We start from the raw sequence: 72,089 nt of genomic DNA on the forward strand, positions 1-72,089 counted from the left end.
AGATAGACTAAGGGGCGAGAAAGAGGATAAGTCTCCTTTTATGTTGTGGTATTAGACCTCACTGAGGCGGGGGAGGCATTCCCATACTTGCCGAGATAACTTAGTAGAAAAATAATGGTTCGCCCATAAATATAAAATTGAGCAATGAAGTACATGTTGAATGGTACATGACATGTTGGCATAATAAGGTGAAAAAATAATACAATGCGTCCCATATACATAATGCACCTGGTAAAAACATGAGCCAAGACTGGATACAATAATATTTGAGTACATAAAATACAAATCCCCTTCTCTAAAAAAAAAATGGGTGGGAGGGAGGGTAAAACAACTGGAGAAGCACTGCTGAACAAAGAAGGGCTCTGCAAAACTGAATGGATCATCTGAAGGAGACGTACATGCTATGAACGTCGTGATCGGCAGGAACCGAACCCATCAACTCTATGGAACTGCATCTGAAGTTGTAGCATAGTAGATATACATTCAGGCATGTGGGGGGCTACCTGAAGGGCCACCCCCTCATGAGGTCTGAAACATCTCACACACACCTAGGAATCACTGGTACAATCTGCTGCATCGCTAGACCATCAAGTGTATGGATCACGAACATGAAACGACCAAGTCAAAGGGAAATAATGAGACACTTTGCTCGATCCAATGTGTCGAACAAGAATGGAAGCTGGAACAGAGATACACCGCCCTCTAGGCTGTTCTTCTGGAATAAATGAGTTGATGTCGATAGAATAGGGCTTGCGATAGATGAGGAAATGAGGGTCCTCAACTAAAGCACGAGGGGAAATAGTAATGTGACTGATGGAATGACACCTGGGATAATGGGGAAAAGGGACTAAGGGACAAACAAATGACTACCCTTGTCAGAGCATAAAGTGCATGGTTGACCTGGCAGCAACTGACTCAACTCCGGAGGGGATGGGGACAGTATGACTAGAGGCCAAAATGGGCAACACAGGATGAATGGTATGCAAATATGGATGGAATACTGTGACATGATATGATGGGGCATGAAATAGACTCCAAGACTACAAGGGTGACTCATCGTGGATGCTTTGAACAAGGGTGACTCGATGACGCTGCCACACAAATGAGGCCTGGTGGGGACCATGAAAACATAAGTAAATAATGGTTACTCATGACAAAAATCGACGTATGGTATGACAAGTATTAAGAGGAGGTGGACCTCAAAGTACGAGTGTCTCTTTATGATGAAATTCGTTTTTGAGAGGCGACGAAGTGACCCTTCTTGGAAAAATGGTTTCCGGGTGAAGTGTCAAATCATCAAAAACTGAGGAAGACCCATTTTAGAGCTCGGTGAGAGCTTTCCAACGGTGCTGATGATTCATCAAACTAAGCTACGGTCTAGTCCCAATGGGCAATATAAAAATTGGGGATTTTTCTATAAAAGGGCGTTTTCCCTCCAATTTGGATTCATTTTCTAAGTGAGCTATGATGAATTTGGAGATGAGGAAAAGGCCCTAAATATTGTGGAGACCGTAGTGATAAATAGACCATCAGAATCAGGATCTTCTACTTTCAGGTAGGTGGCCTTACTCATCTCTTCAATCTCAGTAGTTTATTTCCTATTTTTGGCACCTGGCATCTCCCTGAGAGACCCTTTCCCTTGCTCACGACCGTATCACACTTTCTGGGTCTAGAAGTGTGATCTGGCTCGGAGGAAACAATTGGAAACTTGCGAGCTCACAATTTCTATTGGGTTGTGTTATATTCTTTCCACTACTAGCCCATGTAGTTAACCCGGGGGGTAGGAGGGGGGCAAAGCCCCCCCTTCATTGCGCCGATTGCGTAGCGGGGGGAGTCACGGGGGGTTTGAGGGGTGCAGGTAACCCCACTCTATGAAGTCCGGGGCAGTGCCCTAGAAAATTTTGGTTTTGGACCCTATATTAGGTTGGGCAGACCTATCTATGGTTTTGTGCATGTTTTTCGCACATGGTTTTGGATGCGATGGTTTTCGGTCCATGGGTTTGGACGTGATGGTTTTTCAGTCCATGGTATTAGATGCTTCGGCATGTATAAATATGTATTGTAACATTGAAAGGAACATAATGAAAAATCAATCTGGTAGTCCCGGTTTTGGGATCCAGGGGAAAATCTCTGTGTATATGTGTTTTATGTGTTATGCTCTCGCATTGTTTATTTTATGTGTTTGAGAATTCGTATGTAGGTAATTTCTGTATAGGGTTAAAACCTACATTTGGTATCAGAGCTGTTTTGGCTTCAAGGGGACGCCTTTGTTGTTGAGGGGTTTCGCTCGGGCCTGTGGTAGACCCTGTTCAGTGGGAGATCTGCAAGATTGATTCTGGTGGTGAAAGAAGATGACGAGCAATGGAAAGATAGAGATTGAGAAATTTAATGGTCAGAGTTTTGAGTTGTGGAAAATCAAGATGGAGGATCTGTTGGTGGATAAAGATCAGTGGATCGTGGTAGATCCAGGTACTAAACCAACGAGAGTTTCCGATGAAGAATGGAAGAAGTTGGATCGGAAGGCAAAGAGCACAATACGATTGTGTGTCTCAGATTCAGTATTGCCGAATGTATCAGGGAAAGCTATGATGAAGGCTTTGTGGGACAAGTTAGGGACTTTGTACCAATCTAAGTCTCTGGTGAATAAACTATTCTTGTGGAAAAAGCTGTATAACCTGAGGATGAAAGATGGAGACTCGGTGACAGAGAATCTGAACGCATTTAATACTGTGGTAAGTTAGTTAGCATCTATTGATATTAAAATTTCAAATGAAGATAAGTGCATCAGTTTGTTGTGTTCTCTACCAGATTCGTGGGATAGTCTGGTTATTGCAAAAGGTAGCAATGTAACTGCCTTGCAGTTTGATGAAATAGTCTCATCCTTGCTGACGGAGGAGATGAGACGGAAAAATATGGAGAGCCAGAATGGTGATGCCTTGTCTGTACGAGGACGGTCCCAGAACAGAAACAAAAATAAGTCATCGAGTGGGAGATCTAAATCTCTAGGAAAACCTATAAAGGTGGTGTGCTGGAAATGCGGAAAGGAAGGGCACTACAAAAGGGACTGTAAATCTAAAGCTCCTGATAAAGGAAAGGGATCTGATGATGCTCTTTCTACAGAGGCGAAAACCACCTCAGATGAAGGTGGGGATGTGTACTTGGCTTCTTCAAGTACACATGTAGATCATGAGGCATGGTCGATTGACTCAGGTGCATCCTTTCACTTCACTCCCCATAGAGAGTGGTTTTGCGAGTATGAGAAATACGATGGTGGTGATGTCTTCTTAAGGGATGAGAGGAAGGCTAGAATCGTTAGTCGTGGTAAAGTAAAGTTGAAGTTGCAAGGTGGAAGGGTTAGAACAGTTCCGAGTGGTCTGCATATTCCTGAATTGGCCAGAAACATGATTTCTGTAAGCAAGTTGGATGATGCAGGTGTAAAAACAGTGTTCGAGAAGGATACCTGCAAGATGGTTCAGGGAGCACTGGTATTGATGTGAGGAGTTCAAATTGGAACTCTGTACAAGTTGCAAGGTAGCACTGTTGTTGATAGGTGCAACAATTTTGTGGTTCTTGAAAGTGGAGCAGAAAATCTAGTGGTCTCTGGAGAGAAGACCATGCTGTGGCATCAAAGGCTTGGACATATTGGAGAGAAGGGCCTTCGAATACTTCATGGTAGAAGTATGGTAGAAGGTATGAGTAATAGCTCTATGGATTTTGATTTCTGTGAAAATTGTGTATATGGGAAGCAGAATCGTGTGAGTTTCCTCTCTGGTGGTAAGAGGGCGAAACATATATTAGAGCTTGTGCACAGTGATGTGTTTGGACCTGTGAAGGTTCCATCACTGGGTAAGTTTGTGTACTATGTATCATTTATAGATGACTTCTCAAGGAATACATGGATATATTCCTTAAGAAGAAATTTGAAGTCTTTGACAAGTTTAAAGAATTTAAGGCTCTGGTGGAAAACTAGACAGAGAAGAAGATAAAGGTGCTGAGGACAAATAATGGTGGAGAGTTCTGCAGTAAGGAATTTGAAGAATTCTGTAAGAAGTGTGGTATAGCATGGAAAAAGACTACTCCATATACACCTCAGCAAAATGGAGTTGCATAAAGAATGAACAAGACGTTGATGGAAAGGGCAAGAAGCATGCTCAGTGGTGCCAGGCTAGGATAGGAATTCTGGGCAGAGGTGGTGGAGACAGCATGTTACCTAGACAACAGATCACCTTCATCAGCGTTGGAGGATAAGACTCCACAAGAGGTATGGACTGGTAAGAAACCCCCTCTTTCACATCTGAGGGTATTTGGATGTGATGCATATGTACATGTTCCAAAGAAGAAACGAACCAAGTTGGATAGTAAATCGTAAAAGTGCATCTTTATTGGGTATAAGGATGGTTTAAAGGGTTATAAGCTTTGGAACCCAGTAACAAGGAAGGTTGTGTACAGCCGAGATGTGATATTCAGAGAGGTAAAAGATGTTATTAAACATGAAGTCCAACCAAAGGAACCTAAGAAGATAGAGTTTGAACTAAAGGAGAAAGAATCAAACTCTACAGCAGAGGAGGAATCAGAAGATGAAGAGCCACAAACTCCAGGAGTGAGAAGATCAGTTCGAGAAAGAAGGTAGCCAGAAAGGTATAGTCCATCTGCTTTCTGTTCAAATTTTTCTTTATTTATTACTGATGATGATCCTAGAACTGTGAAGGAAGAAATAGATTCAGAGGATGGAAAACTCTGGAAAGAGGCCATGGTTGATGAAATGGCATCTTTGCACAAAAATGAGGCTTGGGATCTGGTGGAGTTGCCAGCTGGAAGGAAACCCATTGGTAGCAAATGGGTGTTCAAGAAGAAGACAAATGTAGAAGGAAAGGTGGAGAAATACAAATCTCGGTTGGTAGCAAAAGGTTATTCCCAGGTGTCGAGAATTGATTTTGGTGATATTTTTTCTCCTGTTGCCAAGGTAACTTCTATTAGATTACTTTTATCTATTGTTGCTGCTTTTGATTTTGAGGTAGAACAGATGGATGTGAAGACAACATTAATGGTAAATTTAATGTGCTACAAATTTATATAGTGGTATCAATACAAGAAAAAAGAGAACGACATTAAGCCTTTTCTACCAATATTGTCTTGTTTTATTTGTACTCCAATTCTTAACAATGATTTATAAGTTGGTTGTGGTTTGGGAAATAAAATCACAATAGGCTACTACCCAATCTCCTAGTCATATGATTGAGTAAGATGACATAAATAATTTAACTTCAATAGTGAACCACTTAAATATGTTCAAGAGGTGGCTCAGTATTTTCAAAAGTAGTTGCACTATCCTTAAACACATTATTTGGGTCTAACTTATCACTTTAGGTAGTGACATGGCTAGGATGGGAGTACACAATTTGAAGGTTCATAATGATGAATTGATGAGGATTGAGTGTCTCTGCTAGCCATACAATTTAAGCCCTCCTTATAGTCCCAAATTTTGTTTTCATTTGCAAAGTGCCCTGCCCAGCAATATGGGTTCTCCGTATAGCGTGACTTAATTAGTGAATGCAAGGTTAACTATATATAATATAGTTAATGCTTCTAGAAAAGAAAAATTATTCAAGACAAAGAGTAGAAACACACACACACACATGAATATAAAATAAATATCGACAATTTTACTATGAAACCATTTTTCACAACCTCACATTCACCATTTCAAGGCAATTCTTTCAGAAAAAATCAAGAATGTGTGTGTGTGTAGATATATATATATATATATATATATATATATATATATATATATATATATATATATATATATATATATATATATATATATATATATATAAATAGATAGATAGATATATATATAAGTCTATCACAAAACGAATACAAATTTATAGTGGCAGTAATAACAAGGCACTAGGAGTAGTTCTCAACCCCCATCACCCAAATCAAAGTTGTTCTTCAAAATTGGTCTTGAGGGCTGGCTTTGTTTCATTAAAATTCATAAAAGAATTTATAAAGCTCCAATAGCAAAAAGTTCCTCTTCTTGTCTAATTAATTCATTTTTATACCTTTTCTCATAATTTCCTTCTATATAATTGTGACTCATTAGCTTCTTTCTCAATAATTATGTTTCCATGTACAATTACATTCTTTTAGCTTCCCTTAAGCTCTCCAAAGGGATGTGAAGTGTCAAAATACTGAAAACTAATAATAAATTTATAATCTTCCTTTTGAAAGATATTGAGCCCACATTACCTATCCATTACTTTGAAAGTTTCATGTTCATTGTTTTTTTTTAATATGAAATTTCATTATTTATATGGTCGATTTCCTTGCATAAGTTATATTTTTGTTGCGTGCATGCAAGACATTAATTAATTTTATCATCATTTCAACATAATAAAGATAATGTTTGATAATAATGAATCAATTCATATTTATATCAATTATTGCAATAATTGTTACATTTTTTATTCTAACATCTAATAAAACACCGGAAAGTATTGAAGTTACTTCGTAATAAAAACAACATATCCACTAAACTTTAAAATTTGTTTTACTAAAAAAATCTAAACATTATTATTCACTCGACAATGTTACAATGTTTATCAAACAATATTGGTTATAAAGACCATTATTACATATTAAATTATTTAAACAAAATTAAATTCAAAATAATAATGAATAGATTTTTTTTGCCCAAAAAATTAAGTACAATTAGAAATAGTAAAATCTCATTCAGTATAAGTGAAATATCAATTACAATAAATAATAAATTAGAAATAGTAAAATCTCATTCAGTATAAGTGAAATATCAATTACAATAAATAATATTCAATAATTATTAAATGAAAATTTTACTATAATTTTTTTTTTTGAATTTAACTTTTAGCTCTTTAAAAATCAACATATATTCTAATAAAATACACCCTAATCATTTGATATATATTAAATAAATTTATTTATTATTATTATTTTCAAATAATTTATCTATTTTACCATCCAAGGAAGACTTTGGAAAAACTTAGGACTACAAATTGTATTAATATCAAATTGCCAAAATTAAATATTACCACATAATTGGTTCATAGATTAGATTTAATGTACAATGTTTATATTTGCTTGAACCACATATTGGTAGTAGATGTGTGAATGAAATCATAAACAGAACTATATATATATATATAGGTAATGCTTTATCCTGTGCACTGATTGAAAAAGAGCAGGCTAGGAAAATAATGTCTTATATTTTTTTGATGTGACTTGTGAACAAATTAGAGTTGATTATATTTTCATACTAGTGGTGGAAAGATAATACCTCATTGCATCAGTTATTCATATCATACATTTATCTAATTTTTTACTCATGAATATATGCATTTTCCTCAACCACCAATTTTATTTTACAAATATTAAAAACTAAAAATCAATAACTTTATTTTGCGAATATTAAAGATATACATATTTTTATAAATATAAAATTATTTATTTATTCAGTAAATACACACACACATATATATATATATATGAATGAAATTTTTGAAATTACGTTCTTTCCTAAACAATATTTATTTATTTCATCTAGTTGTATCTACATTATAAAATAAAACAATAATATATATGAAATTGCATAAATAACTATAAACATTATTTGAAAAAAATAACTTATTATTATAAGTAATATCAATATCATATATAATTAAACTTTAATAGTTAACAATATTTATGTTCACCATTATTATACAATGATATTGACATAATTTTTATTAATATTTTTTTGTTTCTTTATAAATAAAAAAAACTCTCTATTACTATAACAATTTGTTTTATTCACCATATATTTTATGGATACAATTTCTGATTTACAAAGTCCCATTATTTAGGGAATCGATACACTCCATAAAAGGTTTGTGGCCTTTTGGGAGACAAAAGCCAATGCCTGGCTTTCTCCCACACTACAAAAACAAAAATCACTCCTCCAAATCCAATTCCCAGACCTATTACCAAAGCCATCAATGACATCTTCTCATCCACTCTATTAAGCCATCCCACTACAGGCTTACCACTCATAGTAGTGTTATTTTCTTCTCTATTTGGTCTTTTATTTTCATTGCATGTATCTAAAGGACACCCATACAAGCACTTATTTCTTTGAAATGAAGTAACATTAAAAGTGGAAAATTGTGTCCCTATTGGGATTGGGCCACAAAGGTTGTTAGAGGAAACATCAAAAATAGCCAACTCATGCAATTTAGAGAGCTCTCGAGGAATCTCTCCACTTAAATTATTCTTAGCCAAATCTAACTGCTCCAAAGCAGAGATGTTTTTTTTCACTTCTGGTTCACGGATACCCGGGTCAATGGGTAGCCACTACATCCAGGGTTGTTCAACACTGAGTGGACGCACCCGAAGGCATCAACACCCCTCGGCCTATTTACTGACCTAACCCCAAGAGCTTTCGGGATTCGACCCTGTGACCTCCCATTGGCGAGGCACTTGATTTGACCGATTGAGCTAACTCTTGGGGCTCCAAAGCAGAGATGTTACTAAGAGATGCAGGGATTAACCCTTCCAGTTGATTCCTTGATAGATTCAATAGGCAAGCTGCTCATACCTCCAATGCTTGTGGGTATTTCTCCATTGAGATCATTGCTAGACATATCAAATATAGTGTCTATGGGCAACACACATGATAGTGTATATTCAGCTCCTTTTATGTCAAATACCATTTCCTCAAAAAATAGTGTTTCATCTGAAATATTTACATAGTACGCAAATCTGAATTGAGTTGAAATTACTCGATCCATGGGAGCAGATTCATTGATTGTAAATCCAGAGTCTCTGAAGTTGAGATGGTATTTTTCCACTGAATCTATTGTTGGATAAATCCAACACATGCAACTTTGTGAGATTTGTAATACATTGAGGAATAGCACCACTAAGATTATTATAAGCAACACTTAAAATTTTCAAGTCATGAAAATATGCAAGGTAGGAAGGAAGTTCACCCATCAATCTATTTTTTCTTAAATCCAGAAGTCTAAGTTGGGTACAATTGGCCAATGATGTGAGCAAAGTCCCAGAAATTTTATTGGAGTGAGCAGAGAAAACTCTCATAGAAGTGCAATTGCCAATACCTTTAGGGATTGTTCCTTCCAGATTATTTTGTGATAGATCTAAAACCTGAAGTGAAAACAAACAATTTATACTATAAGGCATACTTCGAGTTAAATTATTGGATTCCAAATATAAGTGTTCCAAGGAATGAAGTTTTCCTATATTTTTTGGAATTATATTGGTTAAATATTACCTGATAAATCAAGAGATTGCAATCTTTTTAAATTGGTAATGGATTCAGGGATACTTCCTATAAAATTATCTCTATAAAGGTAAAAATAATTTAATTGACTCATATTACTGATGAATTCGGGAATACTTCCTCTAAAGTTATTAGAACTAAGATGGAGTGAAGTTAAGCGACTCAAATTGACAATAAATTCGGGAATACTTCCTATAAAGTTATTTGAACTAAGATGGAGTGAAGTTAAGCGACTCAAATTAGCAATAGCTATCGGTAAGTTCCCTGTAAGGTTATTGACACTAAGGTCCAGATAGGAAAGGGGAAGGCGGCATATGACATCCGGTACAAAATCTTTTAATCCAAATTGAACTAAAATAAAGAACTAAGATGGCTGCAGTTTCCTAACTCTGCGGGAATAGAACCCGCAATTTTACTAGAAGACCCACCCATCATCAACAATTCCGTAAGGGAAGAGCAGTTTCCAAGAGACGGAGGAATAATACTCTCCAAATTGTTGCCGTGTAAGTACAAGTACTCAAGTTTCTGTAGCAACCCCAATTCTCCTGGAACAGAACCTGATAAAAGATTATATTCCAAGCCAAGCGCTTGGAGGGCTTTAAGTTGCCCAAACTCTGGCGGAATTCTCCCTCTCAATTTATTTAAAGGAAGTATCAACGTGCGCAGTAAAGAGAGATTACCCAGAGAAGGCGAAAGCGTCCCTTCTAGGCCTGAGGCAACAAGGACTATGGAAACAACTCTTCTGCTCTGTTTTCTGCAGCGAATGCCATTCCACGACCATATGTTGGCAGAGTTGTGGGCCGTCCAGTTGGACAACAATCCATGTGGGTCGGCCGTTATGGCGTTTCTGAAGGAGAGAAGAGCTTCCACATCCCTTTTCTCGTGGCGGGCAATGGAGCTTCCAGATTCCTGCAACATTGACATGCGCTCATTCATAACATAATGAGAATGAGGTTGCAGTGAATTTAATGGACCAGCATATACATATTGATGACCGTCATCTACAGCAACAGAGACCTCTGCCATTACAAAGCACAGCAGCTTTAGGAAAACAGCGATATGATCCATTTCTCCCTCTTACACTCCAGATATGAATTATGTTCTGGAAATATGGATATATATATATAACTACTTCTATTATCGGACAAAGCCGTGTGTAGGATTCCAGCCAGCTGGAAAATTGAAAGACGGTAAGAAATTGGCGTATGAAGTGGGGCATAGAGACGAAGAAAGCGTTGGTAAATGCAACCTCATAGCGAGTACAGGAAGTGTTGAACAAGACAGAAGAAAAATCATGGTCACGTTGAAAAAATTGTGTGGAGGAACTCACAAGACCAAATAAGTCATGGTTGGTGTGAATATGATATTTCAAACTAAAGAAAAATGAGGATTGTGAAACCTCACTATGTTATTATGATTCCACTATCGGTTAAAGTCTTTCTTCTATTTTTTGAAATTTTTGTAAACTTTCACTCTCTTTACAACTCTACTTTTAGAAGGTATTTCACAAGACAAAATAAAAGTCATGGTTGGTGACAATATGATCTCCTCTATTTTTTGAAATTTTTGTAAACTCTCACTCTCTTTACAACTCTACTTCTAGAAGGTATTTTACAAGACAAAATAAAAGTCATGGTTGGTGACAATATGATCTTTCAAACTTTCACTATCTTTACAACTCTACTTTTAGAAGGTATTTTACAAGACAAAATAAAAGTCACGATTGGTGATAATGTGATCTTTCAAACTATCACAATTAGGATGTATTTCACAAGACAAAATAAAAGTCATGGTTGGTGTCAATACGATATTTCAAACTAAAGAAAAATGAGGATTGTGAAATCTCACGATGTTCTTATGATTCCACTATCATTTAAAGTCTTTCCTCTATTTTTTGAAAATTTTGTAAACTTTCACTCTCTTTACAACTCTACTTTTAGAAGGTATTTCACAAGACAAAATAAAAGTCATGGTTGGTGACAATACGACTTTTGAAATTTTTGTAAACTTTCACTCTCTTTACAACTCTACTTTTAGAAGGTATTTCACAAGACAAAATAAAAGTCATGGTTGGTGAAAATATGATCTTTCAAACTTTCGCTATCTTTACAACTCTACTTTTAGAAGGCATTTCACAAGACAAAATAAAAGTCACTATGGGTGTTAATGTGATCTTTCAAACTATCACAATTAGGATGTATTTCACAAGACAAAATAAAAGTCATGGTTGGTGTCAATACGATATTTCAAACTAAAGAAAAATGAGGATTGTGAAATCTCACGATGTTCTTATGGTTCCACTATCTTTTAAAGTCTTTCCTCTATTTTTTGAATTTTTTGTAAACTTTCACTCTCTTTACCACTCTACCTTTAGAAGGTATTTCACAAGACAAAATAAAAGTCATGGTTGGTGACAATATGATCTTTCAAACTTTCACTCTCTTTACAACTATACTTTTAGAAGGTATTTCACAAGACAAAATAAAAGTCATGCTTGGTGACAATATGATCTTTCAAACCATCAAAATTAGGATGTATTTCACTAGACAAAATAAAAGTCATGGTTGGCATCAATATGATCTTTCAAACTAAAAAAAAATGAGGATTGTGAAATATCACGAAGTTCTTATGGCTCCACTATCTTTTAAAGTCTTCCCTCCAATTTCTATCTCACTATCTTTTAAATTCTTCCCTCCACTTTCTATCTTTTGAAGTTTCTGTAAACTTTCACTCTCTTTACAACTCTACTTTTAAAGCTTTCACAAGACAAAACAAAAGTCACGGTTCGTGACAATATGATCTTTCAAACTATCACAATTAGGATGCATTTCACTAGACAAAATAAAAATCATGGTTGGTGTCAATATGATCTTTCAAAATAAAGAGAAACGAAGATCGTGAAATATCGCGATGTTCTTATGACTCCACTATCTTTTAAGGTCTTCCCTTCACTTTCTATCTTTTGAAGTTGTAACACCCTCCTCCAAATCTACCCAAGCAATCGGACAACCAGGGTGAGTAGATGACAAGAGGCCACTATGATATGATTCGACCTCGTAAATCACATTAAGGAAGTGGGATCAATGGAAACACACCATACAGACATCCAACATCAGCATTAGGACCCTCAGGAACCAACCCAACCTTTCTGCCAACCAGCCCTTGGGTCCCGCCGAAATTTTGGACTACTTGACCTCTGGACGCTCCCACGCTATGGGCATGCTAGCGTCTAGGGACCTTTTGGGCGCTCTCTCAAACCTGCAAGTTAGCTTCCATGGACTATTTTTCTTAGTTTAGTGCTAGCGTCCCTAGGATTTAAGACACATTTTCAGGCCCAGAGCCCATGTCACTTCCCATAATTAAACGAAACCTTCAGAACAGTAAGATAACAAGGAAATGACAGTATAATTGCAATCACTTGAATGAGACCTTGACTGGACCCCTACTAGCCGTGATAGACATTTCGTCAAACATATCACGAATACATAATCCACAGGTATAAATAACATATCTGAGAATATGGGTCTCATAATTATCTGAGATTCGCTATGAGGCATTGTTTTCTTATCTCTTTAGCTGCAGTTTCATCCATTAGGCCATAGATACATTGTTCATTCATATACAAGTAAAAACATGATGGGATCCATACATAGCGATTGTCATAATACATATTCATAACCATCATAATAGCAAAAGAAATACCAAGGATACAATAACCATAGAAACCACATATAAACCAATATAATATTCATGAGATAACAAGGAGAAATAACCTCATATTAATGATACAAAATCCAACCCATATGGGACTACCACGTTCCACCCGACCGTGGAATGATTGAGCCAAATATCTCTTCAGCCATTCACCCTCATGCCATATTCCAAGCATGAATGTGGGATCTCATAGAACACATCAATCTAAAACCATCCAGGGCTTCTAGAGGCCATCCACCTCAACCCGTACAACAGTGATTCCATCTCACGATCGGGCATCACAAAACCATCATCAAATTGGTCTCTACCCAAGCCTCCTAGGGCTCCAAAGTGTTTGTTCCAACCTGACTTCTAGGACTAGTAACTCAACCCAGAGATTATTCTAGGCTTTCAGAGTGTTTGTCCAACAAGGGCTTCCAGGACTATTAACTCAACCGACCAAGGGATTCCAGAGCATTTCTCTAACTAAGTCTTCTAGGACTAGTAACTCAACCCAAGCTATTACAAGGCGTTGTTGATGGTGCTGGACCCACCAACATGTAAGGGGATCTCCCCGGTAAGAAGTCCCAATCATACCTCAGATTGTTTGGTGTAGGAGTCTCAGCAATGCATCGTATGGTAATGCCTTGACCGCAATGTCGCACAGAGGCAAGTAAGATAACTCTGTCAATAGCAAGGGTGGAATAATGCAGTGAGTCAAGGAGGATGTATGAGAGGTTCTAACACAAAAAGGGGAGATGAGCGTGAAGGTGAGTTCCAGGTTGAAAGGGATCAGACCCAACTCGGCTAGAAACACACAACACCAAAAGGACATGCACAGCTTCCTGCGGAGTAGTCCACTCAGATGTAGAAGTCACATAATACAAGGTAAGATAACACATACAACACTCACAGATCAGTCCGAGACAAGTGCAATGGTTGTTACAACAAGGTTAATGTGAAAGATCTGTCTAGTGTTCGGTAGAGCAGTCGACACAGACGAGACATAATTAACAACATATACAACACATTAACAAAAATATTCATATAATTCCATACAAATCAATTCATACACAAATATGTAAGCTAAGCAACATATATCATTAAGGAAACCAGAACAGTCCAACTACAATAACAACGTATGCATGAAAATGTGTTGGCTCTTATTATATCAAGAAGTGTAAGTCACAATCATACAATACATCCATGTAAACATGCCAACCCCAACAGTGGAACGTTACAGACACATCTACCTCCTCTAAAGAGATGAAATAGCTCCATGCAGTGGAGAAGCCAAGGCGCATTACAATATTGTCTAAGCTCTTTCCAAGATAGTCTTATTTGAAGCTTCACTGAACAAAAGCCTATACAATGAGTTATAAGGGACTATTTATAGCAAAGGGTGGGATGACCCTTGACATTCCCCTTTGTGACGGTTCACCTACCCTCATGACTATTCACCTACTCTATGACTCTTACATCCAACCATTGACACTTGACTTACACTTAACATGACTCAACATTACAATGCACATGTACACATGTGAGACAACATGGCTTGAGAAAGCCTTGCAAGACATCACTGGCACTCGGTCTGCTGTGATGAGACCAACTCTTTGACATGCTTGTGATGGTGAAGGTGGTGAGCTAATGCCGAGCTTGGTCGTCCATGACGGTGTGCATGCACCTCATGGTGACATCTTGTTGAAGTGAACTCTTGCTTCTGTTGCAACAGTGCATTGGTTCAGCCCCTTCATCCAACTCGTCTCCTAACATGTGCATGGGCTTCTTGGGTACGTTTGAATTGGCAACACACTGATGCATAGTGTCTGTGCTGATCTTCAAGTGTGTGCTGGTGGTCATGCGCATCAACTTTCCGAAGTACATGTTCAACCCTAGTTGGACTTGCTCCCTGTCTTTGCCTTCGTGAGTCTGTTGAATGGGTTGGATTGCATGCGTGCATTGAACGACATGCATGTTGTTGAATCCCTTACATGTGATCAACAACACTGCTCACCATGTCTTCTCTGTGTCAGCTGCTGGGATGGATCCTTAACTTGTATGGATGCAGTTTCATCCGTGAGTGCATGTTGCGGCCACTGTTGTTCCTATTCCTGCTGCAACTCATTCATCTGTCTATGCAGCTTCATGTTCTTCCTGAGTTTCTATTTCAGCACATGCAAATCATTCGTTGTTCCATATTCTGCCTTCACGTGATCTTCATATCACGCCGTCACCTCATAGCCTGAGTCTCCAAAGTTGCTTTCATCATTGATGGATCTTCTTGAGCTTGCAACCTTGTTCCGCCTCCGTGTTGTCAACAACTCTCCTCTTGCATTCGTTGCATTTGGTATGTTGTCTTCAGCTACTTTTCATGATGCTACTCGATGTGATGTTGCTGTTGTCATATCTTGATGTCCTTTTCTATGAACAACTTGTGTAGAAATTTCTACAAATCATCTAGCTTTGGTACCATGTAGAAATTCTGACTGTAGATTAACCTGATAATGCAATATAATTAAAGAAAAATGCTTTAATATACTTCTACAAGCAATTAGTGGAAGCTTAAAAGATTTGAGCAAGATTAAGCGGAACACATATAATCATAGAAGAAACAATGCACATGAAACATAGAAGAATTCTCAGGGGAAAGCCTCAGCTAAAAACCCCACTATCTATATTATCATTACAAGTTGGAAATATCTCAGAAATACACAAAATACCTTCTCCTTTGCCCTCCTAATCTCCTATTTCCTAGCACAGTTTCTCCTGGGTGATCATCCTGTTACCAAGTGTAACATTGATCACTCACACTGATCTCACACCCTATAAAACTGCGCAATCCTCCTATGCATTAATCCTTCTGCATGCATGAGTTTCCTTTATAGGAGAAAACATGCAACCAATAGTACACTATCCTTGACATTTAGCTCAACTGGGTCTTTCTTAGAATAGACATGCATGAGTTTTTGATGAGGGAATCTTCAGTTATCTGGAGTACACTGGTTGAGTGCATGCATGCATCAACTCACAGATAACTCACAATTAGTTCCTCAAACAGTTTGGAACTAATTTAACTGGACTTAACTCAGTAAACTGAGCTAACTAATTACAACTCAAATATAACTCAATCTTATCTCCTTAATTAAGGGATAATCTCCTTAATTTAAGGGATAATTGTTGCATGACTTCAGAAATACTTCTAACTTGAATTTCTCCAATTAATTAACTCAAAATGAATTAATTAATTATTTTTCAAGCAACTGGTGAGACTAAATTCGAATTTTAATTCACAATTTTAATTCAAGGACAAATTAAAATTGGAATATTTTGGATTCTATTTTTATTATTTCTTTTTGCTATTTTCAACAACTTGATGTCTTAGTGGGTATGCAAGTCTATGGACACTTGAGCGACTGCATCCCCAGGCATGCTCTAAACAGTGTCTTCATCTCTGCTCTCCTAGAAACCATTGTACCTGTACTGATGAGAGGTAGATGAACACCTGCAATACCTGGAGACATGGCAACACCCATGGAAAGCAATTTGTCAGTTGAAAACCAGAATGAACATGAGAAATGACTTGTAACATACCTGGGTGATTGATCATGAAGGTTGCGCAATTTTGGCTGGGAGGTCGGGAGACCGACTGCCAAGACTACACAAGGAGATTGACTGACTGTTGGAACTGCGCAATGCACAGTTCAGTCTGGTTGCTGACTGCTGGGACTGTGCAATGTGCAATTCCAGCTGGAAAGGATTGCTGGCCCAGGGACAAATTTCCACAATTTCTTGGGCCAAGCAACCACTGTCCTCCAAAAATGTGCAAAATAGTCCTAGAGTCCAGTGTTGGGCAGGAATGCAAAAATATGGGGAGGAAGGTGAGCCTTCCTTTCCCAGATTGCGCAATGCAACCTTGGTGAAGGTAGAGCTCGGGCCAAGTTTGGCCCATCTCATCAACGGGAAACTGAAAGTAAGTAAGTCAATGAAGACATGGCGACACTAAGTGATAGTAGAACTGATTGAAAATGCATGAAAAACATGAATGAAAGATTCAACAAATAGATGAACATGCATGTTGGTGAGGCAGTTCGCCGGTTGGGCGAACGTCCATGCAAAACAGTTTCATGCCCATGACAGCAGTGAGATAGCAATGAAAACTGAAACAGAGCTTGAACAAGCTAGTATACATGTAAACGGCAACAAGAGTTCAAATAAATCAAGCAAATAGTAATCATACAACCAAAAACCCAAACAACGACAGAAATGAAACATAAGGCATGGGAAGCGGGCTTACCCCAAAACAGTTGAGTTGAATGTGCTGATTGCTCCTAGATGTGATGTGGGATGTCAGAGCTACAAGGTCGATGTGATGAACAAGATCTGCAGTGTTCGGTTGATGATTTTTTATAACATCAAGGTTGTGACGCACATGCCACAAATCAAGGGGAATCGATGCTTGGTGGGAGGTTTCTGAATTCTCCTTGCATGTAACCTCCAACTGCTAATCATAGATCCCTGAGACAAGGGATGCCTTTGCATGTTGCCTTAGTAGAAGCAACCTCTGCATGAATTTTTGTTTTGCTCGGTCCTGGAGGGAACTGGTCAGCTCAACTGCACATGCAAGAGGTTTTTTGACTACTTGAAGGAAATGCACATTTCTGGCTCGGAGTTGGGCTGACTGCCTAGGAGATTTGCGCAATTTCTGGGTAGAGCAGCTGAATGCTACCCAAATTTGCACAAATTCTGGGCTGAGCAGCCGTGTTGGGAAATTTGTGCAAATCTTGTTGGGACTGTTGATTGGCAAGATTGCGCAATCCTGGAGCCTAGCAGGCTACCATACAAGATTGCACAATTTCTAGAGGGAAGGCTGGTTGCCCTCCAGAAATGCACAATTTTCAAGGAAGTTGCTCAGCCTGCAACTGGACCAAGTCCAGGTGAGTAGCCTGTGAAGGGAAAGGATCAAACTGTGATCGACAGGTTGCCTTTGTACAAGAAAGACACTGAAGCTTGAGGACTTGACGAAGCAAGGAAAGGTGTTGTGTAAGGTTGGTAGGGAGGCTCCAAAACAGGCTAAGGCAAAATTTTGGAGGGTGGTTGTAGGGCTAAGTCTTTCCTCTATTTTTTGAAATTTTTGTATTACAACTCTACTTTTAGAAGGTATTTCACAAGACAAAATAAAAGTCATGGTTGGTGACAATATGATCTTTCAAACTTTCAGTATCTTTACAACTCTACTTTTAGAAGGCATTTCACAAGACAAAATAAAAGTCATGATGGGTGATAATATGATCTTTCAAACTATCACAATTAGAATGTATTTCACAAGACAAAATAAAAGTCATGGTTGGTGTCAATACGATATTTCAAACTAAAGAAAAATGAGGATTGTGAAATCTCACGATGTTCTTCTGATTCCACTATCTTTTAAAGTCTTTCCTCTATTTTTTTAATTTTTTGTAAACTTTCACTCTCTTCACAACTCTACCTTTAGAAGGTATTTCACAAGACAAAATAAAAGTCATGGTTGGTGACAATATGGTCTTTCAAACTTTCAATCTCTTTACATATCTACTTTTAGAAGGTATTTCACAAGACAAAATAAAAGTCATGGTTGGTGACAATATGATCTTTCAAACTAACAAAATTAGGATGTATTTCACTAGACAAAATAAAAGTCATGGTTGGCATCAATATGATCTTTCAAACTAAAAAAAAAATGAGGATTGTGAAATATCACGAAGTTCTTATGGCTCCACTATCTTTTAAAGTCTTCCCTCCAATTTCTATCTCACCGGCTTTTAAATTCTTCCCTCCACTTTCTATCTTTTGAAGTTTCTGTAAAATTTCACTCTCTTTACAACTCTACTTTTAAAGCTTTCACAAGACAAAATAAAAGTCACGGTTGGTGACAATATGATCTTTCAAACTATCACAATTAGGATGCATTTCACTAGATAAAATAAAAATCATGGTTGGTGTCAATATGATCTTTCAAAATAAAGAGAAATGAAGATCCTGAAATATCGCGATGTTCTTATGACTCCACTATCTTTTAAGGTCTTCCCTTCACTTTATATCTTTTGAATTTTTAACACCCTCCTCCAAATCTACCCAAGCAACCAGAAAACCAGGGTGAGTAGATGATAAGAGGCTACTATGATATGATTCGACCTCCTAAGTCACATTAAGGAAGTGGAACCGATGGAAACACACCATACAGACATCCAACATCAGCATTAGGACCCTTAGGAATCAACCCAACCTTTTTGCCAACTAGCCTTTCGGTCCCGCCGAAATTTTGGACTACTTGACCTCTGGACGCTCCCATGCTATGGGCATGCCAACGTCCAGGGACCTTTGGGCGCTTTCTCAGGCTTACAAGTCAGCGTCCATGGACTATTTTTCTTAGTTCTATGCTAGTGTCCCTGGGATTTAAGACACGTTTTCAGGCCCAGAGCCCAGGTCACTTCCCATAATTAAACGACACCTTCAGAACAGTAAGATAACAAGGAAGTGACAATATAATTGCAATCACTTGAATGAGACCTTAACTGGACCCCTACTAGCCATGACAGACATTTCGTCAAACATATCACGAGTACGTAATCTACAGGTGTAAATAACATATCTGAGCATATGGGTCTCATAATTATCTGAGATTCACTATGAGGCATTGTTTCCTTAACTCTTTAGCTGCAGTTTCATCCGTTAGGCCATAGATACATTGTCCATTCATATACAAGTAAAAACATGATGGTATCCATACATAGCAACTGTCATAATACATATTCATAACCATCATAATAACAAAAGAAATACCAAGGATACAATAGCCATAGAATCCACATATAAACCAATATAATCCTCATGAGATAACAAGGAGAAATAACCTCATATTAATGATACAAAATCCAACCCGTATGGGACTACCACGTTACACCCGACCGTGTAATGATTGAGCCAAATATCTCTTTAGCCATTCACCCCCGTGCCATATTCCAAGCATGAATGTGGGATCTCATAGAACACATCAATCCAAAACCATCCAGGGCTTCTAGAGGCCATCCACCTCAACCCATACAACAGTGGTTCCATCTCATGATCGGTCATCACTAAACCATCATCAAATTGGTCTCTACCCAAGCCTCCCAAGGCTCCAAAGTGTTTGTTCCAACCCGACTTCTAGGACTAGTAACTCAACCCAGAGCTTATTCTAGGCTTTCAGAGTGTTTTTCCAACCAGGGCTTCCAAGACTATTAACTCAACCGACGAAGGGATTCCAGAGCATTTGTCTAACTAAGTCTTCTAGGACTAGTAACTCAACCCAAGCCATTACAAGGCGTTGTTGACGGTGCTGGACCCGCCAACATGTAAGGGGATCTCCCTGGTAAGAAGTCCCAATCATACCTCAGATCGTTTGGTGTAGGAGTCTCAGCAATGCGTCGTATGGTAATGCCTTGACCACAATGTCCCAAAGAGGCAAGTAAGATAACTCTGTCAGTAGCAAGGGTGTGACTAATGCAGTGAGTCAAGGAGGATGTATGAGAGGTTCTAACATAAAAATGGGAGATGAGGGTGAAGGTGAGTTCTAGGTTGAAGGGTTCAGTCCCAACTCGGCTAGAAACACACAACACCAAAAGGACATGCAAAACTTTCGGCGGAGCAGTCCACTCAGATGCAGAAGTCACATAATACAAGGTAATATAACACATACAACACTCACAGATCAGTCCGAGACAAGTGCAATGGTTGTTACAACAAGGTTCATGTGAAAGATCTGTTTGGTGTTCAGCAAAGCAGTCGACACGGACGAGACATAATTACCAACATATACAACATATTAACAAAAATTTTCATATAATTCCATACAAATCAGTTCATACACAAATACGTAAGTTAAACAACATATATCATTAAGGCAACCAGAACAGTCCAACTACAATAACAACGTATGCATGAAAATGTGTTGGCTCTTATTATATCAAGAAGTGTAAGTCACAATCATACAATACATCCATGTAAACCTGTCAGCCCCAACAGTGGAACATTATAGCCACATCTACCTCCTCCTCTAAAGAGATGAACTAGCTCCATGCAGTGGAGAAGCCAAGGCGCGTTACAATATTGTCTAAGCTCTTTCCAAGATAGTCTTATTTGAAGCTTCACTGAACAAAAGCCTATACAATGAGTTATAAGGGACTATTTATAGCAAAGGGTGGGGTGACCTTTGACATTCCCCTTTGTGACAGTTCACCTACCCTCATGACTATCACCTACTCTATGATTGTTACATCCAACCATTGACACTTGACTTACACTTAACATGACTCAACATTACAATGCACATGTACACATGTGAGACAACATGGCTTGAGAAAGCCTTACAAGACATCACTGGCACTCGGTCCGCTGTGATGAGACCAACTCTTTGACATGCTTGTGATGGTGAAGGTGGTGAGCTAATGCCAAGCTTGGTTGTCTGTGATGGTGTGCATGCACCTCGTGGTGACATCTTGCTAAAGCAAACTCTTGCCTCTAATGCAACCGTGCATTGGTTCAGCCCCTTCATCCAACTCGTCTCCTAACATGCACATGGGTTTCTTGGGTACGGTTGAACTGGTGTTGATCTTCAAGTGTGTGCTTGTGGTCATGCACATCAACTTGTTGAAGTACATGTTCAGCCCGAGTTGAACTTGCTCCCTGTCTTTGCCTTCGTGAGTCTGTTGAATGGGTTGGATTGCATACGTGCATTGAATGACATGCATGCTATTGAATCCCTTGCATGCGATCAACAACACTGTTCACCATGTCTGCTTTGTGTCAGCTGCTAGGATGGATCCTTAACTTGTACGAATGCTGTTGTAGCTCTGATAACACTTGTTGTAGCTCTGATACAATTGTTGTAGCTCTGATACCACTTGTTATGCTCTTAACCTGCAAAATGATACCCAAATATAGAATATGCGAAGAAAAGATACCCAGAACACAGAATAGCAATGAATTTATTATTCAGAGAGTAATGTTCACTTGCCTCTTCGAGGGGGCAACCTCCAATAGAGCAGAGCTCGACTACAAAATAAGACACGATGCTCCTCGCAGGGAGTCTCTATCCTTTATATATGACTCATACATGCAATACCACGGGCCAATACCGTGGGTTTTATTAATACCATCTATCTAATACTACGGCCCATTTGCAACTAACTGTGGTCCCGTCATTAATTGCAGGTTAACCACTTACAAATATTAATATGGGCTTTATTGACTCTTGACTATGACGTGATCCCATGACATAAATAAGGGGGTTAGGGTGGGACCCTAACAAATGCAGTTTCATCCGTGAGTGCATGTTGCGCCCAATGTTGTTCCCGTTCCTACTGCAACTCATTCGTCTGTCTGTGCAGCTTCATGTTCTTCCTGAGTTGCTATTTCAGCACATGCAAATCCTTCATTGTTGCATCTTCTGCCTTCGTGTCGTCACCTCATAGCCCGAGTCTCCAAAGTTGCTTTCATCATTGATGGATCTGCTTGAGCTTGCAACCTTGTTCCACCTCCGTGTTGTCAACAACTCTCCTCTTACATTCGTTGCATTTGGTATGTTGTCTTCAGATGCTTTTCATGATGCTACTCGACGTGATGTTGCTGTTATCATATCTTGATGTCCTTTTCTATGAACAACTTGTGTAGAAATTTCTACAAATCAGCTAGTTCTGATACCATGTAGAAATTTTGGCTTTAGATTAACCTGATAATGCAATATAACTAAAGAAAAATACTTTAATATACTTCTACAAGCAATTAGTGGAAGCTTAAAATATTTGAGCAAGATTAAATGGAACACATATAATCACAGAAGAAACAATGCACATGAAACACAGAAGAATACTCAGGGGAAAGCCTCAACTAAAAACCCCAATATCTGTATTATCACTACAAGTTGGAAATATCTTAGAAATACACAAAATACCTTCTCCTCTGCCTTCCTGATCTCCTATTTCCTACCGCAGTTTCTCCTGGGTGATCCTCCTGTTACCAAGTGTAACACTGATCACTCACACTGATCTCACACCCTGTAAAACTGCGCAATCCTCCTATGCATTAATCCTTCTGCATGCATGAGTTTCCTTTATAGGAGAAAACATGCAACTGATAGTACATTGTCCTTGACATTTAGCTCAACTGGGTCTTTCTCAGAATAGACATGCATGAGTTTCTGATGAGGGAATCTTCAGTTATCTGGAGTACACTGGTTGAGTGCATGCATGCATCAACTCACAGATAACTCACAATTAGTTCCTCAAATAGTTTGGAACTAATTTAACTGGACTTAACTCAATAAACTGAGCTAAATAATTACAAATCAAATATGACTCAATCTTATCTCCTTAATTAAGGGATAATCTCCTTAATTTAAGGGATAATTGTTGCATGACTTCAGAAAGACTTCTAACTTGAATTTCTCCAACTAATTAACTCAAGATGAATTAATTAATTATTTTTCAAGCAACTGGTGAGACTAAATTTGAATTTTAATTCACAATTTTAATTCAAGGACAAATTAAATTGGAATATTCTGGATTTTATTTTTATCATTTCTTTTTGCTATTTTCAACAACTTGATGTCTTCGTGGGTAGGCAAGTCCATGGACACTTGATCGACTGCATCCCCAGGCGTGCTATGAATAGTGTCTTCGTCTCTTCTCTCCTGGAAACCATTGTACCTGTACTGATGAGAGGTAGATGAACACCTGCAATACCTGGAGACATGGAAACACTCATGGAAAGCAATCTGTCAGTTGAAAATCAGAATGAACATGAGAAATGACTTGTAACATACCTGGGTGATTGATCGTGAAGGTTGCGCAATTTTGGCTAGGAGGTCGAGAGACCGGCTGCCAAGACTGCACAAGGCACAGTCTCGGGTACTAGGAGATTGACTGACTATTGGAACTACACAATGCATAGTTCAGTCTGGTTGCTGACTGTTGGGACTGTGCAATGCGCAATTCCAGCTGGGAAGGATTGCTGGCCCAGGGACAAATTTGCGCAATTTCTTGGGCCAAGCAGCCACTGTCCTCCAAAAATGTGCAAAACAGTCCTAGAGGCCAGTGTTGGGTAGGAATGCAAAAATATGGAGAGGAAGGTGAGCCTTCCTTTCCCATATTGCGCAATGCAGCCTCGATGAAGGTAGAGCTCGAGCCAAGGTTGGCCCGTCTTGCCAATGGGAAACTGAAAGCAAGTAAGTCAATGAAGGCATGGAGACACTAAGTGATAGCAGAAGTGATTAATAGTGCATGCAAAACATGAATTAAAGATTCAAAAAATAGATGAACATGCATGTTGGTGAGGCAGTTCGCCGGTTGGGCGAATGTCCGTGCAAAACAGTTTCATACCTGCGACAACAGTGAGATAGCAATGAAAACTGAAACAGAGCTCGAACAAGCTAGTATACATGTAAACGGCAGCAAGAATTCAAAGAAATCATGCAAACATTAACCATACAATCAAAAACCCAAAAAGCAACAGAAATGAAACATAAGGCATGGTAAGCGGGCTTACCCCAAAACAGCTGAGCTGAATGTGGCGACTGCTCCTAGATGTGATGTGGGATGTCAAAGCTGCAAGGTCGATGTGGTGAATGAGCTCTACAGTGTCTGGTTGATGAATTTTGATAACATCGAGGTTGTGACGCGCAAGCCACAAGTCAAGGGGAAGCGACACTTGGTGGGAGGTTTATGAATTTCTCCTTGCATGTGACCTCCAATTGCTAATCATAGATCCCTGAGACAAGGGATGCCTTTGCATGTTGCCTTAGGAGAAGTAGCCTATGCATGCAAGTTTGTTTTGCTCAGTCCTAGAGGGAACTGGTCAGCGCGGCTGCACATGCAAGAGGTTTTTTGACTACTTGAAGGAAATGCACATTTCTGGCTCGGAGCTGGACTGACTGCTCAGGAGATTTGCACAATTTATGGGTAGAGCAGCTGACTGCCACCAAAATTTGCACAAATTCTGGACTGAGCAGGCCTGTTAGGGAAATTTTCACAAATCCTGTTGGGAGTGTTGACTTGCAAGATTGCGTAATCCTAGAGCCCAGCAGGCTGCCAGACAGGATTGCGCAATTTCTAGAGGGAAGGCTGGTTGCCCTCCAGAATTGCACAATTTTCAAGGGGAAGCTGCTCAGCTTGCAACAGGACCAAGTCTAGGTGAGTAGCTTGTGAAGTGAAAGGATCAAACTATGATCGACAGGTTGCCTTTGTGCAAGAAAGACACTGAAGCTTGAGGACTTGACGAAGCAAGGAAAGGTGTTGTGTAAGGTTGGTAGGGAGGCTCCAAAATAGGCTAAGGAAAAATTTTGGAGGGTGGTTGTAGCTGCTACAACACTTGGCGACACACTGGTAGAACTCCAGCTCTCCGAATGGTCCTTGTTCATGAAAGGCAACTCTAACACCTCCAGAAGTATTGTTCAGTTCTCATCTCATCTTGGCTTCACACTAGCTTGATTGTAAGATGTAGCATATGCCAGACTCTTGGTCGATTGAAACACATTCCAAGCCAAGGAAACATAGTTGTTTCGATTTGGGTTGAGGGGTATATAGGTGCACAAGTAGTATAGTCGTCAAAGTCTAAGTTTCATCTTTGGTGTTGCTCCATTTCCAGCAGGTGGACAGTACCTCAATGGAGTCACATAGGAACACAAGCATGGCTTCGCTGCCAGCGAGCCTGGTAAGTACCCTGATGGAGTTACTTGCACCACCTCCCTACGCAGGAAACCTTTCTCTTCTTTCGCCTTATTCATTTTCATTTGAATTTTTTGACTTTTCATTTTTTTTCATTTTCCACTGTGCATAGCACTTATTCATTTAAGAGGCGGAAGAGGGATCTCGACTTATTGTGAGCAGAAGAGGTTGTTCCAGTAGAGAAGTAGTTTATTGTATATCTGACGTGCCTATTAAGGTTTTCCCCCTCACCTTACTCTACTTGATTGAGCTGGCAAGGGTTAACCCAAAAAAAACCGACTAGAGAAGGTGACGCTAGTTAGCGCGCAAGCGTTGTGTTTTCGCCAAGGTTCACTTTGAATAGTACGTATTTTCCTTTGACGTATCATGGACTAAGAGTAACAAGTTCATCATACAGAGGCAAGATGATAGATAACCAAGTAGTGGTAGTTGTACAATCCCTCTTTTACTTTACCTAGCTCGCTTCAAGAGTCATACATGGTTTCATACAAAAATAACCTATGAAAAAACAAGTGAACGAACTAACGATCAACAAATCAAAGCAAGGGCAAAAGCAAAAAAGAAAGCAAAGCAAGTAATCAAACAAGCAAGCAAGCAAACAAACAAATAAGAAAGTAAGAAAACAAGCATGCAAGCAAAAAAATCAAAAGCAAACACTACTCCTACTCCTAAGCTAATAGTGCATGGGTCATCTCATGTGAAGTGATAATTCAAATGCAACCATCAGCGCATTGGTTGACCCATGTTGTTGAAGGCATGATTCATGAACAAGACATTTGTGCGAACCAGAAAATAAGAAAGATGTAACAGTGAAGACAAACACACTCCGAGCTTACAAGTGACCACAAAACACAGATGAGTGAAAGTGCATGACATGCATTCTGTGGTGTTGCCATGGTGTTGTGCTACACCACGTGTAGATGTTGAGTGTATGTATTCTCTTGACTGTGACATGCAAGAAAGCGTGATAAAGGTAGACCTCTTGTGTTGTGCATGTGTGCTTGCTGTGTAAGATTCCTCCAATGCATGAGCGATGGGATCGTGTAGTTCGAGTGGAGGAAGTGAAATCTGGGTGTTTGGTTGATCTTCTATGCAAAATAGAGAGTGATGAGGAGCCTTGAGTGTTTCAACAATTTCCTAACCAAAAGTGAAACCAACCTCAGGACAGCGAGGGCCTGACATAACCATCAGCTCGGGCTGAAGTGCCTCAACAGTTTGGGGGGTTTCAACTGAATTGGCAGATAGATCATCGTAGACCAGTGCCTTGGATAGATTAAAAATGATTGAATCAACATCATGATCGGATGAGGAAGTGAATAAATCACGACAACCAAGATCAAAAAAATTCGAGATGTTCGTCGAAATCCTCATGATTTGATGAATCGAGCAGAGGAGTAGATGAGAAGTGAAGATGTTCACCCTCTGTGTTTTCAAGAAAGATAGATGACAGATTGGATAGACATTCTGATGAAGATGTGTCCTCTCCACACTGTAATGATAGACTGACATCTAGGTGTCCTGTGAATGATCGGTAGTAGAAGCATTCAGAAATGAGTTTTCACAAGAGAAATCAGTAGTGGCAGAATCACAAGGGATGTCAGGATGAAGCGAATGAGGCACGGCTAGAAGGGATTCATCCTTCACCGCGGGCTCTTCTTTAGATTCCCACACACACTCATCATGAATGATGGCGCGGGTTGGCTACATAACACCAACTTCGTCAACAACTTGATCCTCGTTCGCAACAAGTGAGGAGTCCGAAATGGGAGAACACAAGACAGTACAATCTGAAGGATCAACAGAATGCAAGGATGGAGGTTGAGGGAAAGAGTCCATGTGAAAACCAATAGGCTTGCTAGCCAAATCTGCGTAAATCTCAAGAGCAGGTGGGGTGGGAGGATGTGACAGTTAAACCGAGGTATGTGCACGATTTCCCACATCACTTCGCGGTGGTGGATTTTTTCAATGAGGTGAAGGTGGACAGTCAATTGTGACAGCAACTATGCCTGCATGTGATTGTGCAGCTCCATTATCGAAGTGCGCTGAGTGGGGTTCAGATATGTGAAGAAGATACTCAAATCTTCCATCAAGAAATTCCCAATAAATATCATATTTTGGGAATCAGTATGCAAGATTACAAAAATCGTGTGTGAAATTGTTCAACGGATTCATTGGGTGTTTTTCATAATTTCATAATTTCTTTGTTGAGTGCTTTACGATCATAGTGATTGAAAGCACGGTTTATCTTTGCGACCAGATGAGCAAGAGAATGAATTGATTTTTTGGGCGACATGGCACACTAGTGCATTAGGTGCCCTCGAAGCGTGTAGATGAACAACGCGCAACTCATGTATTCTTCAAAGAATCCATGTCTTTCACATGAGCCTACAACGTTGACCGTGTGCCTTACCAAGGCAACATAGCCTCCACCATCAAAAGTTTTATGAGACAAGTTATCTGAGAGCTGTTCCGAGATGATGAAATCATTTCCATAAGACATACATCTCGGAAGAGCAGCTCGGTAGTGAACCATGATATATGTGTAGAGATTCAAAATAGATGTGAGGACTCAACTTGTCATCTGGCCCTCCTTCTAACACCAAAATGTTGATGGTGCTAGACCCGCCAACATGTAAGAGGATCTCCCCGGTAAGAAGTCCCAATCAGACCTCATACCGTTTGGTGTAGGAGTCCCAGTAGTGGGTCGTATGGTAATGCCTTGACCAAGATGTCATAGAGAGGCAAGTAAGATAACTCTGTAAGTAGAAAGAGTGTGACTAATGCAGTGAGTCATGGAGGATGTATGAGAGGTTCCAACACAAAAAGGGGGGTTCAGGGTGAAGGTGAGTTCCAGGTTGAAAGGGATCAATCCCAACTCGGCTAAGAATTCACAACACCAAAAGGACATGCACAACTTCTGGCGGAGCAGTCCACTCGGATGCGGCAATCAAATCATACAAGGTAAGATAACAATACAACACTCCTGAATCAGTCCAAGACGAGTGCAACAGTTGTTACAACAAGGTTCATGTGAAAGATATGTCTAGTGTTCGACGGAGCAGTGGACACGGACGGGACAACATATACAACGCATTAAAAAAAGGATTCATATAATTGCATACAAATAAGTTCATACAAAAATACGTAAGTTAAACAACATATATCATTAAGGCAACTGGAACAGTCCAACTACAATAAGAACATATGCATGAAATTGTGTTGGCTCTTATTATATCAAGAAGTGTAAGTCACAATCATAAAATACATCCATGTAAACCTGCTAGCCCTAACAGTGGAACGTTACAGCCACATCCGCCTGCTTCTCCAAAGAGATGAACTAGCTCCATGCAGTGGAGAAGCCAAGGTGCATTACAATATTGTCCAAGCTCTTTCCAAGATAGTCTTATCAGAAGCTTGGCTAACCAAAAGCCTATACAATGAGTTATGAGGGACTATTTATAGCAAAGGGTGGGGTGACCCTTGACATTCCCATTTGTGACGGTTCACCTACCCTCATGACTCTTCACCTACTCTATGACTGTTACATCCAACCATTGACACTAAACATGACTCAACATTACAATGCACATGTACTCATGTGAGACAACATGGCTTGAGCAAGCCTTTCAAGACATCATTGACAGTCGGTCCACTATGATGAGACCAACTCTTTGACATGCTTTTGATGGTGAAGGTGGTGAGCTGATGCCAAGCTTAGTCATCCGTGATGGTGTGCATGCACCTCATGGTGACACCTTGCTGAAGTGAACTCTTACCTCTGTTGAAACTAGTGCATTGGTTTGGCCCTTTCATCCAACTTGTCTTCTAACACACGCATGGGCTTCTTGGGTATAGTTGAACTAGCAACACACTGATCCATAGTGTCTGTGTTGATCTTCAAGTGTGCTCTAGTGGTCATGCGCATCAACTTTCCGAAGTACACATTTAGCCCCAGTTGGACTTGCTTCCTGTCTTCACCTTGGTATGTGTGTTGAATGGGTTGGATTGCATGCATGTGCTCAACGACATGGATGTTGTTGAATCCCTTTCATGCGATCAATAACACTACTCACCATGTCTGCTCTGTGTCAGCTGTTGGGATGGATCCTTAACTTGTACACGCACAATTTCATCTGTGAATGCATGTTGTGCCCACTGTTGTTCCTGTTCCTGCTGCAACCCATTTGTATGCCTGTGCAGCTTCATGTTCTTACTGAGTTGTTGTTTCAGCACATGCAACTCCTTCTTTGTTCCATCTTCTGCCTTTACACGATCTTCGTGTCGCGTTGTCACTTCATAGCCTGAGTCTCCAAAGTTGCTTTCATCATTGATGGAACTGCTTGAGCTTGCAACATTGTTCCGCCTTCGTGTTGTCAACAACTCTCCTCTTGCATTCATTGCATTTGGTATGTTGTCTTCAGCTGTTATTCATGATGCTGCTCGCTGTGATGTTGCTGCTATCATATCTTGATGTCCTTGTCTACGAACAACTTGATGTCTTTGTGGGTAGGTAATTCCATGGACACTTGATCGACTGCATCCCCAAGCGTGCTCTGAACAGTGTCTTCATCTCTGCTCTCTTGGAAACCATTGTACAGGTACTGATGAGAGGCAGATGAACACCTGCAATACCTGGAGACATGGTAATACTCATGGAAAGCAATCTGTTAGTTGAAAACCAGAATGAACATGAGAACTGACTTGTAACATACCTGGGTGAATGATCATGAAGGTTACGCAATGTCGGCCAGGAGGTCGGGAGACCGACTGCCAAGACTACACAAGGCACAATCCATGCTGCTGGGAGACTAACTAACTACTAGAAATTCACAATGCACGGTCTAGTTTGGCTGCTAACTGTTTGGACTGCGCAATGCGCAATTCCAGTTAGGAAGGACTATTGGCCTAGGGACAGATTTGCGTAATTTCTTGGGCCAAGCAGCCACTGTCCTCCAAAAATGCGCAAAACAGTCTTGGAGGCCAGTGCTGGGTAGGAATGCACAAATATGGAGAGGAAGGTGAGCCTTCCTTTCCCAGATTGCGTAATGCAGCCTTGGTGAAGGCAGAGCCCGGGACAAGGTTGGCCTGACTCACTGACGGGTAAATGAAAGCAAGTTAATGAATGCATGCGACACTAAGTGATAGCATAAGTGATTAACAGTGCATAAAAAACATGAATGAAAGATTCAACAAACATATCAACATGCATGTGGGTGAGGCAGTTCGCCGATTGGGTAAATGTCCATGCAAAACAGTTTCATGCATGCGACAACAGTGAGATAGCAATGAAAACTGAAACAAAGCTTGAACAATCTAGTATACATGTAAATGATAGAAAGAATTCAAAGAAATCAAACAAATAGTACTCATACAAGCGACAACCCAAAAAGCGACAGATATGCAACACAAGGCATGGGAAGTGGGCTTACCCCAAAATAGTTGAGTTGAATGTGCCGACTTCTCCTAGATGTGATGTGGGATGTCGGAGCTACAAAGTTTATGTGAGGAATGAGCTTTGCAGCATCTGGTTGATGAGTTTTGATAACATCAAGGTTGTGACACGCATGCCACAAATCTAGGGGAAGCGACACTTGGTGGGAGGTTTTTGAATTTAGCCTTGCATGTAACCTCCAACTACTAATCATTGATCCTTGAGACAAGGGATGCCTTTGTATGCTACCTTAGGAGAAGCAGCCTATGCATGCAAGTTTGTTTTGCTCGATCCTCGAGGTAACCAGTCAACTCAATTGCACATGCAAGAGGTTGTTCGACTACTTGAAGGAAATGCGCAGTTCTGGCTGGGAGCTAGGCTGACTGCCTAGGAGATTTGCGCCATTTCTAGGTAGAGTAGCTGACAGATTTGAGAAAATTTTGGGTTGAGCAGCCCTGCTAGGGAAATTTTCACAAATCCTACTGGGAGCGTTGACTGACAGCATTGCGCAATCTTGGAGCCCAATAGGCTTCCAAACAGGATGTAGAAATTTCTCCTGTAGAACAAACCGATATATGCAATGTCCTAAAGCATAATACTTGTTCTACTTCTACAAAACATTAAGCGGAAGCATAATCGAATTCATAAGCAACATCAAGTAGAAACATGCATAACTGATCAAGAGAAATAATCACACATAACACAAGATATATCCAGGGGAAAGCACCAGCATAAAACCCCAACCATGTATTATCAATCAAGTGGAAATCCTCTTCAACATACAAAAAGAATAAGCTCAATAGCTATCCTGCTCTCTCTGTACTCTGATGATCTTCAATCAGAAGATGAAAATCATGGACTACCTAGGCCTCAATATATAAGCCACAAGTCCTCCAATCTCCATGCAAGGAATACTTACTAGAAATATCCAAGCATCTAATATTACATTATCCCACATATGATCTCAACTAGGTCTCTAACAGAACTGACATGCAACAGTTATCCATGAGTGAATCCTCAGTTATCTAAAATAATAGTTGTCACATGCATGCAAGCATTAACAAACTATATTTTATTATTTTAACAACTTGTTAAAATAATCTAACTGGACTTGACTAGTTAGAACTAAGTCAACTGATTCTCTCGTTATAGAACTCATACTTATTCCCTCAATCAGTGAAGTAAATTAAGGATAAATTCCTCAATCAGTGGGACAACTCATGTGCATGCTCACAAAGGCTTCAAATTTGAATTTCCTTAACTAATTAACTCAACTGAATTAATTAATTAATATTTCCAACTACTGTTAAGACCAAAATTAATTTTACTTCCTATAGATAGACTAGGGACTGCTATAAATAGGAAGGGACCCAGAAATGCTATTTTTAGAACTTTCTATTTTTAACAGTTTCACCTCTCACCCAATGTGGCCAATGACCTCACTGGCCAAACTGCTATTTTTAGACATGCTATTTTTAGTAGGTCTATTTTTAGCACATTCTAAATTTAACATTTCTTGTTGCACATTTTTCAACACTCCCTTTCAACAAGAAAGGCTTTCACTCGAACCTGATTCTGTAACTCTGGAATGTTCTGCATGCAACACATCTACCTGGTCCACTTGCTCCAACAACACTTGGAACAAAAACACTCCCAACTGACCACTCTGTTGGGCTAGGAACATACTCTGATGTTAAAGCTCTACCTATTGCTGACAAGTGCTCCCGCTCTGACATTTGCGCTACTGCAAAATCTCCATGCATCTCGCACCATTGCACACCTCTCTGTGCCACCTAGCACTGTGCAAAACACTTGTGCCTCTTGCATTGCTGCAGCCTGCTAGTTATGCATTGTCCTGGGATTCCCTACACTGTTGCTCTCTCTGCCGCTCCATTTGCATCTGTCTCTACCCAATCAATCAGTTCCTACTACTCCACATAGGGGCTCTTATAGTAAAGTCTCATCCAAGAGGTTGGGTACCTCAAGGATCATGCCCCTCCTCCTTGGGACGATCACTCTATGTCGCCCCACCTCCTACCTGGAGGTATGGCTGCATGTGATCCCTCAACTCACCCGGCTTGAAGTTTCCCCCTACTGGAGGTCTCTGCATGAGTAGATATCTTTACTTGATCTCCACTCATCTTCCCCTGTTGTGGCTGCTCCACAACCTCCTGAAGCTGCTGCACCAATCGTGGCTCCTCCTCAATCGTCTGAGACTTCTTCTAGCTCTGCATGTTGAGAGGTAATATACCCTCCCTCTCAACCACCAAGTCTCTAACCTTTGCCTTGCTCCTCAAGGCTTTGCATGCATCTTGTACCTCAAGTGCATACAGGTTCTTGGCTAGCACACCAATCTATTTCCACTTTCCCGCCGTCACGAAATTTTCTAGAAAAGGAGCTGATTTTAAATCAGCGATATCTGCCTCATCCGAACTCCAATTCAGCTGATTTTTTTTTTTTTTTTTGGGTATTTTTCCGCAAGGAATCCAAATATGCTATTTATTTCTGAAAATTTTGTACAAAATTTTTCAGATCTCTTCTGCAAACTCTCGGCCCAAAACTCAAAACTTTGAAATCTCCTCTCAGTATATTGTTCTTGCTTGATCACCTGTGCTCTGATACCATGTAGAAATTTCCACATGTAGATCACCTAGTAATGAAATGTACTAAAGAAAAACACATGTTCTACTTCTACAAAACGTTAAGCAGAAGCATAATCAAATTCATGAGAAACATCAAGTAGAAACATGCATCACTGATCAAGAGAAATAATCACACATAACACAAGATATATCCAGGGGAAAGCACCAGCATAAAACCTCAACCATGTATTATCAATCAAGTGGAAATCCTCTTCAACATACAAAAAGAATTAGCTCCATAGCTATCCTGCTCTCTCTGTACTCTGATGATCTTCAATCAGAAGATGAAAATCATGGACTACCTAGGCCTCGATATATAGGCCACAAGTCCTCCAATCTCCTATAATAGAGCCTTCTCCATGCAAGGAATACTTACTAGAAATATCCAAACATCTGATAGTACATTGTCCCACATCTGATCTCAACTGGGTCTTTAACAAAACTGACATGCAACAGTTATCCATGAGTGAATCCTCAATTATCTAAAATAATAGTTGTCACATGCATGCAAGCATTAACAAACTATATTTTATTATTTTAACAACTTATTAAAATAATCTAACTGGACTTGACTAGTTAGAACTAAGTCAATTGATTCTCTCATTATAGAACTCAAACTTATTCCCTCAATCAGTGGAGGAAATTAAGGATAAATTCCTCAATCAGTGGGACAACTCATGTGCATGCTCACAAAGACTTCAAATTTGAATTTCCTTAACTAATTAACTGAACTGAATTAATTAATTAATATTTCCAACTACTGTTAAGACCAAAATTAATTTTACTTCCTATAGATAGACTAGGGACTGCTATAAATAGGAAGGGACCCATAAATGCAACTTTTAGAACTTTCTATTTTTAGCAGTTTCACCTCTCACCCAATGTGGCCAATGACCTCATTGGCAAAATTGCTATTTTTAGCCATGCTATTTTTAGCAGGTCTATTTTTAGCACATTCTAAATTTAACATTTCTTGTTGCACATTTTTCAACACAGGATTGCGCAATTTCTGGAGGGAAGGCTAGTTTCCCTCTAGAAATGCGCATTTTCAAGGGGAAGATGCTCAGCCTGTAGCTGGACAAAGCTTAGGTGAGCAGCCTGTGAAGGGAGAGGATCAAAATGTGATCGACGGGTTGCATTTATGCAAGAAAGACATTGAAGCTTGAGGACTTTACAAAGCAAGGCAAGGTGTCCAGAGCGTTTGTCCAGCCAAGGGTCCAGGAACTAATAACTCAACCCAAGCTAAAGGAAACATAGTAACCAAGCATAAGAACAAAGAAATGAATCCACAATGCCATAGTTATCTAGGAAATGGTAACGCTAGGCAAATCCACTATCAATATCGGCCATCCTCCATGCCAATGACAGATCATGACCAATAAACCACATGCATGTGCCATGCATGCCAAAAATAGTGGGGAAAACATACATGCAACTCAGTACCTACAAGAAAACCCCAATGCAGTTGTTGATCTCATTGTCCTCGTGCGCTTCCCTACTCTTCCTTTGCCTTCTTGCTCCAAAACTCCAAGTATGCCACACTCCTCCAAGAGTGCTTCAAGAAACTCTAAGTATCCAAGAGTATGAGAGGGAGAGAGAGAATAGAAGGGAGCTCCACCAAAACTTGTCAAAATCTTACCTAATGATCCTCAGAAGCCTTTTTATTAATAAGGCCTCTATTTTCTTTATTTTCCATTATTTTCCTTCATTTTCCTCCTCACATGCAACCTGTGACCTTTCACCTTCCTTTTTCTCCTAATTTCCATTATTTTCATAAATAAAATGCCAATAAATGCCTCATGCCTTTCTAAAGTCTTTTCCATTACCTTTTCCAATTTCCTTAGCCATAATAACCGAATGAACACACACTAGGATTTTTTCCTGACCATTCAGCTTGGTATACGTGTCCCATCACCGTGGAATTATATATTTTTAGATGGATTTTTAACCAGGGTTATTACAGAACCCTCCCCCTTGGGGGAACACCGTCCTCGATGTTCAATGACACCTATAAGCAATAATACTATTGAAAACAAAACATACTGCCCATGGATCTTTGTAACATAGCTTGTTGCAATATTTACAATGAGCATCGGCTAAAACATGAAAAACATACCATTTACTAGAGCTTTATAACACAACTCATTATGGTATTTACAAAATAGCCACACATACACATTTGCTTCACCCAGAAAATAATCATACTGTCTATGGAGCTTTATAAACCAACTCGATACAATATTTACAATAATATACACATATGCACATATACACATTTTCTCAACTAGCAAATAAGAGAGTATGATGCCTGCATTCGCAACAATGGAATCTAGAGGCTCACGCCTCCACCCAAAAAAGTAGTACCAGGATTCACCTCCTTCCTAGGAAGTCTAGAATCCACTACAAGGTCAAATTTGCATCCAATGTCTAGCACTATAATCCTGCACCACTTTTCCTCTCAGTGAATAGTTACCGGCTCATTGTTCCAAGGAAAATTCCCAATGTGCATTTGATTCCATCTGGCAATGCTAATGACCAAAACCAATATATCCCCTGCCTTCCCTTCTCTGCTACACATTCCCTCGAGAAATTCAGTCACCAATTTCTGTGCAATCACTCACCTTCCAAGTTCCGATGACACCCCATCCCAAGAAATCCATCCCTTAGCAAGGCTTCCTCGCATCAGAAGATACAAAAACCAAGCCATATCCCTGCATTACAACCATCATACCAGTCATAGCATGTTCATGGAAATCAATGGACACTATTGGGCACTAGTATTCCACAATGGCCTTGCTTCTGAATACTTTACCAGCACACTACTGCATTTTCCAATTCCTTTTGTTGTTGCAATTTCTTGTAGTCAATTTCAACCACCCAACCGAGCATGTTCATGCATTCTTGTACCAAGCACATAATTTCCATTACATTCAAAATAAATTGAAATAAATTCAAATCATACCTCATTGGTAGCTCGTCAATAAGGTACACTTGCAATCTTGTTTATTTCCTGTCACAACAAGTCAAACTAACATCTTTGACCAAATCATCATGTATAACCATATCACATTAGGTTAGATCAAAACACAACTATCATAGATCAAAATCATAAATAACATGTAACCATCATAACCCAGAATCATAGATAACATGTAATAATCATATACCATAATCATAAATATCATGCATAATAAAACTTAAATAAAATACTGATACTTATCCTTTAATCAATCCTTAGCTTCTACCTTTGTCCTTATTTTGTATGCACACTAGATCATTTGCCACACCCAACAAACACCCAGTGCTTTCTCCTCAAACATGTGTACATACACATAGTGTGCATCACACACATACAACCACACACGACATACAACACCATGCAATACATGCATCTACACCTGACACGCAACATATACACCTACACCCAGTGTACAACACAACATAATATATGTGCCTACACCTAGTGAACACCACCACACAATACATACACCTACACCTTGTGTACAACATAATACATACATCTATACTCGATGTATTATGCAACACAATATATGCACTACATAGAGTACACATAATGAGTACAACATAACAAGTACACATATCACGATACCACAACTACATAATGTACATACATAGTACCACATGTACACAAAGCAACATGTATGACATGCAAATAGTACCACATGTACAACATGTACACATTACCACATGTACACCACACCATCTGCACAATGTGTACACAACATCACATATACATGGCACTACGTGCACAATGTGTACACAATGCCACATGTACATTGAACCATTAGTACAACATGTACACAATACCACATGTACACAGTACCACATGCATGACATGTACACAACACCACATTCACGACACATCACATGCACGACATGTTCTACGGTAGCTCAGAGGCGCTACCCAATTTGGACTAGTACAGATGGATACAGGGATTGAATCCATGTGGCTTCATAGATGGATATTTGGGAGGGATTCCATCAGATAGAAAGAGCACATCAAGTGGAATTTTCAGTGTTTGGTCCGCAACATTTTCTTAGTATAGAAAGAAGCAAATATCTGTGGCACTTAGCTCGATAAAAGTAGAATACATGGCTGCCATTCAAGCAACATGTGAGGCGATCTGGATGAGAAAGATACTTGTTTGATTGTTTGGTTAGATGATGGATGCCACTATGATCTATTGTGATCATCATAGTTGCACTGATTTCTCTGAGAATCCTGTTTTTCACAATCGATCCAAGTATATAGATATCCGGTATCACCATTTACGAGATTGTGTGTAGAGGCGGATAATGTTGTTGCAATACATTCTAACAGAGGAACAAGATGCTAATATTTTTACAAATACCTTGTAAATAGGGAAGTTTCAGTTCCACATGTGCATAATAGGGGTGGTTGATAATCCATTTCTTGCTGAGAGGTAGTGTTGAAAAATGCAGCAAGAAATTCTTGATTTGATTTTGCCTTGATTAAATTAAGAAATTTCGAATTTCCACATCAGAAGACAATTTGGATAATGTTAACTTTGTTGGAAATAATACTGAGAAGGGGGGGGGGGGGGGGTGAATCAGTATTATCACATCAATAAAACTATTTCATTTCCATATTCAGATTCATATATGCTACTTCCACAACTTCTTATGATTTAGTTAATTGATCCTTAATGAGTGCATTAGAACATTATCAACCATATTAATAGTAAACAGGTGCAGTAAAATAGAACAGATCATCACACATAAGCCACACACATGAACACCATGATATAAGGTGGAAACCCAATGTGGGAGAAAACCACTTGCTGCAAGTCATCTCAATCTTCTTCTTAGTAAGAAAATCCTTTTACAATATTTCTGTACTGGTGCAGTCTTATACCAGTACGCAGGCTTCTACCTGCAGAGAGCTAGAACTCCCATAGATCTTGTACTAGCCGATCCATTTACTAGTACGCAGGCTGCTACCTGCTACAATGCTCTTGTACTAGCTAAGATACTAGTACGTAGGCGCCAGCCTACAGTCTTCTTTCCTCCGGGTACCACATTTCATACATTTTCTGACTGGATACACCTGAAGCACAATACATAATCTGAAAGGCCATGTTTCATCCAATTTTCATACTGGACCCTTTAATATCATTAAAGCATATAATCAATCAATCTTTTGAATCACCCAATCACTAGATCAATATAAGTATATTATGATAGTTATCCACCCGATCTAGTCAATCATCAATACAGAGGCTAATCATGCTGATATCAGAACCCAATACAGCGGATAAACATAATATTGTGCACCCAGAACTCTGCAGATTATTCAAAGGCAGATAAAACAAATCTCGACCAGGGACCGCGACTTCACCAAAACATCTATGAACATTTGCGCCTGTGCTTCTTCCTGGTATGCGGGTATATGCGCCTACATAGTCTCCTGCTCGGCGTACCGTATCACTCCTTCGAATAGATGATTTTTAGGCTTCAAGCATACCATCACTCCCCAAACGATTGCAAGTGTCTCAAAACTGTTCTTTTGTAAGATCTTCAACATTCACCGATGTACTGCCAAACGATCTCCTTTCTTCTTATATAGTAACGCTTTTGATAAAACCATGAGTCGAAACCAGAGGATCCGAAATCCTGGGGCTCGCTTGCTTTGACGGATCTCTTAAGGAATGATTTAAGTGATAAAAATAGCAGGAAATCCAAAGAACAAAAGGTGGACTTTAAACTTAATGCACCCATAACAATAATATATCGGGTCCGCTCCTTATCGCTGTATAACATTGTCTATTTCCGATGGCCGATCCGATGGATCGGATGCGATACGGCAATTAATCTTGCTTTATAAATATATTAGGTCCGCTCCTTTCATTGTTATCGGCGATTAGATGTGGGAATCCTTTATAAAATGGGCGATTACTGCGGATGCGATATTAATATATGATGCCTTTAATCCCTCCATCGGGTCCGCCACCTCTTATCGCAATCAGAGGATTGGGGTGGGCAACCCTTTATGCATTGCGGATGCGATATTATTATAGACCAAGTTTTAATGCCACCATCGGGTCTGATCACAATCAGAGGTTTCAGCAGTGTCACATAGCGGAACCCGCGATGCACATATATGCCGAAATATATGAAATGCCTTTGATTATCATATATATGGGATTTGGGCGCCCAACAACTCCCAATAGTGTTAATACATGTATATATGGGTTTTAATTGCCCAAACAACTCCCGATAGAGATAAAGCATGCATATATGGCCTGATGACTCCCGATAATGATTAAGCATGCATCCAAGGGTTTTATACGCCCGATTCCTCCTGATAAGCTCTTTATATATGAGAATGTGCCTCTATTGCTCCGATAAGCTCCCAATGGCTCAATGGCTCCCGTTAACTGCTTTTGTTCTCCCGATGGCTCCCAATGACTCTATCTGCGCTCCTGATAATTCTTTCTGTTGCTCCTGATGGCTCCCAATAAGCTCCTGATATGCTCTTCTGGATTGGTAGTGTCTTCCAAAGACCTCCTTGCATATGAGAGTGCCTTTCTTACTCCGATAGGCTCCTGATAGCTGTGTATGCTCCTCTTCTTTTGCATATATATGTGACATATACATATATATGGTTCCTCTTGTCTCCTCTTGGCTCCTCTTGCTCCATCTGCGCCTCTTTGCTTATGGCTTGGCTTTCCTGATGAATCTGCTCTACATCCCATGTATTATGGCCCATCTGATATCTCTTCTGTAGTTCTTCTATGAGTGGGTTTCCATCAAGTACAACACATGCATCATAATGCCAACAATCTCCCCCTTTGGACTTGACGGCAACAACACCAAAATCACTCTCCCCCTTTGACATCAAGGGCAAAGGGCAGATCAAGACATACTCTTTTCTTGATATACATTCGGCGGTCCATAATCCCCCTTTGTATGTGCCATGGTGTACCAATCTGACCATGCTCTTTCTGAGAACTTGCTGAAATCTCTGCTCTGCTGAATATGCTTGTTCATGCTCCCTCTGACTGTAAGCAAGGTCTACAAAAAGATGTTCTACAAGAAGAACATGACTCTATCATGAATGACCTTTTTATCACCAAGGATTCATACATACATCTATCTCCCATCACTATGGTGATATATCAAAGGTTTACTTATGATAATAACATCATTCATCCCAGGCATAGTGGGGAAACAAACATAGGCCGTTACATGACCTGAAGGGATCTCATCAAATGACTACAATAGATAGAGACACACTATTACATCATGAGTCTTGATATGACCTTTACATCGAATGATATACATGACATTTATAACATAGACCAAACACCTAAATAAGATCATGATAAACATCAGCAACGACACTGTATGATAGCATCTGTCAACAGTAACTAGACCAGCAACTTGTATTAGTACATGAATCATCAAGGTATGTCCGCATCAACAGAATTTCTCATTCTATGTGAGAAACACCATAGCCATCCAGATCTACATGAACCAAGTATCATCAATTGGAGATATCTGCATCAATCAACATATGTACGAAACAACCTATTATCATATGGGTAAGAACTCATCATCATCATGTCCTCATCCATATATGTGCCAAGAACAATAGGTATCCTGCATCACGACTTTAATATATGATCTTTATGCATATGATGACAACAACATATGAGTGACTCATCATCAAGTAATGAAGATGTGTTTTCAGGCTTTGTACTTCTCCTTATCCTTATGAAGAACGCCATGTAAGCATCATATATACACCATCTAAGAGTCAATCCACTAATATGATCTGAATCATCAACTATGTAACCCCAAGAATCATCATAGCAAGATATATTATCTGGCCATATAATCTTCATCACCAAGGACTATTAACCATAATGCCAACAATGCCATATTAAAGGCATATGCTCCCCCTAAACCTGTGCAATCTTGATTACTGTCTGATTTGATCATTCATATCAGCAAGAAGTATCAAGACATCATCATTATCAAGATAGAAACAAAACACTTCTAACCATCGAATTATTTCCACACATCATCAGCAGAATGCAACCATTAACAACCAGAGCAAAAAAATGAATCATAACTGATCCTTTTCTTGAACCTGTCCCTACTGCCTTTCCTCAAACAATCATATACGCGACTGTGCAGCAACTAATTCGCGTATATACACGAATTCCCTTTATCAAACTTGCATATGAGATTTAGGATACTGAAGTTTTACACTTTCAGCTCCCCCTGAGTCTGTTATATCTGTGCCACATCTCTCTGACTGTACTTCCTTTTTCTTCCATATCTTCAAGCGTGACAATGACGTTTTCTCCTTTTGGTGTGGTGCCCATACTTTGTTCCTGCATTTCTTAGCTGTATGTCCAAGCTTGTTACATGTGTAACATCTTACATGTCTCATATTTCTTCTATAACAATCAACAGCTCTGTGACCAAACATATTGCAAGCAAAGCAATATCCATTAAAGTACCTGTAATGTGATGATCTTGACCCATTCTTCTTCTGCATCTAGCTGCAACATGTCCAAGATTATGACATTTATAACATTCGATATTATTCATCTGAGTAAACGGCCGACTATTGCTTCCATAGTTAGGAGTAAAAGATTTTTTTCGAAGAATCTCTTTCCTTGAGTGTTGATGGGGTTGATTTCTCATTTCCTTGTTGATCATTTTAGATTTCTCTTTAGAGTTCCTTGCTTCTCCTTGTGAACTAGATTCACCTTTAATAGATTCATGAAAACCAAGACCAGCCTTGATAGCAGGAGACCTTTGATTATTAAGAATATCATCCAAGACCTTAGTACTATCTTGAAATCGTAAAAGCTTATCCTTATCTTCTAATTTGCCTTTCAAGATATTTACCTCATCCTGAAGTTGTTCCTCCTTTTCAAGATATTGCTTCTTGAAGATTTCTTCAAATTTTCTTCCTTCTTCCATTTGTTGTCTGAGATTGAGTATCTCCTTTTCTTGTTCTTCATTCAGATCCTACTGCATTTGACGAATTCGGATGGCACATTCTAACTGAGATTTTAAGCTGATGACTTCGTTTTCCTATTTTTCAATAGCTTGGAGTAAATTTGTATTCTTCTTCTTTGACTCTTCAAGATCTTCCTTTAACGAGAGGTTCGTAGCTTCAAGCTTTTCATAATAACTGGTTCTTTCTCTGAGTTCCTTGATGATTGTGTCTCTCTCATTGACTTCATTTCTTAATGATGTCACTTCATCCTGCAACTTTTGATATTTTTCCTTGAATAGCTTCCTTACCTTGTTACCTTCCTCACGTTGAGCCTTTAGTCTGGTAACAACTTCTTTGATGGCACCACTCTTTATGTTCAGTAGATCTTCTTGATCTTTGATTTTTTCAGTCAAGCTTTTAAATTCTTCCTCAATTTGATATCTTTCTTGCTCACCCATAAGAGCAAATTCAGTTGCTTCACTATCACTTTCATCATCTTCACATGGATGGAAACTAGAAGAAATTCATACCTGATAGTTCATCTTCATTCTGAAATGATTATGAATCTGAAGAGCTTCTTACACCTAATCCCCAATCGATTCTCCCACTGTCATAGTTCTTCTGAGATGTCTTCTTCTTCTTAGGTGCTTTCTTCTTAAGCTTCTTTCCCATAGTTCCACGTATCTCCTTCAAGCAATCAAGCTTCTACCAAAGGACCTGCTCTGATACCAATTGTTGGAAATAATACTGAGGGGGGGGGGTGATTCAGTATTATCACATCAATAAAACTTTTTCATTTCCATATTCAGATTCATATATGATACTTCCACAACTTCTTATGATTCAGTTAGTTGATCCTTAATAAGTGCATTAGAACATTATCAACCATATTAGCAGTAAACAGGTGCAGTAAAATAAAACAGATCATCACACATAAGCCACACACATGAACACCATGATATAAGGTGGAAACCCATTGTGGGAGAAAACCACCTGCTGCAAGTCATCTCAATCTTCTTCTTAGTAAGAAAATCCTTTTACAATATTTCTGTACTGGTGCAGTCTTATACCAGTACGCAGGCTTCTACCTGCAGAGAGCTAGAACTCCCATAGGTCTTGTACTAGCCGATCCATTTACTAGTACGCAGGCTGCTAGTTGCTACAATGCTCTTGTACTAGCTAAGATACTATTACGTAGGTGCCAGCCTACAATCTTCTTTCCTCCGGGTACCATGTTTCATACATTTTCAGACTAGATACACCTGAAGCACAATACATAATCTGAAAGGCCACGTTTCATCCAATTTTCATACTGGACCCTTTAATATCATTAAAGCACATAATCAATCAATCTTTTGAATCACCCAATCACCAGATCAATATAAGTATATTATGATAGTTATCCACCCGATCTAGTCAATCATCAATACAGAGGCTAATCATGCTGATATTAGAACTCAATACAGCGGATAAACATAATATTGCACACCCAGAACTCTACAGATTAGTCAAAGGCAGATAAAAAAAATCTCGACCGGGGACCGCGACTTCACCAAAACATCTGTGAACATCTGTGCCTGTGCTTCTTCCTGGTATGCGGGTATATGCGCCTGCACAGTCTCCTGCTCTGCGTACCGTATCACTCCTATGAATAGATGATTTTCAGGCTTCAAGCATACCATCACTCCCCAACCGATCGCAAGTGTCTCAGAACTATTCTTTCGTAAGATCTTCAACATTCACGGATGTACTGCCAAACGATCTCCTTTCTTCTTATATAGTCACACTTTTGATAAAACCATGAGTCAAAACCAGAGGATCCGAAAACCTGGGGCTCGCTTGCTTTGACGGATCTCTTAAGGAATGATTTAAGTGATAAAAATAGCGGGAAATCCAAACAACAAAAGGCGGACTTTAAACTTAATGCACCCATAACAATAACATCGTCTATTGTCGATGGCCGATCTAATGGATCGGATGTGATACGGCAATTAATCTTGCTTTATAAATATATCGGGTCCGCTCCTTTCATTGCTATCGGCGATTAGATGTGGGAAGCCTTTATAAAATGGGCGATTACTGCGGATGCGATATTAATATATGATGCCTTTAATCCCTCCATCGGGTCCACCACCTCTTATCGCAATCAGAGGATTGGGGTGGGCGACCCTTTATGCATTGCGGATGCGATATTGTTATAGACCAAGTTTTAATGCCACCATCGGGTCCGATCGCAATCGGAGGTTTCAGCGGTGTCACATAGCGGAACCCCCGACGCGCATATATGACGAAATATATGAAATGCCTTTGATTATCATATATATGGGATTTGGGCGCCCAACAACTCCCAATAGTGTTAATACATGTATATATGGGTTTTAATTGCCCGAACAACTCCCGATAGAGATAAAGCATGCATATATGGCCTGATGACTCCCGATAATGATTAAGCATGCATCCAAGGGTTTTATACGCCCGATTCCTCCCGATAAGCTCTTTATATATGAGAATGTGCCTCTATTGCTCCGATAAGCTCCCAATGGCTCAATGGCTCCCGATAACTGCTTCTGTTCTCCCGATGGCTCCCGATGACTCTGTCTGCGCTCCCGATAATTCTATCTGTTGCTCCCGATGGCTCCCAATGGCTCCCGATAAGCTCCCGATATGCTCTTCTGGCTTGGTAGTGTCTTCCAAAGACCTCCTTGCATATGAGAGTGCCTTTCTTACTCCGATAGGCTCCCGATAGCTGTGTATGCTCCTCTTCTTTGGAATATATATGTGACATATACATATATATGGTTCCTCTTGTCTCCTCTTGGCTCCTCTTGGCTCCTCTTGCTCCATCTGTGCCTCTTTGCTTATGGCTTGGCTTTCCTGATGAATCTGCTCTACATCCCATGTATTATGGCCCATCTGATATCTCTTCTGTAGTTCTTCTATAAGTAGGTTGCCATCAAGTACAACACATGCATCATAATGCCAACAAACTTGTGTGACATGGCTTGTGTCACCCAATTTACTCAGTAAATTTGAGTTGGAGGAGTTAAAGTTTAGTTATGCATGTGTGATTGCTAATATGTAGCAATCAAGGTCATTTATATAAGGTTGTTTTCAGTGAAACTAGTTCCAACTTTTGGAGGAAATTGCAGAAATTTAGTTAAGTAGTGGGAATTCAGTCAAACTCAATGATCATCTAGTTAATTGATCAATCAACCCAAAATATCTAGTGCATGCATAGAATTTGAGTTACCTAGTTTAGGTGGAGATTCCAACGTAGTGTAACATCAATTGTAGACTATTCTTGAGTGTATAGGTGTTGCATGTAGTCAAATGATCATCCTAAAGGAATTTCATAATTCAGTTGAGTGAATTTCCTAAATAATAGGGGATAATTCCTTAAGTAATAGAACAAGGAAATAGGAGCTCAAGTCGAGGTAAATTTGAATAAGTCTGGGTCAGAGGCCATCAGTGAGCATAGAGATAGGTTGTGCACTTACAGGGTGAGCTCAGTTGAGTAAATGATTTGTAATACATCTCTATCTGTTAGGGTCCCACCCTAACCCCCTTATTTATGTAATAGGATCGAGTCATAGTTATAGTTAAGTAAAGAGTCAATAAAGCCCATATTAATAATTGTAAGTGGTTAACCCGCATTTAATGATGGGACCACAGTTAGTTGCAAATGGGCCATGGTATTAGATAGATGGCATTAATAAGAACCATGGTATTTCCCCATGGTATTGCATGTATGAATCCTATATAAAGGATAGAGACTCCCTACGAGAAGAATCATGTCTTATTTTGTAATCGAGCTCAGCTCTATTGGAGGTTGCCCCCTCGAAGAGGCAAGTGAACTTTGCTTTTTGAATAACAAAATACTTGTTGTTATTTCTCTTGTTCTATATTATGGGTATATTTCTTCGCATATTTGGTATTTCGGTATCGTCTTGCAAGTTAAGAGCATAACACTATCCATTTGATTAATGAAAGCAGTCATTGAAGTTTTTATAAAATTGCTTTCCCCAAATAAAAACACTTGTTGCATGTATGTTATTTCTTCTTACATGTTTGAGATTTTGTTTGAAATTGTGAATTAATGTCCGCAAAGTAGTAGTGTAGATTTGTGTTTTGTGATTTTTATTAAAACTATATGAGAAGTTGCAAATCTACAACCTAATTTCTACAACATACACCTAACCAGTAATGACGACATCACAAACTAGTCACATAATCAGCACATTAAACCAAAACTTGTGCTCATTGTTCTTCATTAAAGAATAACATATATTAACATATCCATATTACCAACCAAGTTAGGGACTTCCACATTCCACCCCACCATTCTTCATTAAATAATAACACATATTAACATATCCATAGTACCAACCAAGTTAGGGACTTCCACATTCCACCCCACCATAGATTGGGCTGAACCAATTCTTTCTTTCCGCCAAATGACCCTCATGCCATATTTGTTAAAATTGGAAACTAGGACCAAACTTCATGTGGGTCATCTTATTCATGGCTGATAATATTTTTATTAGATTCCTCTCGTCGAGAGGTGTAGGATTTCTCTAAAGATCATCCGATTCCGAAAAGTATTTATGGAGATATGAATTTATTTTGATTATGGAATAATTGTCAAGCTGACCAGCAACTCATGTAGGCTCAGAAGCCCAATAATCGCATCTATTCAATCATCAACAATTGTTTATAAATACAGGAGGTATTTTCCTCATTTGGACACACACATCTCATCACATCTCACTACAACAAAACCAGCGATTAGCGTCCCTTTTTACTTCTTTTTTTGCATCTAGAGCCCATTTTTGGTGCTATTTGCATCCATTTATCAAATATGGTGCAAAACATGACACAAAATTTGCATCAAGTTTTGCACCAAATCTTACACCAAGTTTAGCACTAGGTATTGCAATAGGTTTTGCATCACGTTTTGCACCAAATTTTATGCCAAGTTTTGTGTCATCCTTTACACCAGGTTTTGTTCCAGGTTTTGCATCAAGTTTGGCACCTAATTTTGTTTGACATACTTTTGCATCCTCATTTGCATCCACTTTTTTCACCTACACTTGCATCAACTTTTGCATCGACTTTCGCATCCTTTTTTGCATCCTTTTTTAAATCATTTTTTGCATCCATTTTTTCATCCATTTGTGCATCCCTTTTGCGCCAAGTTTTACATCGTGTTTTGTGTCTAGTTTTGCATAAAATTTTGCATCTACTTTTGTTGCATCCACTTTGCCCTCTTGTTTGGCATCCATATTTACATCCTCTTTTGCATCTATTATTGTACCCACTATTGCATCTAATATTTTTGTGCCACAATTAGCGCCTAGTTTGGTACCTCCTTTTGCACCCACTTTTGATTATAATTTTGCATCCACGTTTGCATCCTCATTTGCGTCTAGGTTTTCATCAACTACTACATCTATTTTTGCATCCCTTTTTGTATCCAATTTTGTACCGGGATTTGCATCGGGTTTTGTGTCTCGTTTTGCATCGACTTTTGCATCGACTTCTATTGCATCCACTTTTGCACACAATTTTGCATCCACTGTTGCACCCATTTTAAATTTCATTTTTTGCATCCCTTTTTACATCTTCATTTGCATCATACTTTGATTCTTTTTTTGCATCTATCATTACATCCACTTTTGTTATGCCACAATTTGCACCATGTTTTGCACTCACTGTTGTATCCATGTTTGCTTCCAATTTTGCATCCATGTTCACATCCTCTTTTGCATCAAATATTGCATCTATTTTTGCATCCACTTTTGTGTCAGGTTTATGCATTGGGTTTTGCATCTCGTTTTGTATCTACTTTTGCATCTACTTACATTATATCCATTTTTTGCATCCAATTTTGTTTTGCCTGTTGCATCAATGTTTGCTTCCACTTTTACATCCATTTTTGCATCTTATTTTGCATATTTTTTGTCTATTGTTACATCCACTTTTGTTGCACCATATCTTGCGCCTACCATTGCAACCACATTTGGTTCCACGTTTGCATCCCCTATTGCATCCACTTTTGTTTCATCCATTTTTGCATATACTTTTGTTTCCATTGTTGCATCCACATTTGTTTCACCACAATTTGTGCCAAGTTTTACACCTACCATTGGACCCATGTTTGCTTCCACTTTTGCCTTCATGTTTGCATCCAAGTTTTCATTGACAACTGCATCTACTTTTGCATCCACTTTTGTGTCAGGTTTTTCATGTTGTTGTGCATCTACTTATGTTGTATCCACTTTTCATCCAATTTTACTTCTATTGTTGCCCCCATTTCTATGTTCGCTTTTGCATCCCTTTTCCAACACTCATCATATTTTCTGCATTGATGATATTCTTTATGGCATTGACAATTATGAACAATTGATGACAATGTCAATAATATTGACAATGATGAAAATGAAGATGATGGCGATGACATGAATTGTGATTATGATGATAAAGACGATAGTGGTTACAATGACAATGATGATGATGGCAATGATTATGATGATGACGATGCTAATGACGTTGGCGAATCTTCCCAATTTTAGATGTTGTCATTGTCATACTCATAAGCATTATCTTTGGTGTCATGATCATCATTTTCGTCTAGGTCATCATCAAAAACAATAATGGTATGAATGATGATGATGCATGATTACAACAATGTCGATAGAAATTACATTAATGATGATGATGGGGATGATAAAAATGACAATGACGATGATAATGGTGGTGATGATGATCATCATCGATCATCTGTCAAAAATAGAGTTGTTATTTCTCTTACGTATATCAATGTGTCCTAAACAACCCTTTTCTAGCACTGATCACATTTTTTGGGTTGATGATATTTCTTACAACATCTACAATTATGAACAATTGCAAACAATGTCCATAATGATGATGATGAGGGCATGATTGGTGATTATGATGATAATGTAATGATGGCAATAACAATGACAAGGATGATGGTGATGATGATGACAATGATTATGATAATGAGAATGACCTTACAATCTTATGGATTCGTGAACAATTACTAGTTTCAATACCATCTTCTAGATACGTATTACTATCATACTTTTTAAATTTTCTGTCTCTCTTGAGGTATCTTACTATAATGGTGTTGTCAACACTAGAAAGATATCTTGTTGTAATGGTGGTTCTAATGTTAGCACTAGCAAAGTTTAGTAGGGAGGATGCTACTACAAGAGGAATTCCTTCTAAGTGACTATGGCATTCAAAATGAGGCTTTATGGGCTACTTGTTAACACATGCTCTCATGCTCATATAAAATTAATGTGAAAAGTTGCTTTAATTGGTTCCCATGCATAATTGATATTGATAATGGGGTGGTATAAAATTGTAATAGGCATATCCGTTAGTTAGTTATGATGGGTCAACAACATTGAAACCATCCAAGTGACATTTCACCTTGGAACAATCGTCACTCGTGCGAAAACACGAAGTTTATGTAAATGAAAGTTGTGATTGTAGTGGAATTAAAACCATCGAGAAATATCAAAGAAGACGCTGCCTACCAGTTTTGAAAGACAACCAAGGCATTGAACAACTATTTACGTTAGGATGTAGTGAGGGAATCGAAGGAAATTTGGCAGCCCTAAGTTGCAATTACTATTGCCAATCACACATTCAATAGTAACCATAAAAGGTAGCCACATATAAACAGAACCTCGAGGTGTTAACAATCAGAATCTATTGTAATAGCTTTGACGTATATATAGTTTTGTGTTTAGATGAGAATGAAGTGGGCTTCATCCAGGGTTCGGCTCAATCCTCGTCCATTCCATGCAACGGTGTTTAATTCGCCAAGCAAGAGAATATTACGTGAATGTTCAGAGTTAAATCAACAGAAATCAAGGACGTGTGATTGTCAAATTATTGCTCCTACCTTATGATTGAGCGCTTGATGCGATGGTCATTATCCTTGGGTGATACTTTTATTCCCCATTTTCTATTGAAAAAGTAGCGTTTTTCTGTTCGATTATGATAGGATTGGATGAACGCTGGTTTGGGTGGATGTAGACCCATGTTTTTTTGTGGTGATCTTCAAATGTCTTGAGGATAAGAAAAAAATCCTTGACCAAGGTCCATGGTTTTGGGGATGAGTTGGTCTTCTAGTGAAGCCATGGTTTCCCAACTTCAATCCTCTCACTATGTTGCCGATGACTACTCTAGTATGGGTAAGATTCCTAGTTGGCTTTTGAAAGATCATCTCATCCCAAAATAAGTAGGGGGATTCAATATTCAAATCCGGCAGAGTGGGGTTGAAGAAATGGATATTGAAGATGGATTCAATTATAGAAACTATCTTTTGAAAAAAGGTTAGTTTTGCCCCAAAAAGAAAGTCCCTCCTTTGAGACCTTGCCACAACTTCCATAGTTGTGAAATTTTACAATAATAGAACCTCTAGAGTAGAGATTTACCATATACTTAGAACTTAGGTTGGAATTAATTTGATTCTTGAACTCTTTAGATGATGACTAGAGATCATTAAATACATAGTTTGAAGCGTTTGCTTGTAGTTATTAGTGAACTTGTTAACCATCCATAGATGAATACTTCCCTTGCACATGTGCTTGATTTTGTCAATAATGAAAGAATCCTACTATGTTTTTGGTATATTCGACAAGACTACATCTTTAAAATAAAGAAGATTCAACTCTTAATGCTTTGCAATCCTGTAAGAGGGAGGGACAATCGAAGTCACGCAGGAGGAGGTATTCCCTTTTTTTAGCGAAACTCTACAGAGATAAAGCACTAAATGCAAGATTAACCCCTTGTTTATGTGATAATTAGGGAATATATATCTATTCTCTCAAAGATTAGTCTTATATATTCAAAAAGAATTTCTCATTTATTCTAAATAACACTTAACACTGTTTATAGAATAATTTCTCACCATTACAATCACAATAATCATTTTTCAAGGCAAAAACTAAATCAAAACTTTTTGAATATGCAAGTAGATAATCTCCACAAATGAAGATGAAAACATATTTTGAGCATGTTTAAAGTGGATTAAAATATAATAATAAAAGGCACAACAAAAATCTTGATACAATAATAGCTCAAATAATTATCTTTAACAAAAATCTATTAAAAATTACTATGAAATTATAAAATGAAATTAACATTAATAAATAATCAATTAATTTATATAAAATCCCAATTTAATAATGAATAATTACTTAATTCTTTAAGTTCCACTTCAAAGAAAGCATTGACACATCAGCTAGAGAAGGGTGAATTATTGTTTTGGAGTAAGAGAAGGGTGCATTATTGTTTCGGAGTTCTATGTCCGTCGCATCAATATTTTATTTGATGTGCCCAATTATTTTTCCAAAGTAAAACTATTATTCAGCTTAAATAATAGAATGTATAATATTTCAAATTCTATAAAATGTATAATATTTCAAATTCTTTGAAAATCTGGTTTACTGAAACACAAATATATGGCCGTCGATGACATGATCGGACGGTAGATATTCTATCCCGCCTTTAAATTCAAATCCTCTTGGTAGTTTGGCGCCATTGCGCATATCCCTCTCAACGAGCTTAGTAGCTCGCATATGAACAATCATGGTTTGCAATCGCATAAACATTGCCCCAGAATCGATCCACGAGCCACCAGATCTCTCTCTGCACGACTTCCAACAGTTCATCTGCGTTTCTTCGTGGTCAAAACGATTTCAGAAAAAGTATTTTTCTGCAAGAGAGTGCTAAAATTGCAAAGCGCCATTATTTTCTTGTCGCCGTCATGAATCCTCTACGTCTTGTCCTAATGAAATTATTTAGAGTTCTTGATTGGAAAAATTTTCCATATTTCAACTTTCTAGAAATATTTCATTAAATAAGCTACCGTATTATCTAAAATAAATCTGAAGAAAGAGGTCGTGCTCAAAACAATGTTTTAAGCAGCAAATTTCACAAGGGTTATTTCTGGTTCAGTTATTCTGAGCTTTCAATGGAAAATTTTGACTCTATTTTGGCGGGCTATGGTTTGTTTTATCGGGTAATTAGGGTTTTGCTTTTCTGTGTATTTTGTGAGTTTCTTGTTGTTTTGATGTCCCATTGATATTTTGATCAACATTTTTTGATCTCATTATGGTCTGTAATAATTATTTTCCTATGTTGATAGGCTGCCGATGAAGATTTTTTCGGGGATGCATTTGATGGTTTATTTGTTATCATTGGGGGTTTTGTATTTTGACAAGTCTTTTTATATTTTGTTGAACTATAGGCCATCCTTTTTTCAATGTCTTTGAAGAATCTATGATGGTTTCTCTGTTATTCTAGTTTAGTGGGGGGTGTGATGGTCATTTGTTATTGTTAAGCATACGGGGTTTCATATTTTTTGGTTTTTGGATTAGCCATTGAATACTGAATTGGGCCTATTTGATAATCTGTCTTTTGGTTATTGGCATTAGGGTGATTTGTATTTTTATGTTGTGAGGTGGTATGATTCAGGCATATGTCTGTTTTGGTCTTCTGTCAACTGTTTTTGTTGACTTTCTATGATGTTTTGAATAGGCTGTTGATCATTTCTGTACTTTATGGGGATGTATGGGATGATCATTCTTTTGTTATTAAATAGTTGATGATTTGTATTCTTACATGTTTGATGTTATTATTTAGCTTTTTTGTGGGATCCTTTTCGGTAATGTTAAGGAATATCTCCTGTGTTTTTAATAGGTCGTTGGTAATCTATCTTTGAATGCATTTGATATGGTGGGATATTGCGGACGTTACTTCTAATGGATGCCATGGGTTCTTAAAATGATCCTAATGCAGTTTCATTGTTTATTAATATTCCCATTCTTTTTTATATGTTTGACCCTGCAGGAAGGCGAAGCTGTACAAGTTTGACAAGGATGGGAATCAATGGAAGGAGTGTGGTGTAGGAACAGTAAAGTTTCTTAAGCACAAGGATACTACAAAGGTTCGGTTGGTCATGAGGCAATCCAAGACATTGAAAATATGTGCAAACCATTTAAGTATGTAAATTTGTTTGTTTTTTTTTTGTGTAATTTCCCCCCTGAGATTGTAATAGCTTATCTTACTTCCAAGTTTTAAGAGGCTTTCTGTGCCGAGAATTTGTGTTGATCCTTATTATCTGGATTATATTGTTTTTTTTTTTTTTTTGCCTTGCAGTTCATTCCCCAATGTCACTTCAGGAGCAAGCAGGTAGTGATAAAACTTGGGTCTGGCATGCAACTGATTTCTCAGATGGGGAACTGAAGGAAGAACTCTTCTGCATTCGTCTTGGCTCTGTAGACAGTGAGCACTGTTCTTAGACTCTTCCAATCCTTGTTATGATCTTTTCTTTCTGTCTTGTATTTTTCTTTGATAAAATCAATGTTTGAGTACCTATATTCTTGGATCATTTCATTGAAGGGTTGATTTTGCATATGTTCTTAGGATGCTTTTGCGCAGATTATAGTGGGTTGGTAAGGGATCCCCCTCCCCAAACACCCTATCAACATAGTTAAGACTTGAGTTTAGGGTGGCTTTAATTATCTCTGGTAATAGCAAATGACACGGAGGATTGTGCATAACCCACCCCCTTTTTGATTCCAATAAGCAGAGGTGGTCACTATGGTAATCCGATTTCAATTTGTAGTTAGAAAATGGGGTCACAACTTTCCATATTTTTTGTTTTGTTTTGTCTTTTTACATCAAACAATAGTATATTTATTAGAACCATAGTCAACTAAACAAACAGGAAACAATTTATTTGACAGGTGGAAGAAGTGATAGGCTTAGAGCAATTGAATTGTAGGCCATGCTTCTTGACAAATTGATGAACAGATGTCTCCTTACTTGAGATGTAGGTTGGCACCATGGCACCATCCTGTCCATCATTATACACTAATCTTGTCATTATCTTCTTCACTGTGAATGACTGGCCTATTCCCTGCAAATAGATCTGGGCATAGAGGAGCCAATCCAAGAACAGTAATCTCTAGCACAAGACAATATTAATGATCTAAATACCTAATCCTGAAGCTTGAGTTTGATTTTTCTCTACTGGTTCTGAATCTCTGATTGAGAATCTCCCACTCGTCATTATCAAACCTTCTCCTTCATCATTGGCATCAGCTGCATTGCTGAGGTACTTTGGTTGGTTTTCATTGGACTTGAGAGCTTGAAGTTTCAAATGGTTATAGTAACAGACAGCCAGAAAAGCCAGTCCACACCCACTCAAGTTTATGACTGTAACCTTTTCATTTATTACAGACAAAGATTATGTTATGAGCAGCCAGTCCTTGACAAGACCAGCAACATTCATAGTCAAGGCTGAAGTCTTTCCTATCAGAAAAAACACTGCAAGATTAAGAGCCAAGGCACAAGCAGAAATGTCATGTAATCCAAATCAAAGGAAGAGACCCTGATTATCAGAAATGGGTATTCTACTAAGGCCCAGGGGGTGCTGAGAAAAACAAGGCAACAAGGAGCAACAAATATGTGATGGGATTCAACTTAATCCCTTTTGATGTTCGTGGAATTTGTATGAGAACCAATTGGGTAGTCTCACATGCAACTGCACTTAACTGGAGAATCACCTCCCATGCATTCATCTTGGCCTCCCCATATGCTGAAATAGTAACTCCAATGGATATGGCCAACATATTGGCCTCGGGCCCACCTTTATAAGCTTCTTTCTTCAGGGAAACCACAATCAAATACACAGCAATGGGAATTAGAGCTTTCAGCATTTGAAATAATGATACTGAGAGGAAAACATAGGCAGAATTTGAAAACCAGAGACCCAAAGAATACACTTATCAATACTATGGGTTCAACGAGCTTGAAGACTCTTACAATAGCAACAGCCAGTGTTGAGTAGAAGCCCATGTGAATCATGGTGGGACTGATCACACTAAACTTGTCAAGCAATGGCAACTCCAATGGATATGGCTAACATATTGGTCATGGCCTCACCTTTATAAGATTCTTTCTTCAGGGGAACTGCAATCGAATGCATATCAAATGGGCACAAGAGCTTTCAACATTTGAAATATCGATACTTTGAGAGACGTGCACCAAGGGCTGCATCATTTAGGATTTGTACTCAGTTTAGGTGTCATATTCAAGGGGAAGTTGTTATGCTTTCCACCACTTCATAGATTGTTAGAGTGATGAAACAAAAGAGGCTCCCTCTTGAGGCTAGATTATGTCATTCATATCAGTTGTGTTGTTGATGTCCTAGCTCAGCCAGGTCTTGCCAAAACTCTGTTGAGGTTCAAAATTTATTATAAACTGAAATGTCTTCACAAGAATTGACCTCATAAAATGCCATAATCACAAGATATGCCATACATGGCTGTGATTATGGCTCGCAAGACCCTTAGACTTTGAACAATGAGGCTCGCAACATCACTTATGATTATGCACTCTACAATTTTGTGACCAGCTGAATGTCAAGCAATTGAACCGCGATTTAAATCCTATTTTGTCAGCAATAAGTACTATACTTTGTCTTTATTTAGTGTAGAGAACCAAGCACTTATTCTGCTCATCTATAGAAGGGAAAATGGTTGTTTGCCTATGAGGTATAAGGAAATCCTATCAGATGTTTTGTATTTTCGTATGGAATTGAATCATACTCCTGCACACTGTAACATTCATATATATCAACCTGTAGAGGCTTTAATAACACCTGGTATTCTGGTTAGTGATTTTATTGGACCTCATGTGCATATCCTACATGCACAGGATGGACTATTCATATGTTACAGGGTATTATTCTTATTATTTAGGGTGCACATCTTCAGGTGCTCAAGAACGATTACTAGAACAGTCAGTTAATTCTGCAATTTAAAGGATGAAAAAGGAGGTTATAGGAGTCTAGTTTTGGTTCTCATCCACAATGTCACACTAGTCTGCCTGGGCATGGTTCTCATGGTTTAATAGTGACTTGAGGAGTCATAATACCACAGATCACTAAACACGAACAGCTAAGGTAGCCCAAGGACAATAGCCATCTTTACACATTAATTAACAGGTCTTACATTAATTATCCTAGGGGGTTTTAATACTTCCAAATGCTTAAAAAACAGTTAGCAGAGCATTCACATTACACATTCCAGCAATCTTTTCTATAAACCAACCAAATGCAGTTAGGAGAGCCCTCCTTTTAAACTATACAACCTTATTGTTAGTATGATCAACCTTATTTTAATATATAGTGTGACAAACCGTATGTGACAGGCAGGTGGAAAACTTTTCTCGCAATTGACTAAGCGACGTCCTGCGAGCCAGACTTGAGATGGAAACCCTCGTCAGAAGTATATGTTTGGCTCTTTTCCAAACAAATGAAGAGTCAATGAGGTTTTTTGTAATCACTTCTGGTATCGTATTGGGTTATTGTTAGAAGTGATAATTGGATTCGGATTCTCATTGAGTGAGTTGTTCTGCTTTCTCAATTTGAGAGGGTTTGTTTGGAGGGAAAAACGAAAGAGGACATACAAGAATAGTGAGGGGAAAGATGCAGATGAAGAGGATTGAGAACATCGCCAGCAGGCAGGCTACATTTTCCAAACGTAGGTGGATTGCTGAAGAAAGCTTACGAGCTCTCGGTGCTCTGCACTGCAGAAGTTGAACTTGTGATTTTCTCCCCAGCAGGAAAGCTCTATGAACTGTTTTTTAGTGCAAATCCTACTATTTTTATTCTAATAATCATGGCTATGCAAACCTCATGAGATTCTTACTAATAACCTCGGTGGTGCAAGCCCTAGTAAGCTCGATGTTGAAAAGCTTAGTGTAAAACCTCCAAATTGCTGGTTTTGTTGTAGTGCTTATTGGAGAGTATATAAAAAAATTCACACCTTTTTATGAGATATGGGAGGAAAACATGTTAAAGATTTTTAATAAATATAAAATTTCCAAAATGATGCTAGTTACGTGTGATTCTTTTTTCATTGTTTGTGATTATGAAAAATGAAACTCAATGTTTTTTCATTAGTGCACACATATTTCATTATATAATTGCATATAGAAAAATCATTCCAGAGCCGATAACAATAAAAATGAAGAATTTATGGTCCAACGTTATATTTAAGGGAGATGTTTAAGGATGACGTTTGAATTTTGTTTTTCATTTTAAGACATTTGGAGCAAATATTAGGAAGGACTTTGAGAAAGGATTGTCCTTGATTTTCGAAAATGGAGTTGTTCCTTTCCAGCCATATGCCCCAAGTGACCATCAAAGGGAGAGCTCATATGTTTTTTGGATGTTTTCTTTATAGCCATTTTTTTACACATATCCATAGAGTCCCCATGCCATTGATGTGAATTACTTGTTCGGTTTTTTTTAACCAAAATTTTTAACCAAACAAGAAAAATTAAAAAAATGCCTCAAGATCAAAGACTGAAACAAAGACCTATTGACATACCTTTTAAAGTATGGAAAGAACTTGTAAAATCATATGAGAAGTTGGATGCACAAAGAAAAGCCGACAATGAGAGCATTCAGGTATTGAATTTTTCATTAAACATTATTTAGAATGTATTAATACTTATAAGTATATTAGACATGTATTTGTGTGAAAATAAATTGAATTGGTTTATGTTTAAGGACAAGGCATCCAAGGCGAGGTTAACCAAGACAAAAGTCACTCATCGTAGTGGCCAGAAAGGTTTAAAAGCACTGATAACAACCTTTGTAAGTATATTAAACATGTGATATTTTTTTAATAAATTTTGTACTAGAAGAAAGTCATTGTTATCTAATTTCTCCCTATTTACTGATTGATAGGAACTAAAATATGGAAGACCTCCAAATCATTTGGAAAAGGAGGTGTTGCAGCAAAAGAGATGGGTTGAATTTGTTGTTTGGATGGACTCTATGGTATGTAATCTTAGTTGGATTTCCAATATACTTTTAAACCATATTTTCATTTTATTTTTTAGTACTATTAGATATTATATCTTACCTCATTTTATGGTTAACATTGTATAACAAAAACATGCGTTGTGTTATGTAATTAATACTAACATGTAATATTGATTTTTTTTGTCAGAATGTTATAGGTAATGATTGCCAAGACGATGATCCAAATTATGTTCAACATATATCAGGAGATGATGAGGATGAGGATGAGGATGATGGTGGTGAAGGAGGAGATGATGATGATAGTTGCGGTGTTGGTGATGATGTGGATCAGAGTAATGAGGACGGTCAAGATGATCATGAGGATGATCTTGGTGGTGGTAGCTAGGCATGCACATGCATTGTTTTTATGAAAAAATTATTGTGTAGAATGACATTGTTATGTTTAGATGGGTGTTGTGAATTTACCCTATATCAATGAGACATTTTGATTTTGTAATCATACGATGAGTTTGATTTATGTATGTTGTTAATTTATCGTAGAATAACGATATTCATGAAATATTTTGATTTGTTAATCATATTTGAATTTTACTTGTTTTGATTAAAAATAATACTGATTTTATTAGTATTATGTTGCTATTTTATACATGTTTTGAAAATTGTTAATGACACATTGTTATTTTTTTGGATGGATGTTGTCAATTTCTCTTAAATTTCTTTACAAATGATTTTGAATTGTGATATCTGCTTTAATGATATTTAGAAACTATCATATATTTCACTATGAATCTATAAAGGGGGTCATATATGTAAAGAAAAATATACTCTATATAAGAAGTCAAATGCGGATGTAACCATGGATGCAAAATTGAAAGTAAAATTGGATGTTAAACTAGGAATTAATACAAAATGCAAACAATTGACATACAAAGTGTTTTAAATTAGAAGTGAAAAATTGTGCAATAGTTGACACAAAGAAGGGAACAAAACATGGCATACAAAAGGATATCAAATTGGGCAAAAACAAGGACACATAAATGGGAACCAAATTAGATGCAAAAAAAGACAACAACTAGATGTAAAATAAGATGCAAAAAAAGACAACAACTAGATGTAAAATAAGATGCAAAGTTGAGCGTTAAAAAGAAGCAAAAAACGTTACAAATTAATATGCCAAATGATGATGCAAATAATGGTGTAAATTTGGGATGCAAACTTGGGTGCAAAAAAGGAAAAAAAAAGATGTAAGAGAAGACATAAAACAAGATGCAAAATGGGGCTGAAAAAAGGTGAAACCAAGGATGCCATATTGGATGTAAAAAATGATTCCTAATCACATGCAAATTTTGGCTCGAACTCAAACACAAAATTATATGCAAATGTGGACACAAAATGAGGCAAAAAAAGATGCAAATTTGGATGGTGAAAACGATGTAAAACTAGACACCAAAAAAATGCAAAATTGGATGAAAAAGTCGGTGTAAATAATGGTGCAACATTGGACACAAGTAGACACAAAAAAATGGTGCAAAAAGGGGCATAAAATAGCTTAAAATTGGATGCAAAACTTGGTGCAAAAACAAATACAAAAGTAGACGTAAAAAATGGCTCTAAATTGAATGTACCATTAGACACAAAATAAGATGCAAAGGTGGACACAACACATGACTCAACATAAGATGCAAATATAAATGCAAATTTGGATGCTCAAAATGATGTAACATTAGATGCAAGAGATGGTGTTAAAAATGATGCAAAATTGGATGAAACAAATGACGCAAAATATGGTGCAAAATGAGATGGGAAAAATGGAGACAAATCAAACGTAAATGTGGATGTAAAAAATGGTCCAAAAAAAGATGCAAAAATGGGCACAAAAATGGATGCAAAATTTGGTGCTAAATCAAATTCAACACATGGTGCAAAGATAGGCACCAAAGCTGGTGCAAAAATAGAAGCAAAAACTAGTGTAAGACTAGATACAAAACCTGGCGTAAGACTAGATGCAAAAACTGACACAAAATGGACGCATAAAAAGACGTTAAATTGGATTCAAAATACAGTGTAAACTTGATGCAAATGATGGTGCAAAAATGGAAGCAAAGAATGACACAAAATAGGAAGCAAAAGAGAATGAAAAATAGATGCAAAAAATGACACAAAACTAGAAGCAAAACCTGTCATAAAATAAGATGCAAATCTTGGTTCAAAATTTGACGCAAAAAATGATGCATAGTTTGGTGTAAAAAATGATGCAAAATCTAGCGTGAAAAAGGATGCAAAATCAGGTGCAAAAAAAGATGCTTTAAAAATTGTACAATAGAGCCAGATTTAGCGCCAGGTTGCTCATCACAATTACAAAAAAAATGCACTAAAATCTGGCGCAAATCGCTAGTTTTGTTGTAGTGTCTCTCTCTCTCTCTCTCTCTCTCTCTCTTGCGTAGAAAAGAGGCTCTTCTCCTACTGCGTAGAAAGGGACTCTTCTCTCATATGTGTGGAAGGAAGGACGATGCCAATGTCGGTGATGCCGATGATGCCGGTGATGCCAATGATGTTGATGATACCGATGATGCTGGTGATGCCGATGATGCTGATGCCAGTGATTCCGGTGATGCCGATGATGCTGATGATGCTGTTGATGCCGATGATGCTGATGCTGGTGACGCCGATGATGCCGCTGATGTCGGTGATGCCAATGATGCCAGTGATGATGGTGATGATGGTGATGCCGATGATGCTGATGATGCCGGTGATGACAGTGATGCTAATGATGCCGATGATACCGGTGATGTCGATGATGCCGATGATGCTAGTGATGCCGGTGATGTTGATGATGCTGATGCCGGTGATGTCGATGATGTCGGTGATGCTGATGATGCCAGTGATGCAGTGATGCCGATGATGTCGGTGATGTTGGTGATGCCAGTGATGCCGGTGATGCCAGTGATGCCGGTGATGCTGATGTTGGTGATGTCGATGATGCTGATGCTGTTGATGCCGCTGATCTGACAAATATTGACTGATGTCACTGATGTCACTGATGCCGCTGATCTAGGGTTTGCTGCTGCTGATGTAAATCAAATTTATGTACTATTTTTCTCTGTTGAATTATTGAAGATAAAGGAAGATTTGATCAAAGGGTTCCCCATATTGGGGTTTGTCCCTGGCTAGCCGCCACATCTTGTGTCTCTTGTCTTGGCTTGTTTTCTGTCGATCATTTAATGTTCTATCTACACTTTACTTACTGTACAGGTGATTATTAATCTGTGGATAATAATAATAAAAAGAAGTAAACTACTCTAAGCATAGAACATACCATAACTTAACATGGTATCAGAGCTGAGGTGAAGACAGAGCCTAAGCAAGAGCTAGAGCAATCATTGAAGAGAAGATTGGCAAGGCTATACTAAAAGAACTATGGGGTCCTCAAAACTCTTCCCCACCGAAGACAAGCTCTGTGAGAAGTATAACTATCACGGATGGAAGATGTCTCTCGATTTAACCTTAGAAGATCAAGGAGTGTTGGACCATGTGAGAGGCAATATTGTTGAGTCTCCATCAAATGCACCCGTTGCTGCCAGGAACAATGGAAAACTGGTGAAGTCAAAACAAAGAAGATCATCTGGGACTTTATAGATAAAGGCTACAAGGCGACCTCAGCGATGGCAAGGTCAATGGAAGTTTGCTAGGTGTCATGTGACACAACTCTTCAGTCTAAACTTTGGCATTGGAGGTTTGCCCACCTTCATTATAAAGCTCTACCCGATGTAAGACAAAGGGTGGCAGGGATGCCTGAATTTCGAGTAGAGAAAGAAGGTGTATGTCCAAGATGTGCCGAAGGAAAGCTCAAAAGGGGACCATTCCCCTCAAGCCAAAGCAAGACCTTCAATATATTACAGTTGGTTCACTCAGACATATCTGATATAATGCCTGTGAACTCCTTGGGAGGATATTCATATTACCTTACTTTTACAGATGACTATTCTCGAAAGACTTGGATATACTTCTTGAAAAAGAAAGATGAAGTGCTCTCTTAGTTTCAACACTTCAAAGCCTTGACCGAGAATCAAACCGAAAAGAAGATCAAGATCTTAAGGATTGATAATGGGATTGAATATGAATCTAAAGAGTTTCATGACTTTTGTAAAGAGGTTGGCATTAAGAGGGAGACTACTACACCATATACACCTGAACATAATGGTGTGGTGGAAAGGAAGAATTGTACAATTGTGGAAGTTGTTCGTGCCATGCTCCATGATCAAATACTTCCGAAGTTTCTATGGGACGAAGCTGCAACACCGTCGTATATGTACAAAACTGATGCCCTCATCAAGCATTGGGTTCCAAGACTCCTGAAGAAATATTCACCGAAAGGAATCTTTGTGGGCTATAGTGAAAGGCTATAGAATCTATGTAGCCAATCAAAAGGAAGTCTTGATTAGTCATGATGTCACCTTTGACGAAGATATGGCACTTAGCCAGGTGAACAATCTTCCTACAGCGAGGAGCTCTCGAGAAGCTAACACCAGGGAACCGAAAGAAAAAGAGTATGACAAGATATTTGTACCAGTTGCCAGATATACCACCATTCGCTCGATCATAGCCCTTGCGGCTTCACAAGGATGGAACCTACATCAGATGGATGTCAATACTGCATTCTTGCATGGTTCGATCAAAGAAGAGTTCTATGTGGAGCAACCCGAAGAATTTGAGATTTATGATCGAAAATCTCATGTATGCAGGTTGAAGAAGGCTCTCTATGGGCTGAAGCAAGCACCCCAAGCATAGTGTGAGAGGATTGTTAACTACTTGATGAAGCTAGGATTCACTAGGAGTGAAGTCGATCCTAACCTTTACTCTAAGGTTGAAGATGACAAACCTCTCAAACTGGTGCTATATGTGGATGACCTCTTTCTAACAAGTATAGACCCTCTCATTCATAAAAGGAAGAGGGAGTTGGCTTCTGAATTTGAAATGAAGGACCTAGGACTGATGCACTATCTCCTAGGACTTGAAGTCTGGCAGAAGCCAAGGGAAATTTTCCTATCTCAAGGAAAATATGTGGTGAAGATATTGGAAAGATTCGGTATGGTGGACTGCAAGCCTGTGACTACCTCGAGGATCTTAACTTTCAGAAGTTATATGGTAGTGATGTCGGACCAGATTTGGGAAATGCCTCTGAATTTCATAAACTCATTCGCGTTGATGTTCTTAGTGAACCTCCGTCCAGACATATGTTTTACAGTGAGCATGGTGAGCTCATATTTGGTTGAGCCTCACTGGATTGATGCCAAGAATCTTCTGAGATGTCTTCGGGGCACAATCTCTCATGGATTGAGATACACTACTGGAAATATGAAACTGCATGATTATTCGAATGTTGAGTGAACAGGCAATGTGGAGAGCACTTCTTAGTGCTAGTTCTCTTTAGAATCTGCCTCGATATCCTAGATGAGCCAGAAGCAGAAGTCAGTGGCTCTGAGCACCGCCAAGGCAGAACACATTACTGCTAGCATGGCCTCCTGTGAGGCAGTCTGGTTACAAAATCTCTTCAGTGAGCTGTTTGGATTTACATTGGATACCACTGTGATCCTGTGTAATAACTAGAGTGGGATTTGTTTATCAAAGAATCCTGTATTTCATGATCGCTCCAAGCATATCGATATCAGGTACCACTATATTCGAGATATGGTGTAGCAGGGAGCTATAAGGCTCCAACATATTGGTACAGATGAACAAGTCGCCGACATTCTGACGAAGCCCCTAAGAAAGGTCAAATTTTTTGACTTTCTGAGAACGACTTGGTGTCGTTCAGAAACCCTCTGATGAGGGTCCTGTATGATGTATGGAGCTCTTGGAGCTCTGGGGAGGTACTTCTTGGAGTGACATATGACCACAGGGTGACTCACCATCCCCTGGTGGTGTACGTGTACAGGGTAAAAGAATCAAAACTTTCCCTATGAAACCCCATGGAGACTATGTAGCAAGATGATTAGTTCTCCTGTGAAGTCTGAATGATGTGTTCTCCATGACGATTGTGTAGCAGGATGATTAGTTCTCCTGTGAGGTCTGGATGATGTGTTCTCTATGACGATTGTGTAGTAGGATGATTAGTTCTCCTGTGAGATCTGGATGATGTGTTCTCCATGGCGATTGTGGAACAAGATGATTCGCTCTCCTGTGGGCCAGGATGATTAGTTCTCCGTGGCATCCACTGGATAGAATGATTCGCTCTCCTATGGACAGGATGATTCGCTCTCCTGTGGACAAGATGATTCGCTCTCTTGTGGGACAGGATGATTCACTCTCCTGTGGACAGGATGATTCGCTCTTTTGTGGACAAGATGATTCGCTCTGTTGTGGGATAGGATGATTCACTCTCCTGTGGATAGGATGATTAGTTTTCCTGTCGAGGCATCCTACCCATGCAGTCTGGGACTCATGGGAAGTACCTCTCATCTGATAAATGAGCAGGGAAATGAGGATAGGGACCATAGTAGTACCAATGGATGCATCGTTGTATCTACCGTACTCCCTATGCTAGGATGACCTTCATTGATCTGGGATCAATGATACTGGTCTGGTACCAGTGGTAGGAGTTGTACCCACTATGATGCTGACTTCGGGTCAGTTGAGACTGGTCTGGGACCAGTGCTACATACTCTGAGACTGACTTCAGGTCAGTGGAGGACTGGTCTAGGACCAGTAGTAGGAGTGGTACCTACTATGACGCTGACTTTGGGTTGGTTGAGACTGGTCTGGGACCAGTGATACGCACTTTGAGACTGACTTTGAGTTAGTGGAGGATGATACTGGTCTGGGACTAGTTGTAGGAGTTGTACCCACTATGACACTGACTTCGGGCCGGTTGAGACTGGTCTGGGACCAGTGGTACGCACTCTGAGACTGAATTTGAGTCAGTGGAGGATGATATTGGTCTGGGACCAGTTGTAGGAGTTGTACCCACTATGACGCTGACTTCGGGTCAGTTGAGACTGGTTTGGTACCAGTGGTACATACTTTGAGACTGACTTCGGGTCAGTGGAGGACTGGTCTAGGACCAGTAGTAGGAGTGGTTACTACTATGATGTTGACTTCAGGTCGGTTGAGATTGGTTTGGGACTAGTGGTATGCACTTTGAGACTGACTTTGAGTCAGTGGAGGATGATACTGGTCTGGGACCAGTTGTAGGAGTTGTACCCACTATGACGCTGACTTCGGGTCGGTTGAGACTGGTCTGGGACCAGTGGTACACACTCTGAGACTGACTTTGAGTCAGTATGATACATCCTCGATCATTTCTTCTTCTTCATAATTCAGACAAAGTAGAGCAGAACAGAACAGAGCAGATCAGAACACCGTAGAACAGAACAAAGTAGAGAAGGCAGGATAAAGTAGAGTAGAGCAGGGGTCAAGCTGTATAGGGTAGTGCATTTGATGGATGAATAGTAGCGATCGACAGATGAATTGCAGATGGAATTCTCCCTAGTTGAGAGAGACTGTTAAAATTGGCAACTAGGACCAAACTCCATGTGGGTCATCTTATTCATGGCTGATAATATTTTTATTAGATTCCTCTCATCGAGAGGCGTAGGATTGCTCTAAAGATCATCTGATTCCGATAAGTATTTATGGAGATATGAATTTATTTTGATTATGGAATAATTATCAAGCCGACCAGCAACTCATGTAGGCTCAGAAGCCCAGTAGTCGCATCTATTCAATCATCAACAGTTGTGTATAAATACAGGAGGTCTTTTCCTCATTTGGACACACACATCTCATCACATCTCTCTCTCTCCCCTAGACAGAAAAGAGGCTCTTCTACTACTGCGCAAAAAGGGACTCTTCTCTCACATGTGTGGAAGGAAAGATGCTTCTGCTGCCGATGATGCTGGTGATGCCGATGATGCCGGTGATGCCGATGATTCCAGTGATGTCGATGATGCTGATGCCGGTGATGCCAGTGATGCCGATGATGCCGGTGATGCCGATGATGTTGATGCTGACGATGCCGGTGATGATGGTGATGCCGATGATGCCGGTGATGACGGTGATGCTGACGATGTCGATGATGCCGGTGATGCCGATGATGCCAATGATTCCGGTGATGCCGATGATGCTGAAGCCGGTGATGCCAATGATGACGATGATGCCGATGATGCTAGTGATGCTGATGATGTTGGTGATGTCGGTGATGCCGATGATGCCGGTGATGCCGATGATGCTGATGCCGGTGATGCCAGTGATGCCGATGATGCTGATGTCGTTGATGCCGTTGATCTAGATGATCTGACAGATATTGACTGATGCCACTGATTCCGCTGATCTAGGGTTTGCTACTGCTAATGTAAATCAAATTTATGTACTATTTCTCTCTATTGAATTATTGAAGATAAAGGAATATTTGATCAAAGGGTTTCCCCATATTGGGGTTTGTCCCTGGCTAGCCGCCACATCTTGTGTCTCTTTTCTTGGCTTGTTTTCTGTCGATCATTTAATGTTCTATCTGCACTTTACTTACTGTACAGGTGATTGCTAATCTGTGGATAATAATAATAAGAAGAATTAAACTGCTCTAAGCATAGAATATACCATAACTTAACAATATTCCAAGCCTAAATTTTGGATAGCATGGGATAAACCAAAACATAACCAAATAGGGAATCCAAAGGAAAACCACCTCCACCCTCAAGCCACAATGATTTCACCTAAATCCAGATCCATAAATCACAAAAACCATTAAAAGTTTGGATGCCTCAAAATTTCTTCACCATACCCTGAGGATTTTTCCTGTCTCCACCGACCTATCAAGGGCTCACCCAAAGAAAACCATCTCCACCCTCAATCCTCGGGATTTTTGTGAGACCACCTCAACGAGATCTTTTCTTGTGTCTTTCTTGTTGTCTAAGAGCTTTAGTGTTCTTTCTCCCTTCCTCTCTTTTACCTAAAGAGAATGCTAGAATTTTATTTATCCCTTCCTCTCTTTTCCCTAAAGAGAATGCTAGAATGTTCTCTTTCCAATTTTCTTTTCTTTTCTTTTCCTTTTTTTCCTTCCTTGCATGCATATACTTTTACTATTTTTTATCCTCTTCTTGTCTCTTCCTCTTCCCCACTTGCCAAAGTGGAATTTATTTCATTTTCCTTTATTTCTTTTGCATTTTTGGCTCATGTCCTTACTGACCTATAATAATTAATTTGTCATTTATTTCATTTTTGCCACTTGCCAATGCCAATTTCCATAGACAATAAATAATTAGCCATGAGTGGATCACAATGTAATGCTTTCCCTGAATTCTTCGTGGTTTGATTTTTTTATTTTATAATGTCAATACATTCAAACCATTTGGATCTTGTCTACTTGTAAAATTGCTTCTAAATGTTTGATAATGACTTTTATAATCATTCTTGTAATAGGGTTTGCAATGCCTAGCCTTATGCCCAAAATTTGTACATGAAAAACAATAACCAAGAAATATACTTTGATACTCGGATGAGAAGGGTTCATTTGATGAAGTTGTTATTTTGAAGATATTTTGCCTTGGAGGAAGTTCAATCCTTTGTTGATGCTTGTCCTTGATTAAATTTTTATCTTCTTTCTGATGGAGCTTCCTATGAACGTCGACATAACTCCCTAAACTAGCAACACTTCCAATCTTCTTTTGGATTTCACTGTGATTTGGGTTTTGAATAATACTAATTTTGGTTTTAGGTTTTTCTTCAAATTTAAACTTTGGAGACTTGGATCCTGGTACCTCTTTTCATGGAGACTTACATGTATAACTAAATCCCGTTTTGTCGCATGGTGATATATAACAACTAAGAATGTTGTCCAATACTTGCGAGTTCTTCATGTTTTTATTGAACTTGTCAACTTCAACCCTCAATAAAACAAATTCTTCTTCAAGCTTCTCACATTCTTCTTCTTTCTTCATCATATGGACCTTCATTAATTCTAATTTCTTTGTTGTAGAAGCAACTTGCTCTTCAAATTTTCCACATTCCTGTAGTTTTTCTTTCAAAATATTCACCAAGTCATCCTCATTCCATTTAGATAATTGTGTTTATATAATAGTAACATCATGATACCTACTTTCTAATAGCTCCTTGATCCAGGTCTAGGTGTGAAGAATGACCCTTCCAAGACCTTTCACTTTCGTGATGTGTTAAATTGCATTTTAAAAGAACATTAATGAATACATATGCATGCGGAAAATAAGAGGAACATAACAATCAATAGCACATGAAAACATAAGCCGTTGATAACAGAGTTCGTCCAGGAGGGACTACATCTCTGGGCCCTGGTGTCAAGATGGTGTAGGCCGTTGCATTATGTGTTGTCAATAAAGATGATGTACACAGAGATGATGTCTCGATCATACAAGGAAGAATGCTCTAAGAGATGCTCCACAACTATAAATCTCAATCAAAAGCCTCCTATCAGTATGACACAAAAACAAGCATGGTGCGCATCCCACCAACATGACACAAAAGGGATGTTAAAGCAAAACACATGCATGACGACAACAAGAGTATCCCAACAACATGCAACAAGGGATCTCAAAGGATTTATGACAGAAAGTACATCACATAGAAATATTTTGCATCAAATCAAGCAAGAAATCATGACAACATGTAATAAACAAGATCCTGCATCAACATCAATCATGGATCTGTACAACATAATGCAGAAAGAAGAAGTACATGAGCACATCATATACCTCACCACCAAGGGCCATCTGAAGCAAAGGTTGTCAAAGTGCTGAAGCTTGCTGAAACATCGATTGCAAGAAGAAGACTGTTCGCACATGAAGATGGACATCTGCACTGACACTTAGAAAAGTGACTGAAAGAAGAAATGAGAGAAAGAGAAATCTGAATACACCATCAGATTTTTGGCATCGAGTAGTGCTGAAACGACTGTCCAAAATCTGAATTCTGAGAATTTTAAAATTCGGAGCTCAAGGAATCTTTTAGATTCCCTCGAGATTCCTCAAAGATTCTATTTCAGGGATGGGTTGAAAATCCACTGCTCAGATGTAAAATCTGATTTCACCATTAGAATCCCTGCTGAAAACCATGAAAAATAAGTATAAACTTGACCATATTCTGGCAAAGTGAAATGTTACGTCCTTAGGAAAATTTCATGGCTCATGGTTCCGCTCCCTGTTTTCGCTGAAATCATGGTTCCGCATGCATTCTGGAATTCCCTGGAAGGTGTAGAACTCAGATTTAAAAACGGATAACGCCATCGTGTTCGTGGCAACGAGAGGTGTAAAATCCACATAAAATTTGTCAATTTCTGAAAAGTTGAAAATTTTGCCCTCTTGCAAGATTCATGGTTCCTGCATTAAAAAATTATTAAACTACCTCGAAATTTATGCCCGCTCCTGTCTCGAAATTCGTGCAGTTCTTCTCCTTCCAGCTCTGACAAAAACCGAGTTCTTAAATAATTTTACTCATAAAGTTACCAAAAAATTTATTTAGTAAAGTTGGTAAATGGTTAATTTAGTGTGGAGGAAGTTATGTGGTTAAATCTTGCTATCCGCAAATCTCATTTTTGTTTTATAACCAACCAATATACACCATATATATATATATATATATATTTTTGTTTTAAAATAAACCATTCCAACTTTAATCTCCATTCTCGATTCGCATGAAGGCTGTTTGGATTTTACGTTGACCATATCCATTAAACCATATTAACCCATCACTCAAAATAATATGGAGTTTGGTTCACGTGATGGTTGGTTTTCATATATATATATGTATAACCAATCTTTATATACCCATACTCCTTTTAACATTCATGTGACATCACCCTTTAGTTATATTTAAACTTTTAATAGAACTCAGCGCCCAAGAAAGTCACATGGCTGGATTTTGCATATTCCGTGGAGTTGGTTGATTATGTTGCTTTTCATAAAACCAATCCGTTGGTTATATACCTATATGGATTTTGACTTTGATTTTTGAAATCCATATCTATTAATTTTATCATATTGTTGGTTGATATATTAACTTTTTTTGAATTTAGTTAATATATTTTTGTTTGTATTTTTATATAGTTAATTTAATAAATATATTAAAATTATTTCTGTTTCTTATGCAGGTTTAGGTGGCTAATGACGGACTGTCATTTGTCAATGGTTGAGGGGATGCCATGTGGGCCCCACTTGTTCACTGGGATGCCATGTGGCACACTGTGGCCCTCATTTTTTCCCTGTTATGTCAAACTTTGAAGAGCTCTATCTTTTGCATACAAGCTCGGTTTGACGAACCATTCGCACCTCTGTGATTAGGACGATGAGTTCTTCAATCTGGTCCTGATTTGAGCACAATCCAAATACTTTGATTTTTGAGCCATCTTTGTCCAGTGTGTCTCTCTAGAGCCTCCTGGATCAATCTTCCCCACTAGGAGCTTTTGGTCCTCCAAAAGCATGAAAAAATAATTTGCACTTTCTCTCTGTACCCTGTTTGCATCACAAGAGTCCTGAAAATGTCTCACTTCCATCTCCTTCACCTTTGTTCTTCAGAGCCTTAAGTGACGAACTGACACCTGCTACTTCTGCAACCTGTAGTACATTGTTTGAAAATCACATGCTTTGAATAACATGACCAAACTAAAGACTCAAACGTCCCATACTTGCCACGAGTTTATAACACATACTCGATGGCCAGGTTTACAACAAGATGGACGTAATACCCCAGCTATGACAACAAGGCCAACTCATCATGGTTGCTTCAAAAAGTGATGGAAAACACATCATCACTGCAACACATGATTTACATTCATAAGGCCAAATACTATTGTTTTGACAAGTGACAGAAACATAACATCACTTTTAGAGTTTTAACATGTGACTCAAAAGACAACTCAAAACATGACCAGACATCATTGTTGCTGACCAAGTGAGTGTAACACATCATCACTTTTACACTTTAGGATGCAACAAATGATTTACAAAAAATGACTATAAAATGACATCATGTCAAAAAAACCATTTCTCACTGATCAATGTGAATGGGTCACCTCCTTGAGGTTGTTTTTCTTGTTGAACAACCGCTCGACTTGGTTCACGCACCGACACTTTGTCTTTAAGGCATTGCTCTGGATGGAGCTTCTAGCGAGTGGCTCTCTGATGGCCATTTCTGTCGCAATGACTGCAGTAGGTTTTCTTCCTCCATATCTGCTTAACCTATTTCTTTTCATGCTGTTGAGAGGGTCTTTCATGCCTCATGAATGTTGCCATTCTTTTCCAACACTTGGAAAAGGTATGGTTACGTAAACCACAAAAAGTACATGTTTTTCGATGCCTTGATCTTCGTTCATTATTAAAAACATGATCATAATCAAAATGAACATTCGAAGATCGAAAC

The 72,089-nt window shown here is 38.7% G+C and overlaps 1 protein-coding gene and 1 pseudogene across 1 annotated transcript; both read left to right on the forward strand.

Moving 5' to 3' along the window:
- Window positions 1-11,285: 11,285 nt before the first annotated feature.
- LOC149147243 (ran-binding protein 1 homolog c pseudogene) lies at window positions 11,286-54,165 on the forward strand (annotated as a pseudogene).
- A 3,495-nt stretch (window positions 54,166-57,660) lies between these two features.
- On the forward strand, window positions 57,661-59,205 carry LOC149147244 (uncharacterized). Its single transcript, XM_089440729.1, has 4 exons — window positions 57,661-58,346; window positions 58,449-58,535; window positions 58,629-58,721; window positions 58,894-59,205. The coding sequence occupies exons 1-4, from the start codon at window positions 58,224-58,226 to the stop codon at window positions 59,089-59,091; spliced, it is 501 nt and encodes a 166-aa protein (XP_089296855.1). The 5' UTR covers window positions 57,661-58,223; the 3' UTR covers window positions 59,092-59,205.
- The last annotated feature ends 12,884 nt before the right edge of the window (window positions 59,206-72,089 follow it).

Source organism: Pinus tabuliformis, chromosome 9 (genome assembly GCF_031772625.1).
Source record: "Pinus tabuliformis cultivar Carrire ecotype Pingquan chromosome 9, CPIR1, whole genome shotgun sequence".
Classification (NCBI taxonomy): domain Eukaryota; kingdom Viridiplantae; phylum Streptophyta; class Pinopsida; order Pinales; family Pinaceae; genus Pinus; species Pinus tabuliformis.

Bases quoted from the DNA above. Each gene is read 5' to 3' on its own strand.
- LOC149147244 (XM_089440729.1), top strand. From the start codon at position 58,224: ATGCCTCAAGATCAAAGACTGAAACAAAGACCTATTGACATACCTTTT. The intron at 58,347-58,448 runs GTATTGAATTTT...TTTATGTTTAAG, and splicing joins CCGACAATGAGAGCATTCAG to GACAAGGCATCCAAGGCGAG. The intron at 58,722-58,893 runs GTATGTAATCTT...TTTTTTTGTCAG, and splicing joins TTGTTTGGATGGACTCTATG to AATGTTATAGGTAATGATTG.